At 38.9% G+C, this 72,089-nt stretch overlaps 1 protein-coding gene across 1 annotated transcript; it reads right to left on the bottom strand.

Moving 5' to 3' along the window:
* Window positions 1-24,918: 24,918 nt before the first annotated feature.
* Window positions 24,919-66,707, bottom strand: UGCG (UDP-glucose ceramide glucosyltransferase). Its single transcript, XM_075210943.1, has 9 exons — window positions 66,218-66,707; window positions 54,850-54,991; window positions 38,079-38,181; window positions 35,424-35,525; window positions 33,338-33,450; window positions 32,161-32,339; window positions 29,539-29,625; window positions 28,497-28,686; window positions 24,919-27,608 (listed from the first exon to the last, which is right to left on the bottom strand). The coding sequence occupies exons 1-9, from the start codon at window positions 66,313-66,315 to the stop codon at window positions 27,438-27,440; spliced, it is 1,185 nt and encodes a 394-aa protein (XP_075067044.1). The 5' UTR covers window positions 66,316-66,707; the 3' UTR covers window positions 24,919-27,437.
* Between the last annotated feature and the right edge of the window lie 5,382 nt (window positions 66,708-72,089).

Raw genomic sequence — 72,089 nt, 5'->3', positions numbered from 1 at the left:
AGCTTTTCCCAACACTTTGCCATGAACTCTCGTCAAATGGCATAACATAGACGAGGTTCCAAGATGGTTAAGGTCCCTCCCTCGACTGACTGTGGCTTGACATACACTACAAATGGCTATACAGTTGTTGTCTGGATTGGGGTAGAAATAATTCCACACATAAGAAGTGGATTTTTTTGTTTTATGCCCAGGCATGACAATGGCCTTTTTCTTGTCACGTGCCAGAACTGCTGCCACTGGTGCAGGACTTACACAAACAACCTCATCCTCCTCAACATCCTCATTAGCGCCCTCGTCGCCCACACGAATCTCCACCTCATCCTCTTCTAATTCTAAAGTGGCATCCTCAATTTGTGTATCACCGGCTGCACTCGGGCTGTTCAGGCAAACATCAGCAGAACTGCTGAAAGGGCCCTTCTTTATGGGTACACTAACAGAATGCTCACGATTAGACATACCACTGGTGGATGGACTCTCCACAGGGATTGGTGTCATTTCTGATTCAGAGCAAACATTATCCTCTAATGCCTTACTGTTATCTTGCAGTTCGGCTTTGACGCGTAACAGTAGTTGTGCACCACTTGTAGGCTCAGTAACATTTTTGGATCTGCCACTAATAGAGAAAGGCGAAGGCCTCATTCTCTCTTTGCCACTGCGTGTGTAGAATGGCATGTTGGCAATTTTTTTTTTATCGGCAGTTAACTTTTCCTCAGTTACACTTCTTTTTCACTTGAACAGTAAATTTTTTATTGGTGTGTGTTTTTTTTGCCTGATTTCAAAAGACGGTGTAGTTTGACATCGCCTTTCCGAGATGAAGTACTGGGAACACTACCATCAGGACTGGTGACAGAACCTGGTTGCTCATTTTGCTCATATGTGGACTGCTTTGAATCCATTCTGAGCCCAAAGCACCTGTAGTGCTACAAATTGTTTTTGACACTTCTGCCAAATAGGACTTTTTGGACAGGCAGAAAAATTTCTGCAAAAGAATGGGGAACACCCCAACAGCAATTGGGAGTGCTAAATATATTATTTTGACACTGCTACAAAATAGGACTTTTTGGACAGCCAGATAAATTTCTGCAAAAGAATGGGGGACACCCCAAAAGCAAATGGGAGTGCTAAATATATTATTTTGACACTGCTGCAAAATAGGACTTTTTTTGACAGCCAGATAAAGTTCTGCAAAAGAATGGGGGACACCCCAAAAACAAATGGGAGTGCTAAATATATTTTTTTGGCACTGCTGCAAAATAGGACTTTTTGGACAGCCAGATAAATTTCTGAAAAAGAATGGGGGACACCCCAAAAACAAATGGGAGTGCTAAATATATTTTTTTGGCACTGTTGCAAAATAGGACTTTTTTGACAGCCAGATAAATTTCTGCAAAAGAATGGGGGACACCCCAACAGCACTTGGAGTGCCAGAAACTGAACAAAAACCCTCCTCTCTTTTCCTCTTACTGCTGTAACAACTGATTACAATGGTATTGAATACAATCAATCACTGTCCCTGCGATGATATAGCCAGTGTGACCTAACCCTGCTTTCTCCCTCTGTCAAATGGTGATGGATTGCTGTGGAGGCTGGTATTTATGCTTTTCAAATCTCACGAGAACCGAGCTCAGAAAAACGAATACGTCACGATGACATTTTGCCTCGATTTCGAAACCGAATGGGCGGGAGAGTACCGAGCGTGCTCGGCTCGGTACTCGGATACCCTAAATTCGGTAGGATTCGGATCTCAGGGAACCGAGACCGCCCATCTCTAATAAATATTATTAAAATTATAATCCAGCCTGTATATTTTTCAACAGGCACCAATTTTTCTGCCCACACCTCTGTTTCGTAAAATTGATCAGTTACTGTTTTTCTTGGTGGGATGGCGAAAATAGAAAATCTCTGTCAGTCTCGGTGCTCTGGAGGTTTTGCCCCTAAGACTGCACTGTTACACCTCTCAATTTGCTCACTTAAAATTGTGGGTGTCAGACCCGAATTATCATGATATCCACTGGGAACGATTGATACCAGTGGGCAGTTGACACACTCTCTTGCAAGTCTGGTGTTTGTCTAGGAGACCGCCCCCCTGTTGTACAGAATATTTGAAATATTGCACACAATATGATTCATGGGGAAGGAGTAGACCCCCTTTGTCTTATATAGAGTTTCACTAGATTTTCTGAACTGTTCTACCTGGCGGAGAGGTTTCTGCAAGTCTGGTGTTTGTCTAGGAGATCAACCCCCCTGTTGGTTCAGAAGATATGGAATATCGCAGACAATATGCTCAATGGGGAAATTGTAGAACCCTTTACTCCTATATGGGGTTTCATTAGATTTGCTGAACTGCGATCCTTGGTGGGGAGGTTTTCTTGGTCCAGACATGGTCAATTGTTTACCAGTGGGGTCTTTAAAACCATTTGAACAACTTTGGGAGGAATTTGGGATCCCTAAGCATATGTTTTATTCCTACCTTCAACTTAGACTGTGTTAATGGCCAAAGTTGATCAGGGAGTCCTTTCTTTTAAGGAAGTCCCTATGACAACCTTGCTCCAGCCTCTTGAATATTCAAAATTTACCACCTTTACTTACTTCTGCTTCTTAAGTGAATTTGCCACCGACATTCTAGCACAATTGTGAATAAAATGGGAGGTGGATCTCGGGCCTCTTCTGGATGAGGATTGGGCGGTAGTTCTTTGTAGTTCTCATAGCGCCACTGCCTCATTGAAGTTTCAATAAATCCAGATTTATATATTTCTAGGAGGGTCACCTGGCGTTCCTTGGGTGCGATTTGCAATGTGTAGCAGTTTTTCTATATTGGCAAATTATTTGATAAATAGACCAAAAATGCTATTTATAAAATAAGATTTGTTGCTTTGTCGCGTTGTCATTATGCCATGTTGTTGTAAGGTTTCCTTTCAGCAGTCAAACAATTGTGTGGTCTAATAGGTAACTTTCTCAAAAACTAAATAACTATGTAAGATTTGGTAGCTTTACCTAGAGGGCTGTGGAATATATTTACCAACAAACAAACAAACAAACTTCTTCTTTTACATAATAGACATAGAGCATACCTTACTTCCTGTAGACTGGCTAAATTTAGACTATATCAAACCATTCATTGTTCCCATTGTAGAGACCCATGTGGCTCATTCTGGCATCTAATATGCCAATGCCCTAAAATTAAGCATTTCTGGACAACAGTCATTAAATATATCCATAAACTTGGGTGTCACGAACGCCCAGCCTGTCCCAGATACAGCAATGAACAGCTGGTCATGTCTGGCGTCACCTTAGCCACTTAGCAATGAATACACCTTTTCTGCCACCATGAAGGATTTATTATGGTGTCCTTATGTTCACCCGAACCACTTATTAATGTTTCACACTTAAATCACATACACATGTAGCATGAGCCTCCCTGGGCCTCGTAAATTCAAAAAGAATCATGGAGAACACACTAGATTAAATTTATTTAATCTGAAAAATGCTTCCAAGGCTTAGTTACAAAAATTAATAACAAGACACACAAAATGTTTACATAAATATGTTTCAGAAAATAAAATAGGAAATACTACTTACTTGTTAAGACCTGGTATGTGAGGGAACACAATTGAGAAATATGTGACATTTCAGTCTTGATAGACCCCCTCATAAAAATGCACACATTCTTGTCTAAGGCAGAATAATTTAATCCCTTCTTACAGGCTCTTCACCCCCACCTTAGGAATTACATTTTCAATTAAGTCAGATTGATTCCCAAATCACGCAGCGCTTTCTGTTGTAAATTACTTATCACTAAGATATATGTTTGGGCAGCTCAGAGAATCTCTCACCTCTGTTCTGCTTGAATGGCTAGATGGTTTACAACTTTGGTGCTTAAAACTCCTCCAAGATCCTTATCTATCCCGGTCCTGGCTAGTTTCAAAAGACTTGCATAGGTTCAAACTCATTGTCATACATGAATTCAATAGAAAAGAACAATCAGTCATTAGATATACTACATAATCATCACACTGGGGTTACGGTCCAATTGTATTCTCCTGACACCTGTCTATTTGGTTTGAATTTGCAGGATATGGTAAACAATGTTACAAGACAATATATTGTTAATCTGTTTATGCTGGCGAAGGCCTGCATAGCCAGAGTGTGACTGGTCGCCAAAATTCGTGACTGAATTGACTTAGTAAACACCACAGTGGGACACGGTCATTTTGTCTACACCAGCAGAAAATTCCCCTTGAGATATGAAAATATTTGGGGACGATGGTTTAGCCCTGACATTTTCAGCGAGGTCCTGCCTGGCGGACTAGACCTGTGGACACATCTTGCAATGTTTACATACCTGAAAGGTCTAGGCTTCTAATCCAAACAATCCTGACTTTGGATGCACTGTAGTTGATATGCAATGTGGTTATGCTTAAGTGCTTTTCATTTCTACTTTGATGTCTGTTTATTTGTTGTCAGTCATTGGTATGACTGCTTGTTTATTTTGATTTTGTATATTTTTCTTTTGGAGAAAATCAATAAAAATAAACTTTATTTAAAAAATAAATAAGTAAAATATATAAACAATTAACACAACTAACACAAGGGGCTAGATTTACTAAACTGCAGGTTTGGAAAAGTGGAGATGTTGCAACCAATCAGATTCTAGCTTTCATTTATTTAGTGCATTCTACAAAATGACAGCTAGAATCTGATTGGTTGCTATAGGTAACATCTCCACTTTTTCATACCTGCAGTTTACTAAATATACCCCAGATGTTAAAAGAACCTTGACACATTTGCTACCTTAAAGATATGAGATTTACCTGCCAGTGATTACATGGCATCACTGACTTGACCTTGTTTTTATACAAGTGATGGAATTTGAGAATTGCAGACTAGCATTTTGTAGTTTTGTAGTTCCACATGCAGATTAGTTTAATGGATTGATTTGTACAAACCCTTCTGCAATGTTTACTAAAATATATTGAATTTTCCTTTCTTGCTTCATTCTGTTCTTTTCAGCTATATCTTTACATGAGCATAGAAGGATGTTAATATTTGTTGCTCTGGAAAATGACACAAAGCTGCTCAGAGAATTAATATTTTTATTATTGTTTATATAGCGCCTCAATATTACGTTGTATAATAACATCAATCCCTGCCCCATTGGAGCTTACATTCTAAATTTCCTACCATTACGGTCAATTTTGTCAGAAGCCAGTTAGTCTACCAGTATGCCTTTGGAATCCAGGAGGAAACCAGAATACCCAAAGGAAACCCACACAAGTACGGGGAGTCATACAAACACCACATGGATATGGCCTTGGTTGGAATCGAGGTGCTAATTATTGTGTCAGAATGCTGCTCCAATTGTATCAAATATAGTTGCCCAAACTGTGTAAAGTTATTCCAGAACAGAAAGCAGTGGGAGGGGGAGCCTTGGAATATTTATAATATACCCAGAGCCGGATTAACAATAGGGCTAAAGGGGCTACAGCCCAGGGGCCTCGGGCAGCTGGGGGGCCTGCTGGCATTCATCAGGGGGGGGACGTCCCTGCCCCTGACTGTCACCTGTTCAAGGAGAATGGCAGGCCCTTCACAGTACCCTTAGCCCGGGGGCCTCCCTTCCCTTAATCCGGCCCTGAATATACCTACTTCTGGTAAAAATACTTGAAGTCTTATATATACCAGCTCACCACTGTTTCATTCAGAAACATGCATACAGTATGGCAGGCATTTATGTATAAATATGCTTTCCATACATAAAAGCATCTAAATTCACAAAAATACACAACATAGAAATTATAACATTAAATTGAGGAATAAGACATACACTTTTTGGAGCCAAATTATCTATTATTTCATATTGGTCTATACATGACAGCAAAAATAGTGGCAATATGTAAAGAAATGAGGAGTTGGATACAAAAGGGGGACGTTTGGGAATTGGGCAGTTTGCCATGATGAGCCCATGAAATCATTGTTTCCATATAAAGGTACATCTGCATTTTGAGGGCTACAGTGATATCACCACAAACATGGTTATGAGACTGAGAAGAAATAAGACTATATTTCAGGACATTTTTGTCTAGAGAACAGATAAAAAATAAAGCAAACAGAGAATGAATGCAAATGAGAGAATGAAAAATAGATACGTATGATTTTTTTCTACAACTCTAGATGGGAATGAGATTGTTTTAATCGTTTAGCAACATGGCATATTTGATTGTAAGAACAAACAACAGAAATAATTTCAGGCTGAAGGTAGAGGCTAGTCTATGCAAGGTTCAAATGAAGGTGATTGGGAATAGGCCTATTAATTATCTTTACTGACAGATTCATCAAAAGCCTTTCTATAGAGACGTTGTGGAATAAGGGAAACAATGTGTCACAGATAAATACCAAGAGAAGAAGCAATTATTTGCATATGATAGAATTCCATTTAGCAAAATTCATCTCTCACATGGGCTACTGTATTATTATATATTTTCTTCAAATTTTTCCATGTTCATTCAATTTCATCTTCATTTCACTAATCCATTTACAATTGAGAGCTCTTTGCAGAGGTACTAGACAGAAAAAAGGAAACACGAATATAAAGTCGCTTAATAGGGAGTGAGGCCACCAAATGCGGCCAGTGTGGCCTCTATATGCCATGGAATTGAGCCTACTAATGTCTGGAACTGTGCAAAAGGATGCAGCACCATTCTTGCACAAGAAAGTCACCCATCAGTTGCCTGGGTGATAGTGGTGGAAAACAATGTCTCAGGCGTTGTTCCAGACTGTCACATATATGGTCAATTTGGTTCAGATCTAATTGTGACTAAGAAGGCAAAGACATATGGATAACATTAGTATCATGCACATCAAACCACTGGGCAACTACACATGCTCCATTGATTGGGGCAATGTTGTTATGGAAGACGGCCCTTCGATCAGCCAAAAATGATGATCACTTAACATTACACAACCACCAGAACCATCCACTGTTGGAAAACAGCATTAATGTAGAGATTTTTAAGTAGACTCCACAGATGCACTTGCCGTCTGTGAAGAACATGGTGAAAGATGTTTCATCTGACCAGATTACATTCCTCCACTGCTTTGTAGTCCACTGCCTGTGCTGGTTGCACCACTGAACAAACATGCATTGCCAGGTGTCATGAGTTTCTGCTCTGTGGAGTTCTTGTCAGGCTGTTTTTGATGAAAGTGGCTGCTTATGCCACAATTTGATATTTGCAGATATGCAGTTGCTCACCTGTATTGTCTTACAGTTTGAATTAATGCACAGATATCACAATCCTATGTCCTTCCTCCCACTGCTGCCCTATGATGTTGATGCTTCTCCCTTGGAGTTCCATGCTGACCACACCTTAGACACCCTTTCTCATGAAGCATTAGCAAGTTGAAGCTCCCGCCAAGTGTACCCCAACATTCACCCCTGTTACAACGTCATTGAAGTCTCCTTTAACACCCATAATTACACGCAATCAGGGCAGTGTAGAATTTTTAAACATGCCTCTGACCATGCTGGGATGTTGTTTGCTTTGTCAAAGCATGAGCCCTACCTGTGTTGAAGACCTTGCTTTCAATGTGTTTGGTATCTGTATACAACAGTATATGGACTGAAGACACAGCTAGATATGTAGGACTGAACCTGAGGTAGAACAGCCTCTCCAGCATCTGTCAGAAACATCTGGATTAATTCTATTAACTCTTAGAGGAACATAATACCAACTGAAGAGCAGCTTGTAGGTGTTCTCCTTAATTCAGATACAGACAGAACAATCTGCTATATTGTCTTTTATTTCCTCACAGTTATCTCCATACACCATGCCAGTTGCTGAGAATCTTTGGGAACTGGGCAGCACTTTGTATATTGTGGACACAAGTCCCTTTGTTGAAGCATAATTTTCAGTATATGTAGCTGATTCATATATTATTAATACCACTGTATTATTCACTGATTATACGACAGGAACTGATTTTTATTTACCCTATCTTCTTTATTGTATATCCATTAGAGACTGTGAGGCTAAATTTAAGAGCACATTGTGTCTGTGGAATCATTTCTAGTACCTGTAGGAATGCATTCATCTGATACTGTAATATCGCGCCACTTATCATAGGATGTTATTTATATGCGATTATATCACTACTATTAACATGGAATATTGTTAAAGCAATATTACGGCAATGTCATTTTATGTGACATTTTGATAATCACATTTTGTTCACTTCATTCTCCCCGTTTTTAATATTTTGCAAGGTTTTCCTGATTAGGATGATTCAATATTTTAATGGTTTCAATAAAGTTTATACCTTTTAACCTCCAATAAACATCTGTATTATTGTTACCAGCCGCGGCGGTGCCCCGCCGCGACTCACTCACCTGCGTCCCAGCCATCGCTATGGCGACCGGGACGTCATTTCCGGCCATAACCCGGCCGTTGCCGGGGCAACGGGCAGACGCCTCAGCGCTACGTCCCGGCGATGAGGAAGCCGGGCGCATGCGCTCATTATAGATTCTAGCCTGTGGGCTGATTATCCTGCTCATTAGCTAGGCAGGGGGCTGTATCTAAATTCAGAGCTAGGCTCTGATTGGAGGCCATTAGTACTTAAGGCAATGAGGTCTGCTTCCTCATTGCCGGTTAAAGCTTCTGTGCTCCAGTCTGCTGACCTGCTTGTTCCTGCTCTAGTCTTCTGAGACCACTTCTGATTTACCGTGTATGACTTTTGGCTTTGAACTGACTCCGCTTGTGTATCCTGTGACCCTGATCCCTGGCCTGTTTACCGTTTCTGCTATCCGCCTGTGACCCCTGACATCAGCTTGTTTACTGATACCGCTGTCTGCTGCCAGCCCTTGACCTCTGCGTGGACCTGACTCCGCTTGCCTGGGTTCTCCCCAGCCGGTACACACTTCACGACCCTCTGTCAGTCTGCAGCCCAGTCTGTCCCCACCATCAGGGGCTCCAGTGAACACCTGACTGGCAGAGTAGATTCCGGGTTGTGCTGGAGGGGTTCCTAATAATTATATCATACCTAATAGCAAATGTGTTTTTTGCTATCAAAACAAATGTTAGCAAATATTTCTTGTGCTTATGATCTGGTTGGGTGTATGTGTATAGGAGTATATATGCCTGATGTAAGCCTGGATTACATGCTACAGGAGTAGAGCTGGGTGCATCTTGAGATGCCTCCGATTCGGCATATGGTCATAAATATGCTATTGAACAGGCACCTTTTTTGAGATTAATAACGCTCAACATACATGAAACTCAGCATCACGCCATTTGAGCACATAGCTCTATTTTATTAAATAAGCCCCAAAATGTATTAAGAATGTTTATATTCAATGTGATTAATCACAGTAGCAACAACTTAGATGAAAGTAAAAAATAAATTTGATAAATAGATTGAATATACAGTGCTGATAACTCCAAGTTAATGTGGCCACTATCAGCTATACTGGTTGCTAGGCCTCTTGTTTAATAAGCCTGTGCATGTAGTGAAAGCAGTTACTATAGCTGCAATGCTATTGCTACCTTTGGTTTCATGTGTTTAGATGATTGTTCCTTCCATTGATGTTCTCATATTGTTCGAAATACCCTTAGCTACTAAGTTCAAGTGCCAAGACATGTGTACACAGTAAATTTGTATGTGTACAATCATTCTGATATGCATTTTCCAAAACAATAATCCTGTGAAAGATAAAATGGGAAATAACTCACTGGGAAGGATATTAAAATTGAACATTTCAGCAATGAGCCACATATATGACCTACTTATGAATGTGGTGAAAATGACGTTGTAAAAGTGTGCAATGTAAATAGAAGTGTCTGATTTTTATTTATTTTTTCAATGTGCCAATTTAATAAAAATCTATTGTGGGGATAGCTGATATTCAGTTTCCCCAGGCAATACTGGCCTTAAGCAGTAGGGGTTAAATTACCGTTTTCCCAGGTCTTTCTTTGCATATATGGCCACGCGAGAGTCAGATAGACAGTAATGTAAAAATAAGTTGATAATAGATATTATAAAAATAAACCATTACACAGTTAAAAGTGCTTTATTCAAAGACTAATTAAATTTTACTGCTATTAATCTGTTATTGCTATCTTAGGGCCACAATTCTTTCTATAAAGGATACCCACATTATCGAAATGGTAACCCTATGATGTTGTATGCAAATTTTTGGCAGCTATGGGCCTTTTCTAATTATATTTTAATGTGTTCAGTGCAACGGATGAGTGGGACTTGTCCTTAGCACACCAGGGGATCAGAGAAGTTAAAATTATGCTTGCATGCCCCCCACAGCTATTAATGGGCATTAGGGAGAGGTGTGGCTTACTGACACCATCACAATGATGTAAGTAAAACTCGCCTCCTCATCTGCTGCCTACAGAAAAATAAGAACCAAGGAATGGGGGAGAGGACGTTAAAAGTGCTCTATCTTCTTCATCCTGGCACCTACAAACTCAGATGTACCCTCGTTTGAAAGAGGGGGGTTCTCCTCTTTGAAATAAGTTGCTCCATAAATGGTTGCTGACCAGGCCATAGAACTCTACACTGTAATAAAGTGTTAAGAAGTACAGGGAATAGGTATTATAATGCCACATCCACCACTTCTTGGCTTCAATATACTCAATGATATCCTCATTTGATGCGGTCTAGTTTTCAAAATGGTATGCTTTGTTGGGCTACTCGTATTGTTCTTACACATATTATTCAAGACAGTGCAAACTAATGGTATTTTCTGACAATTCAGTCTTATGAAAAAAAATCACAAGGTATAATTTGTATGGTTAACGCACAAACAAATGACTGAAATCGATGTTGGAATGTTACCAACCCAAAAAGTGCCAAAATAGGCTCAGCAACAATTTTTTTAATAGTATAGGTTAATGAACAATTATATATTATTTCTGCAAATGTGAGTGGTCTTCTTTAAGTTGTGTTTAAAATTAATATCCAGGGAGGAATTCATAAAGATAAGAGATAATAAAAAGTTTGACTTACCTTCAGTCTGGTGTAATCCTGAACCAATGAACATCTTCTTGGTGGCTCCAATGGTCATGTGCTAGAAACCTATCTCAACTAAGCTAGGCCTCTTTCAAACACATAGCATTGCTTTCAATGCCACTCCTCCATGAACTTCTCAATAACATGAAAAAAGTTCAAAAAGGAGTGCCTTCGACAAAATCGCCTGGATGAATCAGGCCAGTGGTAGCAGGAGAGAGGATTACAGCACTTGACTGCTAGATTTTGCACCTTTATACCCCACAATCACGCTGTGTCAGTCCTGTTGGTGCTACGCTGATCACTGGAGCAATGTTGATGAAGAGTTTAATCCTCATCGTCAGTGTTAAGTCTGTGGCTTATAATTCAATAAAAGCTTTCTAAGTGACCAAGTCACAGTGGTTATTGCACGCTTCTTTACTGTAGAACTGCAGGAAACACATTACACGGAAGATAGATTCATACACCAACTATATACAGGACAAAATAAGATCCGGTGTAACCTTCCACTAAAAACACACGCAGCAATGTGTCAAAGTTCTAAATAGGTTTCTGATAAACAGTTTCAAATTGTTTGTCATACACCTTTTGTCTCACATCCGGTTTTATGAAGTCCTGTTTAGACTGTAAAGACCTCTGCATAAAGAGCACAGCAGGTGGTGACCAGTAATGTAGTATTCAGTTCTCCAGTATATAAACAGGAAGTTGTTAATTTTGTCTTGCACATGTATAAGGCGAGTGGACTGGATAGCTTTTTTGAAAGATTGTATTAATCCCTCAACCAAACCGATTAAATGTTTTCTTGGAAAAATTCACATTTGTATTTATTGTTTCCGAGTCTGTATACCTGTAGTATGGCTAATACTCTTTCCAAATTGTTAGATGGTCCTCATCATCTTTACTTGTCACTATTATGTCATCCAGGTAACATTGTGTCATTGTGTCTCTGTCATAGTGCTGGGGCAGAAGCAATTTCAAACACAAGGCGGCTGTATTGGAGTAAGCCTTAGTGTGTATTGATTGTCAGGTGTTTCTTCCATTATTTCGGCTTCCTCTATTTCCATCTGCAAGTACACTTGGGCTAAGTCAATTTTGGAGAAATGATCTCCCCGAGAGAACAGCAAAAATGTCCTCTATTTTAGGTAAAGTATACTGTACAGTGTGTAGCACTGGATTTATTGTTGCTGCAGATGCAGATACTTCCTGCTTTGTCCTTCTTTATCATGGGGACTATAGGTGTAGCCCATTCACTCCATTCTACAGGGAAGAGTATACCAAAATCTTCCAGTTTCCGTAATTCCTCCTCTACCCCTGGTTGAACAGCATATGGTACCGGAAAGGCGTTCTGAAATTTTGGAACGGCATTTGGATCCAACTCTATACTAGCCTTAATGCCCTCTAATGTGCATATGCCTTTCTTCAAAATGGTTTGTGTGGCAGCTAGCTATTTTGAAAGTCCTTTAATAGCTGCATCATTATTGGACACATTAGGTGTGGTAGGCTTAAACATATGAATAGACTGCCAATCAAGTTGAATTTTCCTTATCCATTTGCGGCCCAGTAGTGCTGGTCCACTTGTATTCCACCAGCACTTTTAATTTTCCCAATGGAGACACCGGTTCACCAGCATATTTGCAAAGCATTACTGATATTTTTTTTAACGGAATCTTTCATTTATCACTGACAGAGCAGAGCCTATATCGAACTCCATTTGCAATTTAATTTCCTCCACTTCCATACTGACCCAGATCACTTGACTCTCTTTTGCCATTATGGTGTGAACCTCTAGACAGCTTAGACCATTTTCTTTTCCATTACGATCTGTAGAGTGTGACTCATAGTCAGCTACCTGATACACCTGGAGTGTTGTGTATTTTCTCCGAGGGTCTGTTGACACTTGCAGATAGTCCGGTATTTTACCCGATCAGCACACCCTTTCAATGTGGCCTCTTTTGTGACATTTTCAACACACTTTGTCTTTAAACCAGCACTGGCTGACATCACGTGTGGACTTTCCACAGTGGAAACAGGACTGTCTCTGATTACAGTGGATTGGATGTGTAATACATTCTAGTCTCTTGCTGTGCATTTCTGATGCATCCCTGGTTACAGTCTCCATTGAAATAGCTATAGATAATGCCTGCTCTAAGGTCAGTTGATGCTCAGCCAGCAATTTCTTTTGTGTATTTTCACTTGTCATACTACATGGTCTCTTAGGGCATCTGATAACCCTGCTCCAAATTGACAGTGTACATATAAAGTTCTCAGTTCAGCAATGTATTTTGTCACACTTTCACTTTTAAATTGGTTTCTTCGGTGAAACCGAAATCTCTCAGCAATCACTAACAGTTTAAGATTTAAATGTCCACTATGTCTTTAAATGATTTGTTGTCCGACTTTTCAGGTGTTAATAAACTTCTCAGGAAATTGCATGTTTTAGGACCCATTACACTGATTAAAACTGCCACTTTCTTGTCTCGATGTACATTGTTAGCATCCCAGTATAGTTCCACTCTTTCAATATATTTTACCCATACTTACCAACTTTATTAAGTTGTCTTCCGGGAGCCTGCCGAGGGAGGTGGGCCCCAAAAATTGCATCATTTTGAACCCGCCCCCTGTGTTGTCATGACGCAAAGCGTAATTTTAAACCAGGGACGGGGCCAAAATGCGCGAGTCTCCCGGACATTCCGGGAGAGTTGGCAAGTATGATTTTACCCAGTCATATATAGCACTATCAAAAGCAGTTATTGTACCAATGTATCCTGACATTTTGCCTTTGTCTTTTTTTCCTGCCTTTCTTTGAGATGATATAACTGATGTGCCCCTTTATTCAGTATGGTTTATTCTGTGCATGTGTTGGTCCATTATACCCCATAATTGCGCTGTGTCAGTCCTGTTGACGCGACGCTGATCACTGGAGCAAGGCTAATGAACAGTTAAATTCTCATCATCAGTGTTAAGTCTGTGACTTATAATCAAGGCCGCCGAGAGGGGGGGGGGAGCGCATACTAATTACCTGAGCCCGGGCTTGTCAGGATGCCCGGCCTGGGCCCTCACGCTGACGATTTTTTTTTTAAATATTTTTTTTTTTTCAAAACAAATTTTTTTTCTTTTCTTTTTAATTTTTTTTTTTCTTGGCGGGGGGGAAGGGGGGGGGATGGCTCGGTCGTTGGTGTGGGGAGCAGGGTAGTTAAAAAAAACAAAACCTTACTCACGTGATTGCGGCGCCGGCGTCCCTCCTCTATGCTGCTCTGTGCTCCATTGCTCCAGGCTGGCTGAATGCCGGGTGTGACATCATCATTTCACGCCCAGCATTCAGTCAGTCTGGAGCAATGGAGCACAGAGCAGCAGAGAAGACAAGAAAGAAGAGAGAAGTAAAGGTAAGTGAAGGGAGGAAAATGGGGGGGGAGCATGACACAGAGGGGTTAAAGAAAGGAGGGACAATAGCAGCATGACACAGAGGGGTTAAAGAAAGGAGGGACAATAGCAGCATGACACAGAGGGGTTAAAGAAAGGAGGGACAATAGCAGTATGACACAGAGGGGTTAAAAAACGAGGGACAAGCAGCATGGCACAGGGGGTTAAAGAAAAGAGGGACAAGACAAGCAGCAAGGCACAGGGGGTTAAAGAAAGGAAGGAGAAATGCAGAGAGGCACAGGGGGTTAAAGAAAGGAGGGACAATAGCAGCATGGCACAGGGGGTTAAAGAAAGGAGGGACAATAGCAGCATGGCACAGGGGGTTAAAGAAAAGAGGGACAAGCAGCATGGCACAGGGGGTTAAAAAAAAAAGAGGGACAAGCAGCATGGCACAGGGGGTTAAAGAAAAGAGGGACAAGTAGCATGGCACAGGGGGTTAAAGAAAAAAGGGACAAGCAGCATGGCACAGGGGGTTAAAGAAAGGGGCAAAGGCAGCATGGAGGGCGCAGTGTGATCATAAGGGGGCATAGTGTGGTGATGATAAAGGGGCACAGTAATGTGTGTGTGATGGCACGGAGCTTTTGGCAATGAAGTGTGTGTGAGGTAGATGTGGCTAATTAATGGCTGCTATTTTGTTTGCGGGGTAATGGGAATACTATTTTAATGTTGGGGCTGGAGGAAGGCCTAATTGTTAATCATGGATGTTATTGATTTAACGGTGGGGCTGGCTGTAATTTTCTAAATGTAGCCATTTTTTTTCAAAATAGGTCCTCCAACATTCCAGGATCCGGACAAGCCGCAACTAAAGAAACCAGCAGCCACATGTGGTAAAAGTGAGAAGAACAGGTAGGACAGAGCAGCATAGTGTGTGAAATGTTGTGATTCTAGTAGGGACAATGCCAATGTTTGGTGAGCCCAGTGGGCGCAGGCCAAGACTGAACTCTTTCTGTTCACACTGTATTCTTCCTATACTACACAAGGGTGCTAGATGTCCTGAAAGTCAGGAGTGCTTGGACAAATGTCACGCTCCGGGAATTCAGGACCTAGTGATTTTATTGTGCTAGCCACACCCCAATGGCATATTGCCATGCTCCCAATTGTGTGACCATACCCATGAAAAATTTTGCGCCGCCGTAAGACAGCGCAATTTTTTTTTATTACTCAACTATAAGGGGGGGCCCCATGAATTTGTTGTACCGGGGCCCTGAATTCCTCTTGGCAGCCCTGCTTATAATTCAATAAATGTTCTTTTAGTGACCAAGACACAGTGGTTATTGCACTATAGTACTGCAGAAAACACATTACACAGAAGATAGATTCATACACCAACTATATACAGGACAAAATAAGATCTGGTGTAACCTTCCACCAAATACACACAGAGCAACAGGAACTGCAAACACCGCAGAAACCATGAGGATCAGCGTAACACCAAAGCAAAAGAGAAGTAAAACACTACACCTTTTCTGTTTCGGGTGGAATTGTTCTTTGACACATTTAAACATTTTGGTTAATATGCATATATCCCCCATCATGGAAGACTCCTGTAAGACATATTATAAATGAGAAGTATAAACTGATTATTTCAGCCTGCTGCAGGCTGTAGCCTCAGAGTAACGTTAGCTTTGAAGGACAATATTTGACATTCAGATTATCTGTAACTGATAGCAGCTATACAAAAATGTTTGCATGTTTGCTTTGTCTGCAGTAAAATGGGTTCATTTCAACCTTAATCAGGCCCCTTTATTAAAATGGTTAGGATAGTTATTTCCAGGCAGAAGTATGCAAAGAGTGTGATAATGACTTTACTCAGTTGACAAATTGCTGATATGGCAGGGACCTTTGAGGCCAAACAAACTTTACTAATTAAACAAGTCCTGCCTTGCTCAAAGATCAATACAAAGCATTTGGGTTATTTTTGAATCTACAAGGGTTTGTCATGTATTTCAATTTAATAAATCCCTTTAACCCATGCAGTGTGAAAGAATCCAGAGTTGTAAGACATTGTGTTAATTAAAATGGAAATTATTCATCATAGCCTCTAAAGTCATCACCATTTATATAGCGCCACTAATTCCGCAGCGCTGTACAGAGAACTCACTCACATCAGTCCCTGCCCCATTGAGGCTTACAGTCTAAATTCCCTAACACACACACAAAAACTATGGTCAATTTTGATAGTAGCCAATTAACCTACCAGTATGTCTTTGGAGTGTTGGAGGAAACTGGAGTACCCGGAGGAAACCCACGCAAACATGGGGAGAACATACAAACTTCTCACAGATAAGACAATGGTCGGGAATTGAACTCATGACTCCAGCGCTGTGAGGCAGAAGTGCTAACCAGTTAGCCACCAAGCTGTCTTATACATTATGTACACTAGAAATAATGTTTTTTTCTAAATTGGGGGAATATCCATAGATGCTTAAAAGAGGACTTGGAGCTGACACATAAAATATCTGGGTATCTGGGTGTGAACATAGGCTAGAGATAAGCAAAATTATAACAGTTCACATAAATATTTGCAAACAAACTATTGCACATTTCTGAAGCCAAATGTTGCCAAAGTATTCCCAGTCCTACCCCAATCAAAATACACAGCAGATTAAATTGCTGGTAGTTGTTCAAATCTACAATTACAATGTGTAAAGGCACTGCGTGGAATTGCCACTCTATGGTGGAACTTGAAGATTGTGGGCCTGATTTATTAAGACATGCAAAATATAGTAAAGTGTGTGTTTTTCTTTTTCTTTTTTTAAACGCACGTAATTGGGACATACATATGTCCGTATTAAGCAAGCAGTGGCTATGAAGAAACGTCTATTGTTAAATATGCGTCCTGATGCGCTCTGCTTTAACAGACATAATACACTGCAGGATTCATCAAATACATATGTGGAATATAAAGTCCCAGCAGAACACACAGAAGAAAAAATTAAATTAATGTCACCTGTTAATAAGTTATCAATAACAGTAAAGAAAATACAAAACATTAGGATGTTATTAAAGTCTATTGTACATAAAATGCATTTTAACAGTTGCTCCTGATTTGTAAATATATGTTCTAGCATGCTTATGCAATGGTCATCACTATCACTTGGCACTTACACCTGCCCTGTAGCTGGTGCAAATGATACGACAGAAAAACACGTACATTTGAGATGTCCAAAGCTTGAATCAGGCTGTTGCATACGAGAGCTTTGCACGCTCTTACTTTACATTGACTATGTGCATACGCCCATTTCACTATCTGTTTCACCCCCGATATCGTAGTCTGGCTTAAAGGTCCTTTATGCTTGAAGATGAATTGTTTGCGCTTCTGCTCAACAGCGCATGGTAGGGTTCTGGGCATGCGCAGAACAATACAGCACGTATCGGCATTTACATTCCTTAATGCCCTGTATTGCTGGAATTTTGCACCTCTCAAACGTATGAACTCTTGCTCATTTCAAGAATAGGTCAATATGCGCGCCATCACATTCACTTGCAGATAGAGCACTCTGTATTTCTATACCTGCTGCCAAGTGGAATTTTTTTTTACATGTACCTGGCACTACAGTACTTTAGCTAAAAACAGAGGTTCACCTTGAAACCACTGTTTCTGACATTTTTTTTTTAATGCAGTGTAAATCTTAGTGACCACCCAAAAGAAACTAGGTAAGCTGAATACATCAAACTGGGGGCTGGTTTAATCCATTCCTTAGGCTATGTCCAGATAAGCATTTTCTTACATGTTTCAATGTCCAGGAGCAAGTAAAATGGGTAAGCCTGTGCCTATCAAATTTATCAATAAACACCCTTTGGCATTCACAATTTTTCTTATTTTATATTTTTAAAGAGTTTGATTCAAGTAAATGTTTTAGGAGTTTACACAGGATGCCTAGTATCTGGATGTGGACAATATTAAACAAAGATAGCCACTGCCAATCTGACTTTATGTGCATTAGTGCCTATATTGGTCACCTAACAGTCAGTATACTTATATTTACTGTAACATAATCAGATTTATAATTGTGCATTTAATTCACCAATCCACAAAGCAAATATAGGAATTGAAGACACTCACAACTGTACATTAATCATAATTGGTTTGACTATATGACTGCTTAGCTGATCTTCCCTCAAACCAGTTGACTCCACTTTACTCTAAATACAAGTTTTGCTCTTTTGATTCTTTATTTTCTGTGCTCAATGGTTATTAATTTAAATCAAAGGTTTCAAATAACATCGTAGCTTTTTCGAATTGTCTCCTAAATGTCCTCAACCTTCTTTCACAGTCAAGTCTCTTCCAATGCTGCACCTTAAAGCAAGAGACTCCCTAGACCTCTTTTCCAACAAAAGATCACAAAGCCTGAAATGCCCTATGTTGATGTATATCATCATCAACATTTATTTATATAGCGCCAGCAAATTCCGTAGCGCTTTACAATTGGGAACAAACATTAATAAGACAATACTGGGTAATACATACAGACAGAGAGGTAAGAGAACCCTGCTCGAAAGCTTACAATCTATAGGACAATGGGTGTTAGAAACACAAGGGCATGTGCTACATCATATTGCACAACGGACCAGCCAGACTGCAAAGGTAAAAGTATTGTGTGCTGTGTTTGTGGCAATGTTGGTCAGAGGGTTGTTGTCTTGCGTTACAGTGTAGAGGATGGTAATAGGGTAATCTAAAGAAATTAAGATGGTGGTTGAGGAATATCATAACCTTGTCTGAAGAGGTGGGTTTTCAGTGAACGCTTGAAGGTTTGAAGACTAGAGGAAAGTCTTACTGTGCGTGGGAGGGAATTCCACAAAGTGGGTGCAGCCCGGAAAAAACCTGTAACCGAGAATGGGAGGATGTGATGAGAGTGGAGGAGAGACGTAGATCTTGTGCAGAACGGAGGTGTCGAGTAGGGAGATATTTCGAGACAAGTGAGGAAATGTGTCGGTGCAATTTTGTTGATGGCCTTGTATGTTAGTAGAAGAACTTTATATTGGATATGTTGAAATACAGGCAGCCAATGTAGAGACTGACAGAGTGGCTCAGCAGAGGAATAACGGTTTGTAAGGAAAATCAATTTAGCCGCTGCGTGCAAAATAGATTGTAGGGGTTCAAGTCTGACTTTGGGAAGACCAGTAAGGAGGGAATTGCAATAGTCAATGCGGGAGATGATGAGTGCATGAATTAATGTTTTTGCTGTGTCTTGTGTCAGATATGTGCGTATTCTGGAAATGTTCTTTAGGTGTATGTAACATGATTTAGCTATAGAGTTGATGTGGGGAATAAACAACAGTTGTGAATCAAGGATTACACCTAGGCAACGAGCTTGCGGGGTGGGATTTATGGTCATGTTATCAACAGAAATAGAAATGTCAGGCAGGAAGCTTCCGTTTTTGGGTGGGAATATTATTAATTCAGTTTTTGAAAGATTGAGCTTGAGTTGGCGAGAAGACATCCAAGATGAAATGGCAGAAAGACAGTCAGTAACGCGAGACAACACCAATGGTGAAAGATCAGGAGAGGATAGATACATTTGTGTATCATCCGCATAGAGATAATACTGAAATCCAAAGGAGCTTATTAGTTTTCCAAGAGAAGTGGTGTAGATAGAGAATAGCAGAGGACCTAGGACTGAGCCTTGTGGAACTCCAACTGATAAAGGAAGCGGAGCAGAGGTGGATCCAGAGAAATTAACAATGAAAGAGCGATTAGATAGGTAGGATGAGAACCAGGATAGGACAGTGCCTTCAAGACCTAGGGATTGTAGCATTTGTATGAGGAGAGAGTGGTCAACAGTGTCAAGTGCAGCAGAGAGATCCAGGAGAATTAGAAGAGAGTATTGGTTGTTATTTTTTGCTGTGATCAAATCATTGATGACTTTGGTCAGCGCAGTCTCTGTGGCAGTTGTTTGCTGTAAGAAAGTGTGTGAGGCGGGTGTAGGCAATTCTCTCGAGAAGCTTGGAGGGGCATGGGAGCTGGGGAGGTAATTTATGAGAGAGTTAGGGTCAGAATTCTGTTTTTTTTAAAATGGGAGTAATCACTGCATGCTTGAATAGTGATGGAAAAATACCAGTAGAAAGAGATAGATTACAGATTTTAGTTAGAGGGGGAATGAGCACAGGAGACAGGGACATACCAATTTGTGAGGGAATGGGATCAAGAGGACAGGAGGGAGAGTAGGAAGATGAGAAGAAAATAGAAACTTCCTCTTCATTTGTGGGATCAAATGAAGAGAGTGTCAGAGGGTGCTACAAAGGAATTGAGCAGATTGCTTGTCAAGGGAGATACCATGTCAAGCCTGATCTTATCAATTTTGTCCTTGAAATAGGAAGCAAGATCCTGTGCACTGATGTTGGAGGATTTGGTGCAGGAGGATTCAGAAGAGTGTTAAATGTGTTAAAGAGGCGTTTGGGGTTAGAAGCCTGAGCATAGATGAGATTGGTAGTATGCTTGTTTATCAGTGCCCAGAGCATTTCTGTAGGAGTGGTAGATATCAGTATATGTGATGAAATCATTAGAGGCACAAGATTTACGCCAGTGACGTTCTGCTTTACGAGAAAGTTTTTGTAGAGTTCGTGTTACTGTAGTGTGCCATGGTTGGCAACGAATTCTACGCAAAGTATGTAGTGTCGCTGGAGCCACTTGATTCAGGGCAGTTGCTAGGGTTTGATGAAGATGGGGTACTGCCCGATCAGGGGAGGAGAATGTAGAAATTGGGGAGAGAAGGTGTTTGAGAGAGGTGGAAAACTGTTGAAAATCAATAGCATTGATATTCCTGTGGGTACGAGGAGGCTTGGAAGAGTTTGACACTAGGGAGGGTAAAGAACTGGGGATGAGCGAGTATCTAATAAGGTGATGATCCGAGAGGGGGAAATGAGTGTTAAGGAAATCAGAAACTGAGCATGGTCTAGAGAAAACAAGATCAAGACAGTGGCCATCCTGATGAGTAGCGGATTCAATCCACTGGGAGAGGTCAAGTGTGGAGGTTAGAGAGAGTAGTTTGGAAGAAGCATTGGAACGTGGGTTAGAAATAGGGATGTTGAAATCACCCATGATGATGGTGGGGATATCAGTAGATAAGAAGTGAGGGAGCCATGCAGAGAAGTGTTCAAGAAATTGTTGGTGTGGACCAGGGGGGGCGATAGATGACAGCAACACGCATAGAGAATGGGTTAAAAATCCTAACAGCATGTACTTCAAAAGATGTGAATGTGAGTGATGGGACACTTGGTAGAACTGTGAATGTGCACTGTGGGGAGAGAAGTAGTCCATCTCCCTCTCCTTGTCTGCCTCCTGGTCTGGGGGTGTGGGTGAAATGGAGACCACCATGTGAAAGGGCTGCAGGTAAGGCAGTGTCTGAATGCGTGAGCCATGTTTCTGTTATTGCTAAAAGGTTGAGGTTGTTTGAGAGGAAGAGATCATGTACGGAGGTAAGTTTGTTACAAAGTGAGCGTGCATTCCAAAGGGCACATTTAAAGGACCTTGGAAGAGAGGGGAGACAGGTTATGTGTTTGGGGTTTGCCAGATTTCTGTAGTGTTCAGATATGTGTGTGGGAGAAGTGAGGGGTACCTGGATTAGGTGATATATTACCAGCTAATAGAAGCAGGGAGGAAGAAAGGTAGGAAAGATGATTGTAAGATGTGTATCCTTTTAGTTTCTGACGGCAGGGTGAGGCTGTTAAAGTTATTGAATTTAAATAGCAAAAGCGTTCATGAGTGTTAAATATAGGTGAGTGAAGTAATGAAGGGGCAATGTGGACAGAGGTGTGTGTTGCAGGATGGGTGAGGGATGATATAGTCCTAAAGATAATGCCATGAAAAGAGAGAAAGAAAAATATTTTGGCAAGCATTGGGACTATTAGTCAAATACCAAAAAAGAGGAATTAAAGGAATTGCCTAATTGCAATGTCCAGCGTAATAAGATAAGTAGTGCAGAGCTAGGATGCAGCAAATGTAGTGTATTCCTGGATGTCTGGATAGTATAAAGTAATGATGTGGGGAGCCATGTGGTGGAGTGGGTGGACGTGTTGAATGGAGAGTAATAAAGAGCAGGTAATTGAATAGCTGAGATTTTTCAGTCATGAGAGAGGAGAGTGGTTGAAAGACAGTATAATTTCTTCCTACTTGTAATGGGAGACAAAGTTTAAATAGAATTGAAGTACAGTGGTGAGATAGAGGACTGAACTGTAGCATGGGTAGGGAGTGGTTGAGCAAGTAGTACAGCAGTCTGTTTTCAATGCAAAATCCACTCTGTTTAATCAAACTGATAAACAAACTTTCATGAGATGAGAAGAAAGATCAGAGTCCAAAACAGTCCTCATGTTGCATGTAGCTTGTAGCCAGGGTGAGTTGAAAACATCAGAAGTAGAATATGGAGTTTCAGGTGAATACTGACAGTTGTCCTTGTGAAGCTGTGTTAATAGGCAGAATGTTCTTCTCCTGTTTCCTCCTGTGTAACTCCAGTATAACTCCGAATTATGCTGTTTAAATTTTTTGTTTCACACTTGTATCTATACACACTTAGAGCTATACACACTAACTAAGCAGCCATCACTGGCTTTGCAGCCATTCTCCCATGAATATATCCGGTTATATAAAAATATCTGGTATATAAAAAGAGCTAGCAATAACATTACAAAAATAAGCATTTCAGCAGCATATCTAAGAATATCTTGGATGTTTAAATGCTGGCGAGGATTTTACTTTTGCACCAAAATATAACAGTAATTACTAAAAAAAAAATATATTCATGACGATGCAGCCTCACTAAATATAAAATATCAACTTTTTTGAGCTCTTAAATACTTTATTTTGGGACATCAGAACTCTTTACCAGTGGTTCCAGTCTCCCACTGTAACCTTCCACTTGAGGTACTGTTGACCACAACATTACCAGCATCTGCTGAGTGAGACTACAACTTGCATCATGAATTGTTTGTGTGTCAGCATTAGAAATTTTTTTTGGGCGCAAACTGTTCATGCTGCTAAATTGGGGTATGGAGGTTCAGGTGCGCATCACATTGGAGTGTACGACCAGGAAATTAGGAGCAAACCACCAAGGAGTTGATGCCCTCATACTTTCCTAGACAAAATTTACACCAACCCATGACCTTTATGCCAGTGAATACAGGGAGATATATGTGGCAAAAAAGAGGTCAAAGCTTTATTTAAAAAACACTCTGCAATACGGTGGCAATGAACAGCACTGCAAACCCAAGCTCCAGTTATCAGAATAGCAAAAAACACTGCATTTCACTTAGGTGCCCTGTCTAACATTAAAACATGTTAACATAAAACTTAATGCCATAAACAGCCCTGAAATCTACTTTGGTGTGGCTGGATGGAAAATTTGCAAATCCCAAGCCTATCTTGAGCTCCTTTAAAAGTCCCTTAATCTCCCAAGTACAACCACTATACCTCTGTCTGTAGCCTCCATATTGACTATTCCCTAACCCTGCCTGCCCATTACATTTATTGCTATTTTTCACTCTCCCCTCAGTCCTCTCTATTGTTAAGATGAGGATGTTGTGCCCGACCCTCGGTACTTATCACACTTTGACTCCGTTTGCTTTAAACATACAACCTGTAGCTTTTACAAATAACTTTCTCTCACCAGAACCTAAATCTCCCCATCTGGTGCCAAGCTCTGTACAACAAGCATGTTTGACAGAAGGCTCCCATTTCCTAAGACAGTTTTGGCTAAACTGTGACACTTCAGGTGTTGTAAAACTACAAGTCCCAGCATACCCTTCCAGCAATAAGCGTCTATATATCGACAAAGCATGCTGGGACTTGTAGTTTCACAACACCTGAAGTGTCACAGGTTAGCCAACACTGTCCTAAGAGATGTTTGTTTAAAAACAGCAAGAATTTAACCATTTACCCAGAAAATGTACTGTACCATAGGAGTCTATGTATGATATATCTTATTTTGCCTTCAATGAGAAAGGAGGCTAAAATTATTTATGCTTACGTGTTTTATTGAGAATATGTAGAAAAATAAAGTGAAGCTAGGGCTTGTTAAGATTGTGCAAAGGCTTAAAGGCCAACTCTACTCTGTAAAAAAAAAAAACAAAAAAAAACACAAACAAACCCCCCTTCGTTCATTTAAAAGCTTTAAGCAGAAAACATGCAGACCAGTCCTGATGCTCACCCCACGTGGCTAGTGACAGGATTATTGTCCAATTTGGCCACACATAGGTAGATTTATTGGATGAGATCCAGCAGTTTGGCCCATTGGGCTGATCCAGGAAATAATTACATAAAAGAGATGCTAAAATTATCTTCTTACTACCAATTATGCAATTATAATCAGATGATTATTAGGTATGAAGCATTTTTAGTCACACATGTTGCCATATTGGTTTCTATTTGCAATCTACCACCAACTTGTAAAGACGTATTAGGAAATAAGGATGTAAGGATGATTAAAAAAGCAAGAGAGTCTCCAACTGAATGCACACAGTTCTGTACTATGTCTAGACAATACCAGATGTTCAGACTTTGATTATAATCAAAATTTATTTATTTTTTGAACAAAGAACAAGAAACAATGATTTTAAATAAACACTGAAAATATTCTACACATTTCCTAATTTGCATCTACTTTAAGAACACTTTAAATTAACACAGTATTTGGAATCCAAATATTCTGCTTGTGATGCCGCCGGGAGTGCTAAAATCAAAAGTTTCCAATAAAAGCTTCCACTGATTTCTTCTGGGAAGCTCCACTTTTCCTTCATAAGCAGATGTACAAGAAGTGCAAAACGTCATTGTCATACCTAGAGATCATAAAAACGTAAGTCTGTTCAGCCTTTATTTTATATATACACCGTGTACACTGATAAGCTTCCAGATAAGACTGTGTATGCTGGGGATAGCAGCATATTGAACGGCATTAACCAGACTCCACTGAACACACAAAACAAAATAAAAATAAAAAAAAAAATATACAAAAACATAACTATTAAAAAACAAAAAAGCATTTCATGGACAGCTCATGTGGGTCACGACTAGACTGGCTTGCAATGTGCCATTTCCTCAGGGTACTACTTCCCTGATTCATATAAAGAATGCGAACATGCAACAAAAGCCTCACCCCACCTGTTCAGAACAGATGCCCTTCCAAACAAAAATCATGATGTCATAAGGCAAAATAGTAAGCTGGCTAGAATGGTTTTGGCCAGAGAATATTTTTTGCAAGTATGAACATTTGGGCAAATATATTTAACGTAAAAGTGCCCAGATAATCTTTTGAGAGATAATTATTGCTTTTATAAAACAGATTAAGTTCTCTGGCATATGCTGTGCTTGGCGTGATATATTGTTCAAGTTAGCATGAAAAAGTGTCCATTAGCCAGTGCGGCAATACCCTAGAGGGGGGGTGACAAAACCAGACCTATATACATATACACTTATTAAAGGCTTATGCATATCCTGTTCACTTCTTTAACGTGCATCTACATAACCAAATTACGCCCAGTTCACCAGAGCTTCACAGGAAACTAGACTTTAGGAGTGGAAACAATAATTACAGTTACAAGTCAAGTCCAGGAATAATATACAACATGCATTTACAACTTGGACAATATTCTCTTTTAAAGTTCTTATACTAGAAAAAAAACAAAACAAAACCAAGAAACAAAAACAAACCGGTTTAAATACAACTAGATCCAACTGCATAAAGCAGACAACCAAACAGTAGACATGTTTGATCGCTAATAAATTAAGACGGTGTACAGCTCTTCAGTTGCAGCAAATATGCCCCTATTTTTTTTTTTTTTTTACTGTCTGTATACATTTAAATACATATTTACAATATTTACGGTGATTCTCTCATTTTGAATATCATACATGCATTAAAAAGATACTAAATACAGTCACAAAAAGGACAACTCTTAGCAATTTTATGTGGAGTAAGAAAATAGTTAAATGTGTGAATTGCTTTCTAAACTGCATTTTATCATATGTATAAAGAGAAACAAGCAAAACAAAAATATAAAGTAAAAAAAAACAAAAACTTACAAGCCCAAAAAAAAAAAAAAAATCACCTCACCAGGAGGAAGTTTGGAGGCAAAGGGTAAGGCTAATTACAGCATTGTGATTACTGAGGGTCCCAGATGGGACAAGTTAGCAACGATCTTTAAGAGCATGGCTAGCCATAGGGAGCAATCAAACAGTCTACTTTTGGTTCATTGCAACAACAGCTAGGAAGACAATCCATTCTTTTAACAATACAAAATCCACATTAAGTTTTTTCTGTCACATACACAGTGGAAGTAGTCATTTAGTAAGTGGAGTCACTATTAAATGAGCATATACTTACTAGGAACTTGTGAGATCATAGAACATGAAACACCTTTTGCCTCAGTGTTGTCAATGGATCCTAGAGTGTCTGTGGGCTGCATCCTCATGAATAGTCATTCCGCTCACAAAATGTCTGCCTCCACTGAGTAACCAACTTGGTTTACTTTAAAAACATTTTTTTTCTCTTCACTGATGTAACATTTACTATTAAAATTCACATACTGATGATTATATTTACTCTGCAGCAATGGCATGAGGTAGCCAAGCAGTATGTAAGAAATTCAGTAAAGGAGTCATTTAAGGATGGAGGAAATTGTGTATGGAGTTATCATGTTCGGGCCAAGATGTATTGTTTTGTTTCTCCTCTTAAAGGGAAACCACAACCAATCTTCACTTTTCTGTTCAAACCAGGACAGAAACGCCAATAGATTTATGCATTCTATACAGTTTACTGCAGAGTACTTATAACTTCATATTATCTCCCTTTTCACCCAAGCAAAAAAGATAATATATTGTCCCTATATGGCCCAAATAAACGTATTTTGTCTTCACAGATGCAAGTGCCATGCACAATAAATTAAAGATCAATAGCAAAACATACATGTAAAAACTATTCAAAAGGTAGTTTTTCTTCTTCTTTAAAAGCATTCGTATAAACATAATACTTTTTTTTTTTTGCATTTTTTGCTTTTATATACAGTCATTGGGTCCAAAGCTATACATCTAAGATTTCTTCTGCTGTGCCTCCACACCGCAATCTATATCGGCCTGTCCTCCAGCTGATAGTGGGATCCCACAGGGCAGATAAAAAGATATATATCGTCATAGATTCTCGGATGAACCAGGCAACTGCATAGTCCAGTTTGGAAAAAGGAAGAGGTCCACCCTGAGGGTTGAAGGAAAAAAAATATAAGGTGGTAAAATATCTAATATATTGCATTCTAAACTAAAACAAAATAGATTATTCTTCAGATCAATATGTGAGGATCCTCAAAAATATTTACTTAACCCACCAGTTACAAAAAATGCACCCCCATGTGTCAATGCGTAGTGCACAATTTTTTGGTACTTTACAGCTATAACTGGCCACCATTTGGTTGGAGAGTGGAGCTTGTGAATACATGCTAGGCTGAAAAGGGTAGTATGCCTGCTCCTTGTTTGCTCTTTAGACCGGAAGGCACAGAGGGCATGACATGGTCTTGTATAGCTTAATGACAGCTGCATGGTAAATGTGAGCGACTGTCGTGAAACACTGAATGGCTCTATCAGAGGAGTCCTACAGTGTAGCAGTCACTATTGTTATTGTCCTGTGACTGTTCTAAATACAGGAAGTGTGTGGGCTTCCAAACCTGGGCTGCCAAGAGAGCACTTACATTCTAAGCTGTTCAGCTGAAGATGGGATGCCTGTTGCTGTGGTGTAAAAAATGCTACCCTATTGAAATGCCTTACTGAAGCCCCAGCACGAGGAAGAGGGAGCAGGTGTATATTTATGGTGACATGCGGTGTTGAATAAAAACTTATTTTTGCACCATATTGCAACTATGGAAAGGCTTACTCTTTAAACATTTTTAATTATTTTATTTATTTTGTTTTTGGTTCCCAAAAATAGACAAATTGAAAACCCAGACAGACACCTTTGCTTTATAATCAGACATTACAACTTTATCTATAAAGTGTGAACCCTTGTGGCTCATTTGAACAGCACCATTAAGGACGATTTAAAAAAAAAATTAAAAAAAAAAATAGTAATCTTAACACAATGACAAAGACCTACCTGCACACCTCGAAGTTGAATGTAATCAAATATAAACCACGCCAAGCAGTGGCACATAAAAAACACCATGATATCCCATCGAAAGATGTGATGTGCGGCCCAGCCGATTATTAAACTGGCAACAAAACATTCAGAAATGGGCTCACACACGATTGTGGCAGGCAACATATTGATTCTAAGCTTAGCCCATCTGTAAGATATTGAAACACACAAAAAAGAAAACCTTAAATATTGGCGATTGCTCACAAGCACAATATTTTAAGAACTGCCATGGGCATAACTTTCCACCCAAAAAAAAAAAAAAAAAGCTATGTATTGTACATTCCTTAGTGGTTGTGAAATGTGTGGCAATAACTTATGGTCAACATGCTGAGAATATACATTTTCTAAAGACTTGCCTGATAAATGTAGCTTCTGTGTAATCCTGCAAAGTGTGTGTGTGGGGGGGTGAGGGGCAACTTTGCCAATGAAATCTCAATATATTGTAGGCCAACACCAGTGTTCCCTTTAAGCTGGGCAATCTGGAAATGAGAGTTAAGCCTGTATCTTACTAGGAAACATCCTGCAGATTGTGAATGCAAACCTTTCCGTGGAGCCCTCATTAGTGACCCTTTAACTCTTTCCATTCCAGATTGCTCAGCTTAGAGGGAACACTGGCCAAGACACAGGTTTCACCTCTAGAGTATTTTTTTATGACTCTACCGATGTATCAAAGCCACAGAGACTAGCAATTGCCCAAAATGATGTGAAAATAAAATTGTGATAGTAAAGGAAAATTATAGATTATGTATGTAGGCTATGTCTATAAAACCAACATGTAAGCATTTGCCAAAACATATTTTGATCGCATCAACGGGGATTTAAGAGAAAACCCATACAATTGCAACCAATTAGTATATGTAAAGGAATATCTTCATGCAGTCTCAGAGAACCTCCATGTATGGTTTAAAAAGTTATTCGAAAACAGCAATGCAACCACCAATAACTTATGGGTGAACAGAAATCTGACATTGTAATGTATTTTGTGAGCTGGCAGATTTACCTAATCATCCTAGACTGAAATTGAGATATAGAGTAACATCCAGAATTTTGCATTGCGACTTGTGTAGCCATAGAAAATTTCCAACCCCTAAAAATAGGAAAAAAAATTATATATTTAAAAAATTTACTGAGAGAATTTGGCAACATATATGGTTCCATAAGAGAGAACCCATCACATTTCAGCTTATTATTGGTTTAGATATAGCATCTAGTGCACTATGCAAGTATACAAAGAACATACAATGAAGTGTTTTAAAGCCTTCTCCCAAGCAGGTGGATCACATGTCAGATAGCACTGAGGGTGTCAACATTAAGTAGATGTGTAGCTTATATGATATAGCGAAACAATGGAGCTTCCATGGCAACCAGTATTTCCAGGAACCGAACAAGAAATAAATTAAATTAATTTACCACCTTAATAAAATATCACAAAGGTTAAAAATTTATATATTAAGAGACTTATCTGGGTAGGCCACATATATGGGTAGAGCAATAAACTCTTTTCACATAGTAGGTGCACATGGACCAGAACCCTGTGCACAAAAGGCTGATCCCTTCAACAAGAAGATTACCCCATTTCCTTATTAGAAAGATACTCCTGACTTTGTGTAAACTTTGCAGAACAAAACTCTTTGTACTAGGACTTCCATATCATAGACTTTTCTGGTTTTTTTTAGTCTGGAATGGAATTCTCTTCTTGTTCGATAGATAGATACCAATGTGCTATTCATCATACATGGGGCTTTGTTCAGCATGCAGCAACTCTATGGACGGACTCCTACTGTGTACACATTGCCTACCCAGATACGCCTGCAAACCTTATCTTTTCATACAAGTGATGTATTATTAAAAAAAGTTATTACATTTCATTAAATACGACCCTTTGGAGGTGGCATGTTCGTTTATTTTTAGGTTGGCACCTGGAAATATTGGCTGTCATTGAAGCTCCAGTGACTGCTATAGCAGATAAGCCTATTTATTTCATGTAAGCATATTATTGACGGAGGGTGCCACCTGACATATGCTATACTTCACTTCATTTCTTATTTGTGTATTTATACTTATTCTGATATTAATGGTGAAATAGATAGCACTATTAATTATTTGATATTTTAATGTACTTCCATAGTACACTAACTACCATGTATTTTACTAAAGAGAAAGAAACGCGATCGGTTGCAAAATTTATTTTTCCTTTTTTTTTTTAAAAAATGTTTCATTAACAGAAAATCAAACATTTGAGGTGTGTGTTTGTATAAACATGTATATGCATATACACATACAGCAAAAGATTTTTAGAACTGCAAATTTCTAGCATAAATATTTACCGTATATACTCGAGTATAAGTCGACCCAAATATAAGCCGAGGCACCTAATTTTACCACCAAAAACTGGGAAAACTTATTGACTCGAGTATAAGCCTAGGGTGGGAAATGCAGCAGCTACTGGTAATGGTAAAGCAAAAATCAATGTAGGGTGCTGTCACCATAACAAGGAACCCACAGGCTCTTTATCTGGGCCAACTTTTGGAGTGTGTAACCAGGGTTAACCAGCAAACACACACTGCACCAGATCACATCTTACCAGGCTAACTGCAGCCTATCATTCACCTCCAGTACCATGGAAATGTAAAAATATTTTCACATTTAAGAAAGTAAAGAATACATAAGTTTATTAATGCAAAGCACCAAGAAAGCTTTTAAGCAAGGATTAAGTTACACATGTAACATAACACATAGTACAGTACCATTCAGATGCGCTGGTAGCCAACCCTGGGGTATTCCTTTTTAATGCGTAATCCTTTGTGACAGAGGTGTCACCCCACAGATCCACAACAACATCCCCAGAGATTCAAGAAGAAGAATGAAGCTTACTGGTCCTCAAAGTCCTTCACTTTATGCTCTGATTCTTCAATCAGTTCAGCAGCAGCTGTGTTCCCGCGTTAGTCCTGACATCTCTCTCTCTCTCTCTCTCAGCCCCGCAGTGGAACGCATGTGCGTTCCACATACAGGAAGTTCAGCATTTCTGTTACAAATGCAAAACTTCCTGTCAGTGGAACGCACATGCGTTCCACTGCGGGGCTGAGAGAGAGAGTTAACAGCTCAGGGACCGGACACCAGGTAAGTTCACCCGTGTATAAGCCGAGGGGCCTTTTTCAGCATACAAAAATGTGCTGAAAAACTCGGCTTATACACGAGTATATACGGTATATGTATTTTTAAAAAATATTTGAGACTTTTCAGTTCCACTGCATGCTCTATTTCTAAATAAGCTGTAGTAATGATTGACCCTTCCCAAGATTCATGGTAGTGGGTGTGAAGCCCTAACCAAATGTCTGTTGAGCCAAGCTATTTAGCCCCTTTAATATCATAGAAAAGGTTTGTGGTAACCTCCCTTACACTGGTGTTAGGCATCTAATTTAGATATAAATAAAAAAAAGTCACATCTCAAATTTTGGATAAGAATTTCTTATCAATAAGATAAGAAAACGCCTTAAAGTGGTCTGCTAGCAGTAAAAACCAATATAAAGCATACTTTACATAAAAAGTATCCATTCTATTAAATACATTAATGTTGCTATCAAAGAAAGTGAAAATGGCACAGCCAGTGCTCACAACTTACCGATCGGCTATTGCCTTCGCCATAAAATAATCTTCAGCTATGTATTGGGCAAATGCAATAAGTCCACCAGCCTGATCCAGGATTTCTTTTCTCATCAAACAGGACATCCCTGTTACACATTTGAAACCAGTAACATTGGCAGAAATGTATGACCTTGGATGTGAAGTCCCAAAATAAACCTATGCAATAAAAACAATCGAAGAGAAAAAAAAAGAATCACGTTGGTTCCTATTTCAATATCAAATTTAGATGATCTGAATAGCACATATGTATAGTGTATGTGTAAATATAGTGTACATATTTCTGCAGTTCTAGATGCCTTCTTATGTCTTTATGCCATCTCTTCCCTCATGCTTTACAGATGAGCAATGTTTAATTCAAAATAAATTAAACAGAGAACATTAATACAATCATGTGCAGTAGTTATGCTACAATTGGCAAAAGCTATACACAACACTTGTCAGTTTTCATTGACCTTCAAAAGAACAAGCCAAAACTGGCAAGGCTGAGCGGATGGAGGAAAAAATGATCCCCGTTTAAATTTACTCCAATCAAATGAAAAACATTGCAGGCTTTTGTATAATTATACCATTTACACAAACTGTAATAACTAAATCAGTGATACAACTGACCATTGAGAAAGGTGGGAGATATTCTGCAGAGATGAATACAGAGCAATATAGCGACAAACAAAATACCCCCCCCCCCCCCTTACAAAAAAAAAACCTGTGCGCAAAATGTAGTCTGTGAAAAATGCCCAAAACACTACTCCATGAGAAGCCAGCTTTCAACAATGATCAATCAAAATATTACACTAGCTGCAAACACCAAATCATTTCTCAATATTCAAATTTTGTCCTGGATGAATGTTTGCAGTTTCATTATATATATTCTACAGTGAAACACTAAAGGATTACATATGTATACATAATTAATATTGCTAATTACATTCATATTGGTTGTTTTTTGACATACTAAAGAGCCACCAATGTGACTTCCCCATATATATTCTACACAGGTCACGCAGACACACACACAAAAAGTCTAGTTATTGAATGGGTAGCAGTCAATGAGCACAACCCCCACCCACATGTGTCACATAACCTCACATAACTTGTTTTTCTTCTCCTGGTAAATTGTACACAATGATTTGTCACACCGTCAGAGTGTAGCTTACCTGCTCTAGTGTAGCAGCAAAACCCTGTCTGTCAGCCACATAAGGAAGCCCATGCACCAAGCCAACCTTCTCTGTCATTTGATTGGCCATGTCTGTCAGGGTGTCAGGTTTAACTGTAGTAAAGAAAACAGTTCTAGTTAGGAAAGCTTCCGTCCTTGCAAAATCTATTTAAAAATGGAAAAAGTTGACAAGATTGAAATGTACAGGATTTAACCTCTTGCTTTGTTGCCAGACTATTAATTAATAAACTGGCAGAACACAATCAGCCCCAATCCCACTGGTGTTAAATGTTGTGAACTGTCCTAGAATTCTTACTACAATGGGAAAATTATTTCCATTTTCAGGTCAGATTACTTGGAATGACCCCATATCCATTCAGTGTTGTCACTCTTGTTCAGGTGCATTTACTGCAAGTGGATGCATAGGGAAAGTCTAGGAGACTTGCATTCACCTCTCAAATGCCAGTTACAAACACGAGTACCAACCAAGTGACATGAATTTTCACTTGTTTTATCATGTATTTGTTTTTTTTTTCTCCAAACACCAGTGCATATCAAGCCCTACCAACAATTTCTGTCAGACAGAAGAAACAGATATGTAAAAATATGACAAACTATCAGTACTACATTTCCCAAACCGTTGGTTTTAGGTTTCAATAGTGCTCTGCCCTTTTCCTCAATATGCTATTTTCACTTTGATACATATTAGAATTACATAAACACTGCATCAGTAAAATAAATAAGTCTTGTTCATCAGTAAATTCTGGGAGTCCCCATCTCATTATTCCATTTTCCCTGATTCAGTGACAAGAATGAACAAGACTTAGGATGAATTAATGAATAAAATATAGACTAAGGAACAGCTTCTTAGTAATGGGGAGTAGGCATAAAGTCCAGTTAACACTGACATTCAGTATCTACCACTTTCTTTTATTTTAATGCTTTTAACTTATTTCCCCTAAAATACAGCATTCCATAAATGAAATGTATAATAAATGTTAAGAGTAGTTGAATGGAAATGTTTTATATTCTTTTCGTCAGATGGGTTTAATCTATAACTTACTTCTATATACAAGATAGGAAATGAAAACATGTTACAAAAGAGAAGCTGCAACACTAAAAGCAATTAAAACTCAATCTAGTGAAACTCGAGCAAAATATGAAAACAAATACTTCTACTTACAAAATTGTTTCAGAAAATTCAATAACTATAATGAAAATGTGATTGGTTACCCCCTCTGCATTTAAAAGCATATTAGTTGTCTTAACACAAGTACAGCGAACGATTCCCTGGGGGATTGGCATTAAAATAGTCTGTCAATTTACAACAGAAAGTATAAACCGAATTGTTTGGTAGATGACGCCCCCGTCCCCCCCAAATCAGTCAAAAAGGATGCAGGCTTCGGAAAATAAAACAATGGTAGACATTACACAAACATAAGCAGCCTCTGTTACATACGATCTGCTTTATTAGGACATAGTTTTACGCATTTTTACCGTTTATACAGCAAAAATGAGGAATATTTTTGTGGAGCAAAAATCTGCGCAAGGTGTCTTGCGGCCGTTCTGGAGACACCTTGCAAGGATTTTTTTTTAGAATTCAATCTCCCCCACAGAACAGAAACTAAGACTATGTTACATATGTAATGACTGAGTAAGAAGTAGCAGTTCCTTATTAGGTTTATGTATTGTCTACAGAGAAGATAACATACGCAAGACATATTATGCACTAGGAGGCCATGGAAGGATAAACAGATCTTATCAAGTCCCACTGGTCTCATAAAGCTCATGAAAAATCACAACAGAGACAGAATTAGTTCTACATTAACTCTACAGACAATATAAAAATAGATATTTAAATAAATAATGACAACAGCTACTGAAGCCATTTTGATTACTTCCCATAGAGAGAATGCATCATGGGACGAAAGTGTTTTTTTTTTTTTCATATAACTGAATTAGAAGAGATCCCTAGAAATATTTTGCTTTATAACTCACGAATGTTATGCCCAGCACTATGGGAATGCACTCAAATCAACTTCAGTACCAGTTCCAAAGTCACTGAAAATGTTCTTTTAACAACATACCTTTGATTCCACTATCACAAATCCAAATGAGATCATACTTGGCAAGCTCATATCCAGGCATTAGGTTGTTTATCTTTGGGTTAATGCCAACCTTCTTACCACCTAGCAGCAGTGAAAAATAAATAAAAAAGGGTTTAAAAGTTGCAATTAGGTTTCAATAAAAGAGGAATTTTTAGAAGTAGACTATCGTGCACTGCAAGGAGGCCAAGACAAAGTTATTGAACTACATGTAAGGGGGAGAAAACAGGTCCCAGCGGTAAAAAGAAAAAGCTGCTTGAGTGATGCTCTCCTCATAAACCGAACATGTTGTAATAATAAAATAAATAATCTCTCTATCTATCTATATCTCTATATATATCTGACTGATGCTAACTATATCAGTAGTTTCCTTAAAGCTCCGCTGCTTGCATGAGTTTTGCAGGCAGGCCTGTTAGGGAATCTGGCACGCCAGCAAAAACGGAGATTGCAAACAGTGCTGTGTGATGTATCTTGAAAGTCAAAGCAGTTTTCCCTTCATCAGCATAACCTGCTGGGAATAGTATGGTCAATACCAGTATGAAAAACCCTTGTGAGAAGCAGAAATTTCTGAACATAAGTACAGTATCAAATATTATTTATCTGCAATGGAGGTTCTCATAATTTCCTTAGAAAAGCACCAAGTTACTTGGCCACTCTCCAGGGCTTAAACTAATAACGAACTATCGCAAAGCACATCCAAAATAATTGCTCTTTGAAAGACAGATAAGAAAATCCTGGAATACAGTAAATAGATGTTGTGCCCTTGCACTGCAGCAATTGATTGTATAGAGTTGCAGCTTGTTGTGCAATACAAGCATATGTGAGCGATTCATGAACAAAGCGCCTGTTACAATGGACAAAGAAAAATGCCTAGCAATACTGCATTATGTGTGTTTAACATAAGTATACAAATATGTCATATCTGTTTTTTACAACATGCGTATGTGACAATATAGGAAGCAGTTCTCTTGTTCACATCAAACGCAAGTGGAAACACACATGTAGATACCTAACCACAGCTAACTGTGTTTATAATACGCTCCCATTAAGATTAATGCAAGTTTTAAAAATACATTCACACCCCCAAAATACAAAAAAAAAAACAAAAAAAAAAAACACACACACACCTCAGTGCATTGCATGTAAAAAAAAAAAAAAAAAAAAAAAAAAAAAGCAAATTTGTAGTGTCCTGTGGTATAATGCCTTGTTTTCACCATTTTTCATATGAACATAAACCTGCATTAGAAACTCAGAACTTTAATGTCTGTGTGTAGCCTTACACATTCTGCCAATTCCAGCTTAAACATACGGCATGTCTGGTGAAAAGGATTCTACATGTCTCTTAATGTGAGCATTATTATTAATTATTATTATTATTATTATTATTAATAATAATCACACTTCCATAGTGCCAGCACTCTGTAGCGCTTTACAAATTGGAACAAAACAGTAATAAAATATGCCTGTGCATTAAAGAGAAATAGGAAAGCGACACTGCTTACAAACTATAGGTGATATATTATAATATTTAGATATTGAGAAACCTGAGCAGTCTGAGATTTCCAGCTATACAGAAGCAGTATGGTGCTGTAAATCTGAAATCTAAGGAACCAGCAGCAGAACATGACATAAAATGAGCAGGATTATGAATTGGAGTATCCCTGTAATGACTGCTACAACATATCGTCTTAAAAAGTGCACCACCAATATTGTGTACAAATTGGATATTTTTACTTAAGCACAACACAAACTTGTTACATAAGAGTTTTCATTTTAATAATTTTAGTTCAGTAAGTATAGACTCTATAATCCAGGATGCTGTGTTTGTCTGGCCTTTGTTTGGCACACCATGCCTAGCAGGCCTCTCTAGAGATCAGTTTGCAAATAAAATATTTCCTACCTGTATTTGAAAAGCAAAAAAAAACAACAAAAAAAAAAAAAAGCAACAAACCAACAACTTAAAGCATGTAACAGTAGTTTCTCTGTGTTGTAAATATTAGTTAATTGTATTCTCTAGTGTTGTCTATAGTCTGGACCAAATGGATTAAGAGACACATGCAGGTGTCTGTTCAATAAGCAATTTATTAGAATTAAAAAAAAAAAAAAAAAAATCCTTTACATACTACAATGGTAGAACAATTTTTAAAGGGAAATATAGGTCAACTGGAGATGGGAAAGGACCTAATTACCATGTGTAAAATAAACAAAAACAAATAAAAATACTAACAATAGGGAAGTTATAAATTCCAGGCCCCTGACTGAAAGGTAACGTTACACTGTACAAATCTGTTTGCAATGTGCCTTTATTACTTTGTGAAAACATACAAATATACACAATAATAGGGCCCCATGTTACTCTTGCCTTACTTTAACTAAAGAAGCATGAATCGCACAGCTTCTACCCGCGGGGTGATATTACATGGCGCAGACAGCAGCATTCCTCCTTTGATCTCCCATGTACAGCTGGCACGGCGAGACCTTGCTGCGCTGTGTCACATATGTTATGTGACATACCAGGTCATATATGTTATATGTCAATATATCTTTGAACAACAGGGTGAAGGACTGGTGGATCAAATTAAGACGAAAAAAAAAATAAAAAAAAAAATTAAGATACAAATTCACAATAAGACTTACCAATAAATAAATTGGCATCCACATTGGGGTATTTGCCAAGTAACTTTTTACATACATCCACAGCTGGGTCATCAACATCCTGCACACAAAGGAGGATTTCAAACTGTAAAACAGAATAACAATAATGAATATTGGTAGAGAAAAGCTCAACTGTTGGCAAGTCTGGATAAACATTAGTTATAAACTACACTTACAGGATTAACAACACAAAAGGGAAATCCCTGACACAGTGGAGACCTACCGAATTACTAAAGTATCTCTACACATCTCTTTGCCAAGATTCTCAAATAACTCCCATTATTCTTATTTCAAGTAACATTATGCTTCAATTTCAATGCACATGGCAGAAAGGTTATATGTATAATCTTAATTTTCCCTCCCCCTATACTATGTACTTGTGGCAGGTGTAAATTAAGAAGGCCGCTTTGGGGAGTGTCACAACAGGTTTGTTATTGTATGCTCATTAAGACAACACCCCAGTATGGGAACAATACTATATTCTTTTATTCTCATTCATCCCCATTACACAAGTCATCCTGGTTTAGAGCAGTCATTTTTTTCTGAATAGGACTCAAAAGATCAACAAATGCAGGAAGTAATAGACAATTCTGAGCTCCATCAAAACTGTGGAAAACTATGGAATTATGGAGTTAATGATTTAGAATAGCCTAACAAGATAAATGTTGGAACTTGACAGTTAATGATCTGCAATAAACCATCATAATTATCAGTTGTAAAAATGTCTTAGATTTAGAGTCCATTCCAGCTAAAATTCTCCCAACTGTTACTAACGTCTGTTGCAAAGAGTCAGAGTGCGAAGCAGTCAAATGCCAGCCTTATTTCTGGGCATGTGCCAAAATTATATGTTCGTTTGTGACTAAACCATTCACAAACATGGTTTACATAAAAGTGTCACCATATGGAAGGAATGGGCAATATTATTCAGAAAAGTGGACAGCTAGATGTAGAAACTCAGTTTTCTACGATGAATTACAAAATCTGTTCAGGCAGTAAAGACGACCATCATATTTCATATTCCATGTTAAAGCACAGGGAGGTTGATGTTGAACACACCCACTTCTGTGTTACCCTGCAACAGGCAATTTGTCTGGTTTTCATTGCAGCTGATCGTGTAGGACATGATCTGAATAGACTTATGTAGCTCAGACAGATCCAGATGTTCGACTTGAATGCCGAACAGCCAGATATTTCCAATTTGGCCACACAAGTCCATGGAAGTGTATTATTGCAGTCTTATTTTGTAAAGCACATTCGGTGGGGGAAAGAATTAAATTCTGAGCAAAGAGCCACCGGACTGAAATCTCCACTCATTTATTTAATTCACGTCATAGAAATGCATGCACAAAAAGTGATTACTCTATCGTAGTATTATTATTATAATTATTATTAATAACTTATAAGGCGCCACAAAGGGTCCGCAGCGCCGTACATTACATATACAGAAAACAGAGAACCAAGACACAACATGATACAGAAAGAACAAAAATATATACAAACACAGGTAACAAGGTAAAGCAGATCAAATTATTTCTGGGACAGTTAGCGAAAGGTATGGCAGAAATCAGCGATAAGTAGGCCAAAGCTAAAGAAAACAGGGCTAGCGAAGCCGGCCAAGAGGTACAGAGGGTGATGGAATAGTAGAAGGAGCACAGAAGGAAAGAGGGACCTGCTCCTGAGAGCTTACTTCCTAAAAGGAAAGGGGGGAGACACAAGTAGGGTGGTACTAACAGGGGGAGAGTGCCAGGACACGGGAGATAGGAGGAGGACCGATAGACTTGAATAAAGAAATGAGTCTTAAGGGCACGCTTGAAGCTTTTGAGAATAGATGCTAACCCGACGGAACATGGAAGATCGTTCCACAGCAGGGGGGCAGCCCGGGCAATGTCCTGAAGACGGGAGTGAGGAGGTGATCAGTGAAGTAGTGAGGCGGTGGTCACAAGTAGAGTGGAGGGGGCAGGTAGGAGTGTAGGTAGATACATAGAAGGTATTAGACAATCTCGTGGCGCCAAAATAACAAACAATGAAGATGTAGGAAAACCACTTTAATGGTGCAAGTGGGTACAAAATCGGTATTAGTTTCAAACTATGGTTCAATAAAAATAAACAATAAATTGCTAAACCTGTTTGAAGTTAAAGAGTTCGATCACCACAAAGGATATGAATGAGGGTCGTAGTCTACTGATATCAAACAGGTTTAGCAATTTATTGTTTATTTTTATTGAACCATAGTTTGAAACTAATACCGATTTTGTACCCACTTGCACCATTAAAGTGGTTTTCCTACATCTTCATTGTTTGTTATTTTGGCGCCACGAGATTGTCTAATACCTTCTATGTATGTCCTTTTGAGGGTGCGAGCCTACCCCTCTGTTTTATCTTGAGGCAGCCTATCGTCCATACACACTTCAAGGAAGCGCAGGTCCCAATCCATCTCTATATTGATTTGTTTACTAGTAGGCTTCTTGGGACCTTGCAGCATCCAAATTTCCCTCCCTAGTTATGCTTCAACTGCTTAGAAAAGACAGACTATCTAGGGTAGGGGACATCTTTTCAAAAAAAGATAGAATAATAGAAACTCAAGTGAGTGAGGACACTTTTTGTGCCCACTTTCTGAGATACGAAAAACTACTCACTCTTAAAATTAAGCAATGGTGGGAAGTTACCACTCTGAAGAAATATTTAGAGAACAAATTGGTCCCAAGAGGCCTCAGAATCTTCAAACGCTCCACTTTTAATCTTGAGAATCCTAAATTTATGGAAGCATGGAACCATACATTGGAGACATGCTCCAATGAACTTATGCAACACATCATTAGAGATAGGGAAACCTCTATACAAAAAATAGAGGAGGAAATTACCCTACTACAGGAAAAACTCAGTCCTCTTAAAGATTTAGAGGACTATATTAAACTAGAAGAGTTGACCCAAAACAAACTTCGGAGTATTGAGGATACCCTCATTAAAAATAAAGAGAAGAAATTTTTGAGGGTTGTAAAAGATTATGAACTAAACGTACATTTTCAACCACAAGATACAGATGAGACATCTCATACTTTGAAAGGAACATATTACTCCAAACAATACACTAAGAAACATAGAAACAATTCCATCAGCACGTACTCTGGCAAACACCAGTACCCACACAATAACATTCGACACCCCCAACCTAGGGAAAAATTCAGATCTCCCCTTATCAAAAAGATCCCTACACAGAAAGCATCAAATAGAAATTACTTACCATTCGATCCTAAAAACATAGGGACCCCCACCAGACGAAGATTTCCCAATAGGACCCCAAGTAAGAATAGCCACTACTCCCAATATTCTAAGAGATATAACCTATCTCCAAAGAAACAGACTATTCATCTGGCTCTCACTAGTTATAGGAAAGGTAGACAATTCTCATACAAAGAAACGTTAGAGACACAGAAAACCTTCCTCAATAGACTAGAAGAAGCCCAAAAAGAACCATGTACCCGATCAATATCCTGGGACAAGGACCCAGATGCAAATATGGACTTTTTTTTAGGATTAGCTCAGGTATCATCCCTGGCATCAGATTTGCAGAACCCTTCAGGCAACGACAGCCACCCACAACTTCCGAGTGTACGGAAAAAGAAAAAACGACAAGAACTATCAGAGGAAAGCGAGGAGGAGGAAACACGAGAAAGAGGAGCCAGACCCAAAATTCGCAAGTAAAAAAACAACCAAGATGGTATCTACAACCTCAGCAACGCCACACTTTCCACTCCCCAGAAACACACCCTAGCAAAGGGCCTCAAATTTGCACCCACTAAACCATTGAACAAGTTCGAGACCTTTATAGATCTCCATAAATTCATCCGTAAAGTTACTTTAAAAAAGTTTTTTTACCCGCAACCCCATTAGCTCCCAACCCAATATGGCTTACAAAGAAATACCAACAGACTCCCTCGATCAATACACACACACTAACTTCAAAGAAAAATCCTCTTTTTACCCCCAACATATCAAAGGGCCCTTCGTCACCACCTTTCAAAAATTGGTTGAAGAGAACTTAGATCAACTTAACATCCGGAAAAAACCATTACACCCTAACCTCACTAAGAAAGAAAGACAGGCGGTCTTAGACCTGGAACAAAACCGAGAAATAGTGATCAAGCCAGCGGATAAAGGTGGGGGCATCACTATTCTGAACACAACAGATTACAACGCTGAACTGGACAGACAAGTTAGCGATGTTACCACCTATGAACACCTCCCAGGCAATCCAATTACGAAATATCAGAAAGATCTGAATATTCTATTAGGCAAAGCAGCCAAAGAAGGGATTTTAAATAAATCGGAACTCAAATTTTTATTTATTAACCATCCCAGATTGTCAGTTCTTTACCAGCTACCGAAAATTCATAAATCACTCACCAATTCGCCTGGTAGACCCATAGTTTCTGGGATTAGCTCACTCACAACCAATTTATCAAGTTATATTGATTTTTTCCTGCAACCGTTCGTGGTGAAACAGAGAAGCTACCTCAGAGACAAGTCATACTTTAGAAATCCTTAATAAAGTCGAATGGAAAGAAAATTTCTTTTTCATGACATGTATAGAGACATGACGTCACACCATAATAGATCATGAAGCAGGATGCAAACACATACAACATATTCTAACCAATCAGAATTACCCATACAACAAATTGATTTTTTGCTAGATAGCATCCTTTTCATCTTAGAACACAATTACTTTTGAGCCACCAGTGGGTACCATAGGCAGATTCACGGGACAGAGATGGGTACAAAATTCGCACCGAGTTACGCGAATCTGTTTATGGCCCACTGAAATAATGAGTGTCTATGGGCCAACAATCCCTTCTCAGAAAACATCCTTCTATGGCATGGGTACATAGATGATGTCCTTTGTATTTGGACAGGCACAAGAGAAGGACTTGATTCCTTTCTCCAGCACATTAACAACAACGACCTCAACATTAAATTTACAGCTAACATCAGCCAACAAAGAGTTGAGTTTCTAGATCTTGATATCTACATTAAGGATAACATTGAAACTAGAACCTTCCTGAAAGAAGTGGATTGTAATTCCTACATTCCATACACGAGTAATCACCATACTAATTGGCTTAAAAACATGCCGAAAGGACAATTTATAAGATTGAGAAGAAACTGCTCTACTATTGAACAATACGATATGCAGGCCTCAATCCTGAGAGACAGATTTCTAGAAAGAGAATATGATTCAGATCTCATTAGACAGGCCTACTTGGAGGTCAGGGGAACCAATAGAGAGGCCCTGCTAGCTAAGAAAGACAAACGCCCAGATACCACATCCAACAAAATCCCTTTCATCACCCGATTCAGTAACAATTCCAAACAATTTGAGAGTGTCATCAGGAAACACTGGCATGTTCTATTGGGAGATGAGGATCTTAAGAAAGTATTACCTGCCAAACCCTCCTTCATCTACAAACGAGCAGACAACTTGAAACAGAAGTTGGTTAAAAGTGGCACACAACCCAAATCACAAGAACCAGTGACCACATGGCTCAACGACAATGAGAATGGCTTTTACTATTGTAACAGATGCCAAGCGTGTAAAACATGCCAGAAAAAAGATACGAAACCCATCAGATCATTTGAGTCCCATTCCACGGGAGAAGTACATAAAGTAAGAAACAAGCTGACTTGTGACACCAAAGGCATTATATATTTACTAGAATGCCCGTGCGGAAAACAATATATAGGAAGGACTGGGAGAAACCTACATATAAAGGACATCTGAACATATCCAGAACATTAAAAAAGGTTTTGAAGCACATAGTGTTTATGATCACTTTTCCAAATACCATAATAAAGACCCCACATTGCTGAAATTTATGGGACTATGCAAAGTACCACCAGCATTGAGAGGTGGTGACTACACAGAACGCATATCCAGAGAGGAATCAAAATGGATTTACCTTTTAAAAACACTCACAGTCTAAACATTGACTTTGAATTATCTAAATTCCTTTGATCTCAATGTTGCTATACACTATATTAGTCCTATATTCATATCCCTGTCACCATAGGTTTCTATTGCCAGTGCCTGAACCGTACATGCATGCATGGATTAACAGCAGCTGTAATACCGCTTGGCCACGATTGGTTGACCTATCTCAGTTCACTGTTATGGGACCAATCGGATTTGTAGTACACGCCCACCATCAACTATATATGGATACCTCCCCATAGGCGATGCAACTATCCCTGAGGAAGCCATTAGTGGCGAAACGCGTAGGTTATCATCACTCTGCCTGAAATAATTTTTTAGCTCTTCACGCTGACATGGCAGAACGGAGAATACCATCTCCCCTTTTTTAGTCGCATGCGCGAATCGGAAGCTTACCCAGCTGCGGCCGCGTCTTGACAGCACTTCCGCCGACACACCATCGCCTTACTGGGAGTATCCAACCACCGCGTAGACACTCCATGTAGGAGAGGACGTATCATTTACATCACCCGGGATCGGGTAAGTCCCCTGCAATCCGGCACCAATTAGGTGCGGAGCACTACCCAGATTGGATTATACTGACTCTCTCATCACTGCAGCCTACCGGCTCATGCTACATATTATTTGAGTGACCTACTCATGGATACACCCACTGTTATTTGATATATTTACTGACAAGAAGCTGGATGTCATTTCCCAGCCACTACATATATACCATTGCTGAATGGAGTACTGCACCATATGATTGGTGACACTCCTTACCCGGCTGCTGTTTATCTACACCAGCAAGAAACTGCTATATGCATATTTGCGAGACACGTATGGCACGTTATTTTTCGGTGTAGTTTCTTTATACTGACATTGATTCCACACTATTGGGATCTATTATCTCTACTATCAATGTTAAAGATGTATGACTTTCACGTGTTTTGCCTGTGGCAATTGGACTCTCCAAAATTGGAGCTCATATATTGATACATATGTTTTGTTCATCTATGACATATGCCACTTAACAGGTATACATCTGTTCATCGCAACTTTACGTATTGAACCTTACGCTGATACTTTGATAAAAAGCAATTGTTTCATATTGGGGTTGTCTATTGTCGGATTGAAATCAAAGACTACGACCCTCATCCATATCCTTTGTGGTGATCGAACTCTAACTTCAGAGTCCACACATGGGTTTGGCCCAAGTAGCGCTATCATTGATTTAGGACTACTGATATCAAACAGGTTTAGCAATTTATTGTTTATTTTTATTGAACCATAGTTTGAAACTAATACCGATTTTGTACCCACTTGCACCATTAAAGTGGTTTTCCTACATCTTCATTGTTTGTTATTTTGGCGCCACGAGATTGTCTAATACCTTCTATGTATGTCCTTTTGAGGGTGCGAGCCTACCCCTCTGTTTTATCTTGAGGCAGCCTATCGTCCATACACACTTCAAGGAAGCGCAGGTCCCAATCCATCTCTATATTAAGGAGTGTAGGTAGAGATCGTAGCACCGCAGCACTTCGCTTAGAATTCCCCCCACCCCCTGCCCCACTGAGGCTGCGCAGTGCCTGAAAGTGGGTAAGACAAGAGCATGCATAAGATGGACATACAAGGTTAACATTATAAAAAAGGATAAGGTGGGCCCTGCTTTTGAGAGCTTACAATCTGCTGGGGGGAAAAAATAAAATAAAAAAATAAAGTTAGACTCAGACAAGAGGAGAAATTGTGGATACTGGAAGACATATTGTACCAGTGTGGGTAGTATAGGTGGTAGTATAGGCTCTAGTAAAGTGGTGGGTTTTCAGAGAGTGTTTAAGCTTTGAGGAAAGGGGGATAGTCCGTTCAGACATGATAGAGAATTGCTTAGCGGCACTGAAAATATCATGCAGCTGTGAGCTAGGTGGTTATCAGAGAGGAGATGATGGTCAGAGGCAGATCTTAGAAAGTGTGAGGGAGAATATTTTGAGATGATGTTTGAGATGTATGAAGGGGTGGTGTTGAGAGGTGAAGGATGAATATACTGGGTGGCAGTGTATGGATTTGCAAAGTGGTGTGGTTGAAATAGAGCAGTAAGATCAGTCTTGCTGCAGCTTTCAGGAAGGATTGAAGCAGGGACAGATGGGTGAAGAAAATGCTGGATAAGAGTTTTGGTTGCATCTTGGGTAAGAAAATGGCATATTGTAGCAATATTTTGAAGATGACGGTAGCAGGCTTGAGAAACTGAGGAAATTGTTGTGTTGGTGACAATGGGTGAAGAAAAGGTTTCAAGATCATCAAGATAAGCCGTTTTGATCATACTGAGCTTTTAGTAGACAGTTGGTTACATGAGGTAGATTTGTGTGTTGTATATGGCCAAATATGACAGCAGTTGTGCCCAGTGTCAGAAGAAGTCAAGAGATTGTTATCTTTAAAAAAAACATTCAGTCATGACTTGCTTTAGCCGCTGAATCATCACAGGAAATATAAAAAAAAAAAAAAGATGTTTGGAAGCTTCTTATGTGTTCAGCATGTAAAAGGATATACTGCAAAACTGAATCAGATATTGGCACCTTTGTTTTGAACATAACAAATGTACTGGTGTAAACATACTATAGTTTACATAAAATTTTCCATGCCTAAGAAATGGAAGACTGACAGAACCAAGAAAGAGCTCTAGTGCAGGTGTGATGATGTCACGACACTCAGTGCGAGGTTAGGAGGGCACAAGATGCCGCCACATCAGAATTTTTTTTTTTGCTGGACCAGCGGCTCAGGTGGGTCCACAAGTGTGACAGACCCGGGCCTTATATTGAGAATATCCTGCCAACTCGGTCTGTCCTCAGTGGGCCAACTGAACAACCATGGCCCACTCTTATTAAATGCCGCCCGGTGGCCAGATCTGTTATTGCTGTGGTGTCCAGAGAGGGAGGGGAGAGGCAGCTCACAGGAAGTGGGAATCAGCTGTGGACCCTGTGACATCAAAAAGTAGTGGAACGGGTTAAAAAGAGGAGGGTCAGGACCTTATCTAAAATTAGGAGGGGGTCCCTCCCTGTTTGCTAACTATTGTTCTAGCAAGTCTGCAACACAGTCCGAATGGCACCATCACCGCAGGGGGGGGGGGGGGGGGGGAGACCACTGATGTCATGCACTATTTCCACCCCTGTTACCAGTCAAACTCTCCACACCACCAATCACAAGAGGACAATGAGTGGGGGGGTTGTGGAATGGACAAAAGGGAGCTGTCTGGGGGAGGGGGAGGGTTGTTGGAGAATCTGGAGACAGTGAGGACTTGGACTGTTGGAGAGTAACCGTATTCTCGCAGGGCCTTAAAGGAATGCTTGAGGCAGAAGCTTCTTGACAGAGATCGGACAGTGTACCTCTAGGACTGATTCTGTTACCACTCCATCGGGAGACACTCGCAGATTCTGGGGAATTGGTGAGCCTACATCGGTAGGGAGACTATACCCAGGGTCCCACCAAGCTGGTGGAGAGTTGCCCGAGCGGCTGGGATCAGCAAGATACACAGACCCACCTTAAGGATCAGAAACTGTGGCCCACTTGGATTGTCAGCTGTGGATTTTATTACCAGGAGTTTGGGCCTGCTAGGACTCTGTGCTTGGAGGTAACCTGCTGGGGACTTTGTTGGGGAGTTTTTACTTGCACTGGTGATTTTCTGACACTTAATATATTTGGTGGGGGAACAAGTTTCTTCTTGGGGAGCACTGTTGTATTTTACTAAGTGTGTACACTTTGTTTAATAAAAGGGATTATTATTTCTTTCCTGTCTCCTTACCTGTGTGACCTGTGAACCTAGAGGACAGGGTATCTAGTGAGCTTTGGTTCTAACCCCGGTGTCCTCACAACAAGATATAGGGATTTGGGCCGCATGTGGACCGTGAGTTTGACATCCCTGCTCTATTGCATATACTGATCATTTACCACATAATAAATGATGTTCCAAACTTTATAACAATATTTAATAAACCAGTTGGAAAATAAAAGTGCTATATTCGTGGATGAAAACATAATGCCATTACATAATTTTAATGCTATCCTCCCTTTCGGCTGCAGTCTATTAATACTGTGTATGAGAATGATGTGTGAAATTTCTAGCTGATGTCAAGGTAACTCATTAATTCAACTCTAGCTCAGAAAACTGGTGAGCTCATCCTTATTTTGATTAGTTTCTGAACCTGTACTTAAGCTCTTGTTAAACTGGTTACCTCAAAGGGCTGAATGAACAGGTATCATTGCCTTGTGTCATGAGACCTGATGCATAGCAAAATGTCCCCATTCTCGTTAATATAATGATCTTGCTGTGGCTTTGAACCCTTAGGCGTAACACAGTCACATACAGTACACTACTCCTGAAAGATGACACCGTTTACTGGGCTGTATTGTAGGGTCATTACTTTATAGAACAGAGATTGGGGGAAGAGGGAAACTTTTTTTTAAAAAGAATAAAAAAAAAAAATACAAAAAAACCAAAACAAAAACAATCACATTCTCTGCCACCCTCTGCTTAAATCAGATAGTAATTGTGCTCTTGTATTCAGTAACATGAATTACACACAAAACAAACAGGTTCAACTGTAAAATACATTTTAACAAAATATTGCTTAGGAAAGATGTGACACTTTCTTATTAAATATATAGAAAAAAAAATGTAGTAAACCGTCCAACTATGGGGACACAGTTGCAGTTTCTCAAAATAATTTCAGTCTAAATGGAAAAGAAAAAGGAAGTGAAATCATGTATATTATACTGAGACTTAATCAAAACTCCCTTCAAATATTAATAGTTTTACATATATAGAGCTTAATGCAGAAATGGTAATTCACATTATCTTAATCACTGGCATCTTGCACTCCTTGTCCTTTACAAATGATTATGGGTTAACAAGAGATGATTAGCTGCTTAGCAGCAAAGCATGGCAACAGCCAAGGATGCCAGCTATTTAAAACTGTCTGGCAGAAGATGTGTAAAAGCATAAATGAAGCTAGAAATACATGTCCACTTAAAAAAGCAACGCATGGATGGTCATATACAAAAAGTTACAACAAATTTTAACCCTTATTTGTATATGTATTTTTCAATATTAAATTCAGTTCCCTTATGGTAGACCACTACCGTAGGTTTGCTTAAAATGTAACATGTGAAACTTCTGTTGTGTAGATGTTCTCTTTAGAGTAACATTTAGGTTTATTGGTTAATAGTAGTGAAAGTATGGGCGAATAAACCTTTGTTGATGCATTGACGTTGGGAGCAGAGCATCATTTTCCACTCAGTTTCTCATAAATCAGTGTTTGAAGGCGACAAAACCAAGCAACCAGTGCAGGAATTTGCTCACAGACTGCTGTAGACAATTCGGGAGAAAGTCTGCAACACTGCTGAATAGGGGTGAGGGGCGCTAACTGCCAAACCCAATGAAAATTAAAAATAGCTTTGTTTCCTGGGACGAAAAATGGTCAATGTCAGAAAACTAGCTGTATTTATTCAAAGTACATTTCCTTAATTTTTCTTTTGGGATAACATTCCAACAATTTCAATTGGTCTGTGTCACATATTCATTGTTCTCATAAATTGTTTCCTAGCTGGTTATAAAATCTCATATCTTTGCACCAGAATTAAGCTTTGAAAAAAATAAAATAAAAAATACTTACCTGATTGCGGTGTGGGTGCCCTCCCTTCCTGTCCGTTCACACTGAATGCTGGGTGTGACGTCATCACACGACATTCGGTGAGGAGCGGCGCAGAGAAGAGCCACTACACGCAAGAAACAAGAAAAGAAGAAAAGAAAAAAAGCGGCCAATAGAAAAGTAAAGGAACGGAGGAAAGTTGAGGAGCAAAAGCAGCGCAGCAGTGTGTGATCAAGGAAAGCAAAAGCAGCATGGAGGGCGCAGAGTGTGATCAAGGGAAGCAAAAGCAGCATGGAGGGCGCAGAGTGTGATCAAGGGAAGCAAAAGCAGCATGGAGGGCGCAGAGTGTGATCAAGGGAAGCAAAAGCAGCATGGAGGGCGCAGAGTGTGATCAAGGAAGGAAAAGCAGCATGGAGGGCGCAGAGTGTGATCAAGGGAAGCAAAAGCAGCATGGAGGGTACAAAAACCTCAGGTAAGCCCTCTAGAAAAATAACTAAACAAAAAAATGCTACTTTGCACTAGCCTGCCATACACTTGCTGAGACAGGAAGAAAAGACACTGAGGAAGAGGAGGAGTTGCCTTATATAGGGTTCAGGTGGGGTGAATTTTCCTGTCTACACTAAGCTGATCAGGGTATTACCCATTGTAAGGGCCTCCATGGAATTGGGAAAGGAAAAGTTTATTATATGATTTGTGTTGACAGAACCAAAGCATTATTGAATGAACAAATAATTATAAAAGCGTAAATTTATTTGCAGACTTGCAAGCTTCAGGCTGTTCTAAAACATCATTGTTTAGTAAACCACTTATGATTCGGAAAATGCATGAATTTGAAAACCTGTGATCTGCAGTTTGCACAGCAGCACTTCTGGCGCTCCAATAACCACAGAAAATAACCGTATGAGTGTACATTTAAATGCAGCTGTAGAATAAGCATTTAAATGTCAACTATTTTAAAAAAAAAAAAAAGTAAAATGGGAAATCCACCCGAATGTTCACAAACAAAAGTTTACTATTCCTTTAGCTGTAAGACTGACCATTGCATATGACAGATTACATGAATTTGTACAAGACTGTCCCATCCCAATGCAATACAAAGTAATAATTCATAATGTACCTAGAATCCCATTTACTGTAAACTTGTGAGAAAGGCTCTTTGATGTCTCTGTTCATCTGCGTTACCCAGTATAGTTTTATTATGGCGTTTGGTCACAATTGTAAAGTGCTACAGAATTTGCCGGCACTATATAAATAAAATGGTGATAACGATGATGGTGAACACAGGACTATGTAAAAAAGTGGTAAAGGAAGTGAAATGGTAAAAATACACCATGCTGGGATAAAAAGCCAGAGCGTTTAAAAGGACATTACCATTTTATCCTTTTCTTACAGCTATCACAGGAGACAAAATAATGTAGGCTTTGGGAGCCAGATTTTTAGGGTGAAGCGCTATGAACTGTGTAAATTAGCATGAATGGGTTATAACGCTTTCATGAAGAATACACACTCCCAACTAAACACTTTAAAAAAAACAAAACTGCACAAAGACACTTTAATACAAGTCAATTTTCTCTTTACAGGTCGATATGGAGCAGACATGGTTGGAGGAAGGTCATTCCAGTAACTTTACTCATGCTATATGAAACTGGTTGAACAAATGAGCTTTCAGTGTGCAATCTATCAATATTATGTGCAGAGATGTCCTTAGGAGGCACCTGGGTGAACAGTAAAGGCCTTCTTCCAAACTGTTTGTTTCTTCTGGAATGAAACGTACTTCAGAAAGGAAACACATTCTGGTGCCACGCTCCCTTAAACTGTTTAGCACACAATTTTAGATGACATGCCAGGGTTTTAGTTTTCCATTATCTACTTTATTTAACCTTCACCAGAGTGTACACATGTTCCATGGACATTAAAACAAATAATAAATATATCCACAAGCACATAATGCTTTTTGCCATCTATTATATATTTTATTGTGTTTTGTTTCCTTTTAGAAAGGTTATTGCTTGCTACAGTATCTATCTTTTATTTTCAATACTCATCAAAAATCCAAGATGGCCCTTCACAGCAGAGAAGCAGTTCTCCATAAGGACATAAGACTTAACATTCCAAAAGCATATTACAGCACCATAACTGGGACTGTAGAACAGAGGGGGAGATACTGTAAGCTTTCAAACACAAACATTGAAAAATAGCAAAAAAAAAAAGAAAAAGTAAACCTTGAACTTTATCCTGGCTTTTAGCAGAGTGTTATAATAGTGCCTTGCTATATAAGCTTCCTTGCTACATAGTGTACTATGCATTTGATGAGCATTCCCTTACACCTCCATTGCACTTTATTGGGCATTAGCACTTATGAATGCTGCAGTGGTCTAAATTGATGCGTATAGGTAGGTAGATATGTATGGGCGAATTTGCTTGAACTATTTTTCTGGACTAGCTGCTTTAAAGTTCATTATATTCATATGTACAAGTGCCTTCTACTTTATATCTTTCTCCACTGATTTAACAAATGGCAAACAGGTCAACATAGGAGACACCCCATTTAAAAGGGAGTGGACAGATCTATGACACCCTGTGGAAAAACACTATCACAGATTACCACTGAAAAGCAATTTTGTAGTTCTATTTAACACACCTGTGATTATTTAATCCATGACCATTTCTAAATATAGACTGCACTTAGCAGTTACACTGAAAATAGGCAACAATCCAACAGAAGTGACATGCATTTTACAAGTCTGTCAAACAGTCGTTTTATAGTTTTACTTCTGTGTCAAATTCACCAACTCCTTCACAGATATCAATTGCACCATAAAGACAATCAAGGTGAAAAAAAAAATGGACAAGGTTGGTAAATGACTATACTAGTGTTCTTAAAAGCACTACCAAATACTGAGTGGTTAGGGTAGTGGAACATTGTAAGTATGGAATGTCAAAAAGATAAAGCATTCCTTTAGCCAAAATATTAACACCTACAGATTTACACTGTACACATTAGTGCAATTTTACGATAAACTAGGCAGAAAAATTAAAAAGGTGACCCATTCAAAACAAACCCCAAATACCTGTTTTTGGTTTACTGCTAAATTAAAACCATAGTCTACACTATTACATATATTTTCAAAGGAGACTTTTATCAGCAAGCATTACAATGATGACTGTACAGTAGACTCTCATATAAAGCAGTCTGTTATGAACATCTGATAGTCCATTGCATGTCTGCAAAAGATACAGATACAAGCTTTTCGTTACAATAAAGAGAAATTAATTAATTGATTGCTCCTTAAAGTGCCCAGGTGTATGCTTAATTTGGATCTGGACATCTGGCACTTGGGTAGAAAGATCAGAGCCTATGGGGTCAATTAGTGCTGTTGGACAGCGAGTGCAAAAACTATAAAAAAACACTATAAGAAGTCATTGTCTGACCTCATTTTATGGCAGTTCCGTGTAATATTTGACCAATGTTGATCACAAATTGCCAACCACCACAGAGAGTGCCCATACACGCAATCACTTTGATGGCCACTTTGATGGTCTCCAAGGGCGTATGTATTTTTTTTTTTGCCTCCATTCTTAGTTTTCTGTCCAATTTACCCTTTAATTTCTACCTTTTCCATAACAGACATTGACAACACAAAGAGGGAAGTTATAAACAATGATAGTTGTTTATCAAAGTGAAGACATTAATTTTTGGTGAGAAAGTTGCAAGCAAAACGCAAAAACAAAACCTTAAACCCACAGTCTAAGAGACATTGAATTACACAATACACACAAATGTGACTTACAAATGAAAGATCCAAGATTTTACAGACTTGGAGCATCTATGCTCAGATCACTCCAAGTGATGTTACTGTGCTGTATGTATACATCAAGCACAGATAAGGAGAGCAAAAAAAACATTGCTCCGACTTGTGCATTTTGAAAAACAAACTACGCAAATGTGAGTGAAATAAACAAATCTGCAGTCAAACGTTCACAGAATAATGGCGGAATGTAGTGAGCAACGTCTGGAACCTGCTCGGACATTTCACAAAAGAGTGCGGTTTATTTCACAACCCAAAAATATTTGTTTAGGGTTTAATTCTATTAATTGTTCCCCATCATTATATATCTATTTCATTAATGAAATTTTCTTTAATTTCCACTTAATTTTTTCTTATTTTTTTTTTTAGATAGAAGATTGATTAACACAAATAGCTGAAGGCAGACAGGAACTCTATATTTTAGTTTTCTGTCCTCTTTGAACAGAAGCAGTGTTGTTAACCTAAGGTGTGGCTAGCATGTTTAACTTACCAAAGAAAACAAACGGCTTGCACAACAAGTAATGCTTTGTGTAAAAGAGAACTCCATTCATTTTTTTTTTTACTGAAAATCCACTTTATCAGAACATTGTCCCTCCACACTTATATCCCACGACCGCTAGCTATACTCGACTGACACTCTGCTATGGTGCTTATTTCAGAAAATGTGTCCAATACACTGCAATTGACTGCCTATATCAAGGTGAGGGAGGACTATCGAAAAAAGAAAAATGAATGGAGATTTGAAATCTTTGCAAGTCTGATCATAAAAAGCCTTTTACTTCAATAGTGACAGTTTCTGTCAAACTATTAGGGGCACAACTAAGAAAGATGTAGAGAGAAGTGAATATAATTTTTTTGCGGGAATACAACATTTCCCACAAAGTTTCACTTCAATTTTTCCCGGAACTTTGTTTAATAATTGTTATTTCTAGGTCATTTCAATGCACGCATAAACCACATTTTCAACCACTGATATATCCCTGTATACTTTACAAACAAGCCAACAATCATCAAGAGAAACTGTAAAAGCAATGTCAGAGTTATTTATATGTGCAAAAGGACTTCACATAAATTTGTTGGGGGAAAGCTCTTCAGTCACAATATTTGCACACAACTATTAACATATATAAAAACTGCTCTGACACTAATCAAACGCACCTTCTAACAAAAATAATATTTTGCTTTAGATATCTAGTATCATGCTCTCAGTTAGTAAGAAACTGAAATCCTGCTAAAAGAGAAAAAAAAAAGTGTAAAAAACAAAACACAAAACAAACATACCAATCATCACCTCGATTCACTCACTTACAAAGGGAAGAAATGTAGCGTGTACTTACTTTTGGATAGTCCAATTCAAAGAAGGTTTCTAAGTTGTTGATGAGATTAGAGTCGACCCCCTTCAATGGTTTAAGAAGCGAAACCCCAGGAAGCTTGCTGTAAGGCTGCTTGTCCGATGCCTTCTTGTTAAGGTGTAGCCTCCTGCAATGAAAATTACATTTACATTATTTGTTACCATAAGCATGCTGTAAGTTTCCTATCTGATAGCAGCAATAAAGACATAGTAACAGGGGAGGTCAAAAACTCAGTGGCAGGGTGATCAGCACTGCTGTCTCACAGCGCTGAAATGTGAAGTTTGTATGCTCTCCCAATGTGTGTTTCCTCCCACAGGCCAAATATAAACTTGTAGCTTAATTGGCTTCTGACAAAAAAATGGACCCTAGAGTGTGTGAGAGAATGATTACTTATTCTCTAAAGCATTTTTTTTATTATAATAGCAAAAAAATAAATAAATAAAAAATTTATATATATATATATATATATATATATATATATATATATATATATATATATATATATATATATATATATATATATATATATATATATATATATAAAAACAAAAAAAAAATTTTTTATTAACCACACACACCGAGCATCAGAGACAGAAACCCAACAACTGTTTAAGTTGGTTATACAGACTTTCCTCAGGTGAAAGACAGGATATAAAAAATATATTTTATTATAAAATAAAAAAAATCAAAAAATCACCACTACAATAAATATCAAAAAGAGAAAGTCATGGGGCTACCAACAGCATTTTCATAACAATGAAGTCAGTAAAATGTTAGCACAAAACATGTGTTGAAATATATAGAAAAAGAAAAAAAAAACTGCAATTAGGTTTAAACATTACAAAACAATGCAGTTGCTAATGTAGTTTTGAAGATAAACTGTCTGGAAATCCTCATAACAAATATTGCTTACTGGCACCATTCTAAACAACTGTCTAGTTGGTATCATTTTGAATCGGTATAGCTAGGTGGACAGTGAATGCACATCCAGGTACAGACAACGTTATTCTAATACATGGGGGAGCAGAAGGGATATATAAGCAAATTTGAGACTACAGAAACCAATAAAATAAACACAAAATAAGATCTAAGTACATGTAGAATTTTTTTCATATCTGACATGATGGTTCCTCTTTAAACAGCAGAAGTGTTAATGCACTGTAGTGACTGTTCCCTGCAAAGTATTACTCTGAGCTTTGTGTGTTCCATCCAAGCTAAACTGAAAAAAGTGGGGGAAAAAGTGTGTGCGTCTTATGGAGCGAATACTGCAAGCCAGAAAGAAGCCAGAAAGAAAGGAAGGAAGAAAAGAAAACTTACAGTTCCAGTGTGGAGAAGGCTGCGGATCCTCCTGATCATCCGTCCCCCCGCCTATCTGTGAGGACCTAGCTATCACATGGGACGGCACCCATCATGTGGTGCACGTCCCATGTGATAGCTAGGTCCTCACAGATAGGCGGGGGGACGGACGATCAGGAGGATCCGCAGCGCTGAAGACATCGCGCGGAGGGAATAAGGTAAGGCTATACTGTTTGTGTGCGCGCGCTGGAGCCTATACTGTTTGTGTGAGTTCGTGTGAGTGAAGGGGCCGGGGTAGTATTTCGTGTGAGTGAAGGGGCCGGGGTAGTATTTCGTGTGAGTGAAGGGGCCAGGGTAGTATTTCGTGTGAGTGAAGGGGCCAGGGTAGTATTTCGTGTGAGTGAAGGGGCCAGGGTAGTATTTCGTGTGAGTGAAGGGGCCAGGGTAGTATTTCGTGTGAGTGAAGGGGCCAGGGTAGTATTTCGTGTGAGTGAAGGGGCCAGGGTAGTATTTCGTGTGAGTGAAGGGGCCAGGGTAGTATTTCGTGTGAGTGAAGGGGCCAGGGTAGTATTTCGTGTGAGTGAAGGGGCCAGTGTGCGTCTTATAGTCAGGTGCGTTTTATGGAGCGAAAAATACGGTATTTAAAAAAAAAATGCATCAGGCCAGATATCCACTTTAGTTTGATTTGTAACGTTGTTCTGACATGTGGTTTATAATTAGTGTTTTTACTTGCAGTCAGGAGGTCAATCCATTGAATTCAATGGGCCCGAGTCATTAAGGAGAGCAAAGCATAAAAAAAAGGAGTAACTTTGCACCCAGGCAAACCTATTTTGCATTGGAGGGGGAGGTAGCTTTAAAATGTGGGGATGTTATGTAGTTGGGGTAAGGCATGTCCTAGATCAACTTTAAATTTAAGTGTGAAAATAAAGCTATCAAGTATTTGTGTTCTAGATGAAAAAACAGACAATATTTTACTTATGTGAAAAATAATAAATTAGTTTGCACCCCTTACATTGTAACATGGTTTATCCCAGAGAACATTTACACCTTTTTTTGCCATACTTTCCTTAATGACTCAGGCCCAATGTGTTTAATTTGTGGCAAACACATCGAATGGATTAAGCAAACCACAACACTTAAGCAACGCACTCCTACAAAAGTAAAAATGCAAGTAGATATCGGTTGTCAGACCGATTTACATGCACTGCAAGAGTGTTAAAAACACTAGTAAATGCATGTAATTTAACAAAATATCCTAGGAGAGTAATACTCTCAAAAAGAGCTTAATAACAAGATCAAGGGCTGCAATGTTGAAGCCTATCTGTGTCAGAGCCACATGTAGCATGTCATCTCTTGGGAAGTCAGTGGGGGTAATACTATTGTTAATATAGTATTAGATGCTTGTGCAGATAGTCAAGTAAATAAACTAATATGCATGTAAATGGCACAATGTCAGAATCGAAGTTTGTATAGCAGTGTAAGTAGTATATCTTCGTAACCCAAAAATGGCCATGCCTGGTATATTAGGTCCGTCTCTGTCACTTGGTGATCCAGGTATACACTAGCAACCCATCACCAAGGTTCTACCTCTATCTCTATATATTATTGTGCCTTAACTGAGACACTGTAAATCTGTGGATAATAAATGTGCATCTTAGTCACATTAGACTTTATATTTCAGTGTACAAAAATAATAAATCTATGTATGACTCTTATGGACAAAGATTAACTGGGTGGGGGGGTTGAAAACAAAACAATGTATACTGTGCCATTATCAGAAACTCTATTAACGAAACTCACAATGCCAGTGGATGCTATTCCCATGATAACAGCTGTAATTACTTTAAGTCTTCATGGGGAGGAAAAAAAAAAAAAAAAACAGAACAGTGAACATCAGCAGAATGAAACAATTAAACAAGCATTACCAAGAAGGAAATGCATTCAGCTGTAGCTGCACAACTAATGGCGTAGACTTCATCTCGTGGTTCACGCGAAATAAAATTATATATATATTACACACATACACACACTGTATGCTATTAAAAAGTCTATCTAAACTTATTGAAATTTCAGGTTTTCGTGATATATAAGCTCCAATTAAAAGATATATCATGTAAAGTAATGATGACATATCAGCTCCATGGCCTACTGGCCACAATCGTTTTCCCACAAACATGAAAACCAGCTAAAAATGTTACAAAGAAAATTTATTGTGGTGGTAGCAAGGAGAATGCTGTTTAGAAGATCTGCTGAATACAATCTCAGTTCAACTTCTGTTGCCATCTCTAGTCTCCTTTGGTTACTCCTTGACAACAGCAGCTGCCATTGAACATGGGGAACAACTGTCCAGACTCTTCCCAGCAGCAATCTTGACACTAAAGGAATGCAACAGGCCATGCACGATTACTAAAAACTGACAAATAACCACAAGAGTACATGTGCAGCTTGAAAGAGAAAGCCTCATCTAGAAGTAGCAGAGGAAAGATGCATAGTTATGAAAAATGGTGAACAACCGTTATGGTTGCCAGCAGCTTCTCTCTGCTGTCTCTCACTGTTCCAACCGTTATACACCACCAGTAGCCATACAGAAATTACAGCAGCCATTAACTGCTTAATTATTTATTACTGGAGACTGATAATATTGCTGCCTAACAATAGTCACCCGCATTTTCCCCACCAAGTGTTATTCTGCTACCATTTGTAACATGTGATCCCCCCCACCTCATAGATTGTAACTTCATTTGGGCAGGTCCATTTTCACCTTCTGTTTCATATCAATTTATTTGTGACATGTTATGATCCCTACAATGTACAGTATTGTGTAGTATATCTGCGTTTTACAAATAAAAACATTACAAATCATAATCAAAAGTTAATTAGCATACCTGCAATAAGTGTAATTGTATTAACCCCAAATAAAGATCATCTGTTCCTATAGGATTTACATGTACTTTACATGTTTGCACCCTATTTTGATAGCCATGGCCCCCGAGGAGATGTCACAACATCTAAAGACGCTCACTGCTGAAAGGTACCAATCAGGCAATGGGTATAAAATAATTTCAAAAGGCATTACAAGCACCTTGGAACAAAGACGACTCATCAATAAGTGGAGAAACATGGTGCAGTTATAAAATCAGGGCGCCCCTGATAACATGACAAGAAGAAAACTCCCCAGGGAGGCTACCAAGGATCCAAGGCAATACTGAAGAAGTGGCAGGAATGTTTGGCAGGAATTTGTCACTCCCATGTGACAACAATTGCCCATATTCTGCACAGGTCTAGAATATGGGGGAGGGTAGCCAAACTATTTCACACAAAAAAGAACAATGACCCCAAACCATTAGGGCTTGCTGAGACCAAGGTTGAACTTTTTGAACCAAGTTCTAAAAGATATATTTGGCACAAAGACAACACATCACCCAAAGGATACCATACCCTATTGTGAAGCATTGTGGTAGCAGGATCACCCTTTTGGGCTGCTTCTCTTCAGATGAAACAAGGGCTCTCGTCAGGAAAGAGCATAATGAATAGCTCTAAATATCAAGATATTTTGGCACAATACCTAACAAAGAGGAATTTTACCTCCCTACATAACGATCCAAAGCACACATCCAAATCAACTAAGGAACAGCTTCAGAAAAGGAAGACCAGTCTTGAAATGGCCCAGTAAGAGCTCAGATCTCAATCCCAATGAAAACCCATGGAACAACCAAAAGAGGACTATTACCGGAGATCCCCTCTCAATTTGACGGGCATTGAAATTTTTTTGCAGGGAACAGTGGACAGAATAGTGAAGTCTGGGTGTATGAAGTCAATATAAACTTATTCAAAAAGACTTACAGCTATAAAACACAAAAGGTACTTCCACTAAGTATTAATTTATGGGGTGTGCACATTTATGCAACCATGGCACTGTAGGGGTTTTTTTTTGGAGACCAGCCTATTAGGACAATGAATGGTTAGATAGTTGACCAATTAGACAACAAAACAGAGTATTTTAACCAGTCAGCAAGTAAATCAACCAACCACGATCAAATGGTACCACACTCCGTTTTCATCACCCAAATCAAATGCACAGCAACAATGATCATTTCAATTCCAGCATTTTGGTTTAGTTGACTTGAATTCCCCTGGAGTTCCATAGTTACATGTGAACAAAAACTGATCTAAGCTTGAGTAAATCGAAACTGCACTATGTGAGAGTTGCATCTGCTCCAGTACATTCAGATAAGTTGCTTAGAGAACAAAAGGCGAAAAGTGAATATATGAAGCTAGTAGATCATTGACAAATATATGATTTCATATAGTACAGGCACACAGACATGAAACAGACATGCACCATTGCTAAAATACCAGGTATAATCACATAGGATTTAATCATTTCTATACATTTATCGGACTGCATACGGATCTTTTTAGGAACATTTGATATTAAAACTGGAAGGTAGTTTAGTATATCTCAGCACAAACACAAGAATGCTTATTACTAAATGTTATAGTTCTTTATGTGGAATGAATATCTTAATGTTCCTATAATATAATGATGAATGGAGGGAGATATCACTTACATTTTTCAAAGGTACAAATCAAATGGGGCCACTGGAATCAGCTTTCCAACATAAAGCATAGAAACTTTAGCAAAGCTAAACAAAGACATATATTAAATAAATATTGATAGAACATTCATTAAACATGTAGCTGATCCTTCCTCTTTACACTTCAGTCATATCTGTTTGAAAAGTGTGTGGGGCTTTTATCTATACATAAATGACAAGGTTGCAGTGATGAAACGCGTCGGGTTGTAGCCTAGCAGCTCAAGTCATGCAGTAAGTTCTGTGGTATTGTATGCCTGTTTGCTGATTAACAGTGAATTAGTCTTGGTATCTTTCTGCTGGAGTTTTTATGTGAAATGCACCCATTCTATGTTTTTCTGGTAGGTGCACGGATTGCAACTTTTAAGCTAAAAAAATATTGTTTTTAATGCACTGTAGAGCACCCCACTTTGTATTAGTTTTAAAGAAGCATTTTAACCCAAGAGAAAGTGGGGGATCTCTTTATAAAAGGGTAGCAGGAGACCAAAGCAGTATAACTGTGCAAGAAAGCAAGTTGGTCTTCCTTTTTCTGAGAAGAAACTTATGAATAGCAGCGGATTCTGAATCTGGACATATTATAATATATTATATTCAGCCTAAGGCTCTGGCGTATGTCAATGGGTGCACATCTTTTCTGGTTCCTTAAAGATCCTGTTGGCTCCTACATATGACTAAATGGCTTCTGAATCCTACATTATTTTGTCTACCCATGTTATAACTAATTACTTTTATGCTAAGTGAACAGCGAATCTCTGTAAGTATCCAAACAAACTAGACTGCTTCTACAATCAGGTAATTTCAGAGTAGATTTTAGTTTAATGAAAGACAGATGGACAGATTGTTTATTTATATAGTGTCCATCATATCACGCAGCATTGTTCACAGAATCTGTAACCATTCACATCAGTCCTTGCACCATTGGAGCTTACAGTCTATATTGCCTTAACACGTGTCCATTTTGTCAGCAGCCAGGTAACCTACCAGTATGTTTTGGACCGCAGCACCTAGGGAAAACCCAAACTCAAACAAGGGGAGACCATACAAAATTCCACATTCAGGGGGACTTAGTTCTAATTGAACCCATGACCCAAGCACTGTTATGCAGCAATGCCATCCACTGCTTGGAATCTTTTTAAGGAGCTTTTCTTAGCACTTTATCCAATTTGCTTCACAAAAGTTCAATAGATAAGTCACAAGGACTAGCAAAGCCACAGCAACACTTTTAACTTTCAGATATTTCTTTTGCCATAACAGAAGCCCTTATCATGTGAAATCTCTTGTTACAAATCAAAATATCTAAACTCTTATTTGCCCTAAAATTAGTTTCCACTCTTGTTCATTTATGGGTTTCAGAAAATAAAGCTCTATATGGAGATCTACAGAACGAAGGAATTGGGTTTAAAAAAGAAAAATGATAATGAGTTTAAACTAAAAGCTATTCACATTTATCAAGCTGACAGATTAAACACTTCAATCCAGGACAAACTTTGATACATTTGTTTGTTAGAGAACAATTTACAAAGTAAAAAAAAACTGATGCTCATTTATCAGATTCTTACTCAAGATTTTTTTTAAGCAATAGATGTTCCATTTTGCATACTCTAAAACCGATGTGCATTGGTGCATGTAAGATGCTGATTAATCAGACAACTGATACCAAGAGAAAAAAAACAAAGCTGCAACAGTGCAGGTTTTAAAGGCATTGTAAAAGCAGCATTTAGATTTAAGAGTAGATGGCAGTCAGCAAATACTGTCAGCATAATATTCAAAATCTGTTCTGCTCAAACTCTCAGATGACTGCAGCTGAGAACCAATAGCTGGTGAGCTTTCCTATATTGCACTCACCGGAGGAAGGCACAAAAATTAGTTTAAAAAAGATCACCGATTGAAAAAGAAGGAAACAAAATTTAAGGAAAACCATGTTGAATGAACTTTAGAACTTGCGAACAAATGAATGAGGAAGTTGCAAGGAGAATGCTGTCAAGAGTTCACTTATTGACCTTATAAATTTTTACAGAAAAAATAAAGATAAAGAATCATGGTGATCACAAAATCAATTTCCAACATGGTACTTTTGAAACATGTTTGCGAGATGGCAAGCCAAAATAAAAAATAAAACAATCTATTGCAGTCCTTTGAATATTATTAACAAATCACTGATTACAGGAACCAATGTGATTTTGCTCAAAAGCAGTAATATTATTTGTAGACTCCATGGTACAGGTGCTCACATTTGGCATCAGTTGTCCTTACAGACGGTGGATTATACCACAGGAGCCTACCCTATTAGATTATGCTGACAGTTCCTTGTTAACTGAGCCCTGCCCCAATCAACTTCCATTACAACTCAAGCCAAGAAGGTGATGTGTCCACAGACCAGAATAAACATTCAACCACAGTAGTGTCTTCAGTGTTCAGACATTTTCTGGCAGACCTACTAACTAAAACATATTTAAAGACCATATAGCATAGAGCAGGGTTTCCCAAACCCAGTCCTCAGGGCTCCCCAACAGTGCAGGTTTTCCATATCTTCTTGCTGGAGCACAGGTGTATTCATTACTGACTGACACATTGTAACAGATCCACAGGTGGTCCTAATTATGTCACATGTGATCCAGAAAACCTGCACTGTTGGGGAGCCCTGAGGACTGGGTTTGGGAAACTCTGGCATAGAGGGAAAATGTTAAGAGTACATTGGTGTTTGTAAAGCATTTTGTTGTACATTAAACACAAGTAAATGCATAGAAACTATTTAATGTGCTAAATCTGTCTTTTTTTACACTTGTTTGTGACAAAGTAGGAAAGTTATCTTGTTCAGGTCCAACACAAATGTAAACGGTTCTTAACCGCATGCCATTACATCTACAAGATGAGAGGTTTTCAACCGCGTTAACGGAAGAGCCCAAATGAAAAGAGAAGGGTTCAAAAGAAGTGCTGCGGCACAACTCCTATGAAACGTACATAAAGACACAAATATGTAACATCTCATTTGGAACAATTTTTATTTTCGCATCAAAATGCATGCGGTTCACTTTACAGCATACACCAGTGTGTATGCCGCCACACGATGAATTTACTATCCCTGCTTGTGGTGGACAGACAAGGTATTTCTAATTACCACTGCCTGGTTGAAATATGATGCAAATAGTTATTACACAAAACCTGGGTAATAGTTGCTGGGTATTTTTCAACAGAAAGGTAACCTATATAACTACAAAACACAAGTAATACAATAGTGAACAGATTCTCTAAGTGGCTTTTGTGCAAGTTCCAGTTTTGTGCTAAAACTTGTCGTTATGTGCCAGCTTTTTCGTTGCATCAAATGACTGGCAGACTTCCAGGACTTTGCCAAATAGGGAATGACTGGCACAAGTGTGATGAGGTCACAGCGAGGATAAGGTTAGCAACCCTGTTAAGCCAACTGTACAAATGAACACAATACTTGTGTGTAAACTCTCTGAACGCTTTGTTATTTTGTCAGCATAGTATTTTTCCCAGTGCAAAACAGGCCACTGTAAATAATGCTACAATATCCTAATATGTGCGATATGGGAGATCATTTTTAAACCACAGCATTCACAAACTGATTACTGTTGCTCAAATGCAAAGTTTAGGGAATATAAACGCAGGACAGAGACTAGTGGCATCATTAAATGTGTGAAATCTAGAAGGTAAATTAGTAACAGTAAACAGGTTTGCAACAAATGTAATAATATAGACAGCAAAACAGTTTCCCTTGTGAATTTAAAGACACTCCACAAAACGCTGCAGACATTGGTGAAAGTTTGTGGATGGTCAAAGCAATTAAACTACATCCGTGGATTATTTACTAATAGATTCTTTTACACATAACATACAAATACTAGACTCTGCTAACACACCAACAGATGAAGTTCTAACATCTTAAACAGTGCCTGATCCTTTGAAACAGCAGTGAGTTTAATTAGTTTATTGTAGCAGTAATTACTTATTCATAGTGTAAAGAGTAAAAGTTAATGGTGCATTATCATAAAAGTCGGTAATAAGCAGAAACTGAGATAGTCAGCTGTTTTGACCATAGAACACATCAAAGATAGCAAGTATTCATTTGGACTGAACAAACGTATTCCTGGATGTCTCATCCACACTGCACAGTCACATGAACGCCAATATTTATAGTGTTGGCCTAACAGGACTAGAGCCATAATTGTTACCATCAAATTGGTAAAGGGCATTCTGTAGTAATATGTTTTTTGAAATGCCCATACAGTCTGCTCAGATGTGACTGCATTTTTTTGTCAGAGATTATTCACTGCAGGGTGATCAATGACATTTTAGGAAACACAATTGGGAGGCAAGGAGCTTAAGTGGTTACTTTCGATGATCCAGTATGCACAATCATACAATGTCACATTGCAGTATTATAGTCCTATGCATACCAACCAGGATAATGTTATACAGTCCGAAAGGTGAGGGTTTTTTCACTAACTTAAGGAAGCATCCGCAAATGCACACAATTAAGAGAAATTGCATGAATCTAGTTTTCCAATGACAAAAATGAATGGGATGTAAGGTCACCTAGCCTGTTATATGTTTACCCTTTCAAATTAAAGTCACTTCTGTAAAGAACAGTGTGTATTTAAAAATTTGCAGTAACAATGATGCTATGAATGAAAATTTCACTGGGTGAAAAAGAGGCCTAGAATGTCCTGCTTCTAAATTACTGGAGAAGACACTTTATAAATGTCAATAGAAGCATGACAGCAATACTAAGAAAATGCTTCCTCTCTTACTGTAAACAGCTTCTTCCCCTTCTAAAAAAAAACAACCAAAAAAACATTTTTTCCATTTAGATATGTTCAATACTAAATATCACACGCAATCTACATATTTTCTTTATATGTGCAATCTTACCTTTTTTGTGGTGTGTAGAATTGATCAGGACATTTCTAGGACAATGTGCACATTTAGGTATGTAAAGAGAAGCTAATAGATGTAACGTGTTCAAGTGAACATGGCATGTGTGCTTTATATATTTATCAGGAATGTTCAGGGAGAGGTTGAGCTTCTTCTCCAGGCACAGGATGCCCCCCCCCCCCCCTTAAGAGACTGGGCCTGGGGCTTCTAATATAGATGAAAATCAGATAGTGACAACAGGCTCCTTTACTATATTTAAATGTATGGCCACATGAAAATATTTAGCAGGACTGTTTTGCATATGTGACACCAGATGTGAGATGATGAGGTGTGTATGTATGTATGTATGTATGTATGTATGTATGTACATAGATACACCGGCCTGCACAGGTTCTCTTTCCCTACACGGATACTGGTCGGGAGAAGCTGTAGAGGAGGCCGGTAAGATGACATTTGTCGGGAGAGCATATCACGGGGAGGGTGCAGAAGGGGAATACAGGGGGGTGTGACCCGGATCATACCCAGATCATTATATTACCCCATAACAGGGCTGTATTGTCACTTACGTGTAGATAATGGATAGGAAATGCATGAACCACAGGACGAAGAAAAGGATGCAGCCGAAGATGGCGAGACCCTGTAGGGCCAGATCCAGGACAGCCATAACCTGGGGGTAACACACCGAATAAATCCTTCTTCTCCTGTGTTACGGGTAGGGGTGACAGAGGGAGGCAGTCAATGACAAGTGTCAGCAGTGTCTCACCCCGCACGACATGGACACGGCAGGAGGTAGAGCTGGAGAGTGTAACGGTGTCGGAGGGTCACACAGCGCTCTTCTACCTTCCTCAGTTCATTGGTGTCTTAGGGAATGGCCGGTGACGACTGCTCAGTGCCCTGGGCCCACCGCCTCCAGCAGCGGGAATACGCCGTGCACGGTGCTCCGGCCGCTGGTGCTGCTCTGAGCAAGAACCGAGAGCGATAACTGACACCGGCTCGAGAGCAGCGCTCCTGCTCAAACACCCTTCTCCGCCACACACGTCTCCACGCCCACTGCCCATGCCACGCCCACTCCATGTCCGGCTCGCTCGCTGAGCGCCAACACCGTCCTGAACACTCCTGCGTTGGCCGCTCCCGCTGACACGCCCACCCGGCGTTGTAAGCAGCAGGTGGGCGGTTCTCCCAGCGGAGGAAACAGACCCCCAAAAGGTTTACGTGAAACTGTCAGCCAAGCAGGGTGACATCATGAGCAGGGGGCGGGGCTTAAAGTGTGTGTGGCTAAGTGTTGGCAGGGCTACGGGTGTGCCAGCTCCGGCTCTGTCCTTCATCTCCTGGCTGGCACCAGAGACGTGACCAGTCAGCTCCAGGAAGCCCTGCTCCAGACCAGCACCACATTGTTGGTTCTGCCGCCTTTCACCCGTTCTGGAGCTATTTATAAACTCAAATGTATATTAGGGTTAGTGTCCATTTTAATTGCATGTAATATATATGATAGATTGTGTGAACAGTGTTAAGTATAATATATTACATTTCATTTGTAAAACATGACAATTCCTGAGAGCAAACAGTTTTTTATTTATGCAAGAAATAGAAACCTTAGTAATATCTGTGAAACAGATCTCTCAACCAATGTAAGAACAAACATCTTAAAGCTGCACTACCACCTATGGAGGGAGATTAGCATTACAATTCGACCCCATACCCGGATCCCGAGGGGCTGCTCCATTTTTTTTCTTGTGATTCATGGTTAGTTTCATTGGTCCTCACACTCTCTTCCTCACTTTGGGGTCTATGCATCAAGCAAAATTGCCACCTAAAAGTTGCTGGGAACAGCTGTTTCAGTATCTTTTAAGTTTAGTTGCTATGTATTACAAGCCTAATGGAGGAGATTTCATAGAATACCATGCAGCATCGCAGTCCCTATAGATTACTATGGGGACTGCGATGTTCTGCAATGCATGAAGCTTTGATAAACTTCACATTACATGGACAGGTAACGCCATCTCAGGGTGGTGTTACCTGTCATTTCCTATGGGATTCTACTGAAGCCTTTTATTAAATCAACACAGGGTTTCAAACTGACCATTTCATATTGTAATGAAATTTGGTTTAATGAATGCTGCCATAAGTGTAGAGAAACCCCCCAAATCTTAGGCTGATATGTGCACTGGGTTCCTTTCAACATTTCTTTAGATTGCATTTGTAGTTCACCTAATTGAGCTAGAGCGTTGGGCAAGGTCTCATTTTAAACCTCTCTTTTTTTCGCTTTCTTGTGATATATAAAAAAAAAAAATGTAGAATTTTGAAAATCAAAATTTAGATTTTATGAAAAAGTCATTTTTTAAAACTTTTGAAAAACATCTCAAAAATTGTTCGTACTCAGGAGCAGGCTGCACAGGGCGCATTTCCCCCACCCTGGGCCGGTACCATAGTGGGCTACCTTGGGCTGGGTCACTGGACCAACTGCATTTATTTTCCTTTAAAATGTTCCTAATAGGCTGCTGAGTTGAGTCTTGCCCCGCGGCCTAAAATTTGGCAGCCATGATAGGATCATCTGCTACAAGCGCTTTCAGTTTTGAGTGATTCATGAAAATTGTGTATATTGAGGCACCATGCAGAGATTTTACAGGCAGCACCTGCTCCCAGTACAGCGCAGGCGTGCAAACTTAACTGGAAATTACTGTCCCTCAAATTCAGGACTGATCTGTACATGATATATTGGAAGCTGAGCAGCAAGTGAAAATTCTAGATCTCTATCCCCACAGTTGGCTCAAACATTAAATCATTAACACTAACATTTAATAAATAGGCCTTTTTCCCCCCAAACAGCCGGGGGGAACATGAATTGCAACATGAATTGCATTCACATTGAACAGCCCCATATTCAATTAATATGACCCACTATTAAATTAATTGTCACCACATCACCCCAACATTAAATAAATACCTCCCACCATCAAAAATTAAGATCTGTGTTAGATCAAAACAGCTGCTGTTGGTGCCTTAAGCCATTTTGTATGTTTGATTAAAGGTATTTTCACTTTTTACTATTGAGCGTTGCCCTCTTGGATTACAAATGGCTCTTTGTCTCCCCTCTGCCTTGCAGTAGGTTGCAGAAACCATCATGTTAGTGAGTGCTACTGCCATATATAATATATAAAGTAAAAGTTATATCTACCTCTCCTCCTACCAAGAAATAATATCTTTACTTTCAGAGATAAATTGAGATGGCGCTAACAGAACAGGTATTGGTCAAGTAGCGTCTCCATACTTGATAAATACTGGTTAAGTAGGCTCCTCCATGCAAAGGCATGTGGAAGCCTTCCCAGCGAATCTTTGGGGTAACTCCATACATAATACAGTAACCTCTATGATGTATAGGGTAAAAGTAAGCCTTGTCACTGGTGAAAACTCCCGTCTTCTTTAGCAAAAGGGCTTTTCACCCTTAAGTAGAGTCATTATTTTCATATACAGCAAATCTATAGTGTTTAACTCCACACATAACAGATTTTGTTTTAAAGCTGTTCATGTCCTGTGGCTGCCACCATGGCTCTGAAGAGGTAATGAGTACTTAACTTGCTATTTAAAGAAAAACAACTGCTATGTGGGAATGTTGCTTTATTAATCAAGTTTCATTGTTTAGCTCTCTTTAACCTTCAAATCACCTCTTGATCAGAGAAAAATTCCAGCAGGGACAACCTCACTTAAAAAAACTCCAACCCTGCGGATCATCCACAGCATATGCTGGTCTAACTCAATTTTGTAAAGAAAACAAGAACGTAACCAATCTCGCCAATCATTGCAATGTAGGTAAACCAACTGTATTACATTTACAATGTTTCTTCATGCTCAAACTGCATGGAATTTTAGCAATCTTGACAATCAAGATACTTTATGACATTTCCAGTGGTTTCCTGTGTGATTCTACAAATCACTGCTTCATACATTACAATATTTGTATGTTTCCAGTGTCTCACTGCTATGCCTCCAAACCGTACTCTTCCTTCTGATACTTCATACTCTCTCTTTCCACTGTCCATATCCTCCTCCTCGCTTACCTTCTCATCATGGCTTCTGGCAACTTCAGCATCTGTCCTAGACCCTGCATCATTCTTATTATTACCCCCTTCCACTGCCACAAAACTTCCCACTCATTTTGCCCCAAAACCTTCTACTTTCCTCTCCATTTCAAACCTCAAAGTGACTGTCAGGTGACAGCTACCAGACATCAGCCTTCAGCCACTCTAATCCATCTTTTAGTCAGGATTTCATTAAAAAATAGGAGTTGACTTGGTGAATTGAATGGGTACAAATTCATATTGGTCATTGTAGATTATACCCAGAGGCAGTTCCACTACAAACAAGTGGCCAACAAATCGTTAGAAGTAGGTCTGCCGAAAGATGTCCTCACAGACTAAGGCACAAACTTTATGTCTTGGCTAGTGCGAGTGGAGGAGTCCTGAAAACATATACTCTAAACATTAGTATATCTGTACATATACTGATAATAGAAATCCCTATGTGTTAACTTCACTGGTGTACAATATGACACGAATAGTTAATTAAATAAATGATTTATTTCAAGAAGATTGCAACAATGTATCACAAACACTTATCTGCTGTCTATATTCCTCCAGAATGAAAGTCGTCTATACGTCTAATAAAAGGAATATAATACAAAGTCAATAATGCTGGTGTATAATCTATTGCTTGAAGTAGTAAATAAGTAGACAATCACAAAGGAGTATATAAGGTGAATGATCCTCTACATGCCGCTTCTAGGAGAGAAGGACAAGTAGGACAGAGCACCCCACACGCTGCCTGGTATTAATACACCCCCTTCTCCTATATCCACCAATGAGAGGGAGAATGTGTGTTTCTATGATATACAACTCATGTTGATAACAGCGGAGGGAATTTACTGAGTGTTGCTGCCATATCTGCTCAGCTGTGAGTAAGAAGAACAGCTAATCAGGAAATCCTGACACTGGCGCTCTTAATATGCTGCTCCTGGCTCTGCTGGAATCAGTGCTAGGTAAAAAAAAGAAATGCTGCTTGTGATAATACATAATCAAATCATTCCACTTCTGCTATTTTATTAGTCCCTTCTTTATTATTTATTAGACCACTAAAAGTGTGTGGAGATTTCTATGAGACAAGAGAAATATATGGTGCATCTTCTTTATACTAAACGCCTTCATGTCACCCTCTCTCCCTACCAGATGTTTTCTTTGTAACACCACCATTGCTATAAACCCTGATCTGGCCTCTGTGTTAGGGAGCACTATGCAATGTAAATTTTAATCTTATTTATTAATTATTATTATGTTATGAATAATATTTACTCTATTCATGTATTGAAAGTATAAATTGTCAGATTTTTTTTTAAAGGAAAAAATGTGATTGTGAAATCTTTCAAAGGAATTTCTGAACTTGCCTTTAGTAGTATCACATGAGCAGCCTTACTCAGTTTCCCCTCCTATACAAATCAGCAATACCAGTTCAGATCACTGATTTGTTGTAGTTGTCAGCACAGCTCTTGATGTCATGAAACAATTACTCATACAGCTTTTTCCAACCGGATGTCAGAAATCCTCATCATTTAGCACTGTAAACCCTTTGAAGGAAGGAGCATTGTGAAAGGAGAGCACTGAGATGTGACGTTACTGACCTGCTGACTAATTCACCCTAGGCTTACTAAAGGCAGGAGGTTCTAGTGATTATATCATCGTTAAAGGAGAGTAAGACACATTGTCCGGAGACCTCTATGGCTTGCTGACAATCTGTATTAGTATTATAAACCATGATAATATTAATCTGACATATACCACAAAATTATAATACAATATTTTAGCATGACCATTATTTCATAAATTACAATTGTCAACATTTGCTGTGTTTCAGACATATAATATATGCTTAGAATTATCCCTTGAAATTATCATATTTTAAAAATTACCCTTTTTATACTGATGTACTGTAATGTAGCATTTCTGATTTTCTCACCATCTGTTCCTTTATCTATGTGCAGTATAAATTTACATATTGGCAGATTTAAATAAATACAATTGTATCATAAATGTGAATAGATGTGCCTGCCAACCTGCAAAGCAAAAAAGTGTATAGAAATGCTGGCATTTGGGGATAGAACATGAAGAGATTTGGCTAGAAATTTACAAAAGTTAGGTTTGGTAAAACTGCATTTTTTTCAGCAATTTTTAAGGGTGGTTTTCAAACTGTCAGATTTACTAAGGACCAAGTCATTAATAAACTGCTGTTTTTCAATACACCACATTAGACATTGTTTCCAATTTTTTAACATGGTAAGAATGCAAATCGTGAACATTTATCAAGCTGCAGTTTGCCAAACCACCAGAAAAACTTCAGGAAATCAGAAACAAACAGGTTCCCACAGATGAAACTGATTGGCTGTCTAGCTAT

Source organism: Mixophyes fleayi, chromosome 1, assembly GCF_038048845.1.
Source record: "Mixophyes fleayi isolate aMixFle1 chromosome 1, aMixFle1.hap1, whole genome shotgun sequence".
NCBI classification, from domain to species: domain Eukaryota; kingdom Metazoa; phylum Chordata; class Amphibia; order Anura; family Limnodynastidae; genus Mixophyes; species Mixophyes fleayi.
Note: the sequence above shows the minus strand (reverse complement) of the source record. Positions and strands in the feature narration are given on the sequence as shown.

Bases quoted from the DNA above. Each gene is read 5' to 3' on its own strand.
- UGCG (XM_075210943.1), bottom strand. From the start codon at position 66,315: ATGGCTGTCCTGGATCTGGCCCTACAGGGTCTCGCCATCTTCGGCTGC. The intron at 29,626-32,160 runs GTAAGTTGTGAG...TCCTATTTTTAG, and splicing joins GCGAAGGCAATAGCCGATCG to GGGTTGGAAATTTTCTATGG. The intron at 28,687-29,538 runs GTAAATCTGCCA...AATATCTTACAG, and splicing joins TTTCAGTCTAGGATGATTAG to ATGGGCTAAGCTTAGAATCA.